The following is a 60,948-nucleotide window of genomic DNA, read 5'->3' on the forward strand; positions in this document are numbered from 1 at the left end:
GTCCGCCTGTGCTCCCACGGCTCTTTACACCAAAGGATCGCTGATTCGCTCATTTCGCTGTCAATCAAAAAGGGATTCAGCCTCAGACAGATCATCCAATCATCATGCAGAAGCTGAGTGTACGGGCCAGCCCACTGCCCCATAGACCCCCAGAGACACTGAGCGTCCGATGGGCGGGACAAAGCCCAGCATTTATCCAATGACTCGTCTCGTTTCCCTGCTTCGCTATTGAACTCTGTGGATGCTGTTTAAAGCACTGTGAAGCTGCGGGAATGATTGAGAGGAAAGCCGCGTCTTTACCAGTGATAAGAAGCTGATTCTGAACAAAAGTTAAGCGCGTTGTAGTGCATAATTATTCAATGACATGTACACACAACAGTATATATTTGATCACTTATTTTTTTATATTTTTGGGGAAGCTGAGCTTCCCTTGCAGTCTTAGAGCAACCGCCACTAGTCTGCATGTGCTTGCACTAATACTGCCCTTACCTCGTGTGTTCAGGTATGAACTGTTATACATTAAAGTGACTTTTTCGGGTTAGAAAATTGTACTTTGTGGAAATTTAGTCTTTTTGATTGACGCATTTTCAGTGTTTTTTTTCAGTGTATCCAGGAATTCAAAACTAAGTCATTCAAAACTATATTTCAGTACCTTAGTAGTCATCGATTCCACTGACCCAGTAAGTATGCTTGTTTTAGGTTGATCTAGGACTGATTAACATTGTTCAGTAGATTACAAAACATGATCAAGAATTGTCCTCTTTTAGATTAACTGTAAAAATAAGCTGTAACACTTTAAATGACTACCCACTAATTACTGGGTAAGTACAGAGTAAGTACCTGTTAAGTAAGCCAGAAGATAAAATTAGTACTGAGTAAGTCATGGGTATGATACTAGAAATATGTGGTTATTACTGGTATCTTACAAACATTTTACAAATGAGGCATGCCATAAGTACAGAGTAAGTACCTGTTAAGTAAGCCGTAAGATAAAATAAATAAAGAGTAAGTAAAGGGTTTGATAATAGATGTAATTGTTTCTTATAAACATTTTACATGGACACATTAGGGGTAATAAATAAGCAGAGTTAAGGGTATGAGAGTAGATGTATGCTTTTATTACCAGGTATATAGCAAATTACAAATAAGGCATGTAACTACAATTCAGAATCTATTGAAATTCTAAGCATACATATAGATAGTACCCTGTACTTTCCTCTATTTCTGTTCCCTGTAATATAGGCAGTGCAATACTTATGGGTAAGTTACAGGAAAGTACTGGGAACTAAGCTGTACTCATATAACACTTATGGGTAAGTCTAGAGAGTGCACATTTATTTTGTCTGGGTTCACAGCAAATTCACCAGTGTTAAATCAACACTATTAGTGTTAAATTAACACTGTTAGTGTATTAATTTAACACTCTCAGTGTTAGGTTAACACTAATAGTATTGATTTAACACTGGAGAATGTGCTGTGTTGTTCAGTGAATGTTAAATATATAAAAGGATTGATATATGCCGAGGACCTCTTGTGTGAAGATGATGACCCAAAGGATAGTCTTCTGAGCTGACAAAGCAGGAAAGTTTGGAAGAAAACAGATGCATATTCATTGCTGTACCCATGTAGAAGAGAGTAGAAGAGAAACACCCATTTCATCATTAGTCAGCGCTGTACATATACTGCCACAATTAATATCGGCTAAACCAGGGGTCGGCAACCCACGGCTCTTTGATCTCTCTGATGCGGCTCAGCTTTTGAAAATAATGAGTATTTAATTAAAATGTATTTTATTTTAGTTCGTTCATTTTCAAAATGTAATTCTATGAAGATTATGGCGATCTTGTAACATCTAAAATATTTTAATATTTAAAATATTTTGTGGCTCTTCATACACGTCACAACTTCCAATGTGCGACACCCGCCAGTGTGCGGTTTCTTGAACTTTTCGACAGCTGACTGCACGGCGCCAGTAAAAGGATGACGTCACGCAGAGAGAGGACAGCATGTTTGTTTACTGCCAGTGGATAATTTAAGTTTGGCGTTTTTTTTCCCTCATTACTACAAGGACTCAAATAGACATTGAGTATTTTACTTAACCGTCAACACAACGTCTTTTTTCGGAGTTAAAAATGTTTTGTTGCATGCAGAAATGTTATTTCATTTTCTGCAGTCATTCATTAATTTCATAAATGTAACACAGTATAGTTTGTTTATACATAGCACAAAGGCAAAACAAAAAACCCTGTTATATGCCGTGTTATTTCATGTAAAATTTCAAAAGGGTTTTGTGGCTTCCCGTGTTTTCTTTACTGTGTGAAACGGGTCCAAACGGCTCTTTGAGTGGTAAAGGTTGCCGACCCCTGGGCTAAACAGTGTAAAATATCTCTGAAGTATGTGATGATGATTATTGTGGTAAATCACGTCCTGAACCTAATGAGTACAAAGCACCATGAAACTCTCTCAATGCCTGTAATGAAAGTAACTGACCATGTCCTTCTCTGTATGTGCACTCTAAATCATTTTAAAGGATCAATAATTACATTCAGAACTGCAGTGAATTCAAAATAGTAGCTGCCTTCCTTATTCATAAAACATGACAGTAATAGACACTTGCATAAACTGTAATATTTTAATTCAGTTTTGTAATCTTTAATTATGCTGAGAAGAACAATGGATTTGGAACAAAATAATGTGCCTGATTTGTAAAATGATACACAGTAATAACCACCCTCTTTTATTATCATACCCTTTACTTTGTACTTACATTTTATTACATCTTACTTAACAGGTACTTACTCTGTACATAAGGTGTGCTTTATTTGTAAAATGTTTGTAAGATACCAGTAATAACAACATATTTCTAGTATACCGTTTTCTTACTCAGTACTTATCTTACGGCTTACTTAACAGGTACATAATTTGTACTTACCGAGTAATGTCCCAATTCTTGCCATAAGGCTTTGATGGCATCATAACTTTGATGATGTTCATGAAAGGATGAAGTATAGGGGCAGTTCAAGGTGTCAGAAGTTTGAAAACAGATCTGAGACACAGTTGACTCACACCCCGTCAAATACGGGAAGAATCACTGTGGTTAAGTGAAGTCTTTTCTTTCATCTTCAGCATTTTCAAATACATGACATTAACTTATATTCAGTCTTGCCAAACAAATAGATCAAAAGAATGCGGTTGCACTACAAGCATATCTTTTCTCTTCGTTGTCTGGGATGTTTTTGTAATTTATTCATGTGTCATTGGATTAGATATGGAGAATCTGGGCTGAAGCTGAATGCCATTAGGCATGTCTACAGGAAGAAAGTGAGTGTCCATTGCATAATTGAAAAAAAAACCATGGCATGTACCAGTTGTGGATATCCATGCTTTATCTGGTGAGTTCAGTTCAGATATATGTAGAGTAGACTAAGAGTAAAGAAGGGCTCTGGCAGAAGTAAAATAGCCTAGCAAAGAACAACTGGAGGAGGTGTGAAAAAAAACTAACTAAATAAATAAATGTGGAACAGGTGTTTCAGTGGAACACGTGTAACAAGCAAGGAGCACTAAGGTGTGAGACTTGAAAATGTTTCTATATGTCTTATTTCTTATACTTCCTTCAGAATAAATGTCCTTATAAAAGTGGTGTGACATTGGGTCACAGTAGGATTGAGATAATGCATGTTCTATTCAAATTACTGATTATAATAATTATTCTAATAACTGAGTAATAATAATCCAGGGAGCATTTAATAATAATGATAATTAATACCAAAAAATTATAAATACAAAAATTATATATATATATATATATATATATATATATATATATATATATATATATATATATATATATATATATTTATTTATTTATTTATTTTAAATAAAAGTAAATAAAGAGAATTGTATAATTCTCACACATATACAAAAATATATAATTGATAATAATCATGATAGTAATGTGGAAAATATCTATAAAAATAGAAATATTCTAGCTGTAAATTAATCTATCTGTATTTCATATTTTAAATTAATTTAAATATTATGGTGCCTCACTTTAATATAACCAGCATATGAAGATGTTCAGTCATGTTTTTTTTACCAAGGTATTGCATATTTAAGTTGGAATTTTGAGAGAATAAATTGTATTGTTTTTTTTTTTCTCAGATGCCATTGTCATTTCTTGTGTAATGGCTACTAACCCCTGATCTCTCCATTGTTCAAACCAAAATAAATCTTTTCAGGAATCCCAAAATTTTCCTGGTCTGTATGATATTATCATGTCACAAGTTTAGCATGGTTTAAGGCCATCTATGAATGTAATAATATTTGCCTTTTACTTACTGTGATATCCTTATTAATCCTCAGAAGTAAAGTGTGGTAAAAGGTCATTAACATACCATAGACATTGTTGAATATTTTTAATGATGGGAGATGATAAAAATCTAGCAAATATTTATATAATAGGGCATCAAGTGCTCTACCACATAAATAAACTCCATCGAAGCAGTAAAAGCCTGGAATTTGTAAATGTTTTATAGATGATAATAATAATAATAATATGTCACACAGTGTCACATAAGCAAGCCTATTTGAGATTACTGGAAGGGGACATATTATACTCCTTTTCCACAAGTTAACACAGTCCTCTGGGATTTTAATGAAATATCTGTGACATGCTATGGTTAAAATATCACAAGAATCAAACAACACAATACTTTCTTGGTCTGTCTGAACAGCCATGTTGGGAGTGACTGGTTTCAGCACCTGCTCCTGTAAATGAGAATGAGCCACAACTCAGTTCAACCTGAAGGTCTATATTTTTCTCTGTGCTCATTACTCCATTTAACCTCTTAGCCTTGTATTTGTGCGCTCACATAAATGTGTGTCCAGTGCTGTCATTGGAGAAATACAGACAAGGAAATGGGACAATTCTGAAATCTCGGTATGAAGTGGCACAAATCAGAATAACTCATAATTAAAACATATATAGATGATTTTATTAAAAAAAGAGAGAGAGAAACTGATCTGGTGTTCGTATTTCACAGGTTGTGGGTTGGTAGTAGCTCCGGATCCCCAAATTATGCACTGAAAAGTGATTTAGATTCTTTAATTCCCCCATAAACAACATGGTTATTGTTAGCCTCAAATCTCTAGTACAAAAGTAAAAATGCAAACTACACCAAACATCTGGCAGATCAACACGTTTTTGGACTAAAGGAGTCTGTTTTTACAAATGCAACATTGATTTTTTTGGCCAAGCCTTTCCTTTTCAAAAACATTCCAAAATTAAATATTCAGCTACTTCTCAACCTCAACCTCAGACATTATGTTAGTCTGAGTGAGTCAGAGCTAATGAGTTGTTTTTGATCACATTGTTCTGTTAATATATGTCAGGACAGTAAAATAAATAAAGAAAAAATACATACTGCCTAATGGCACGAGGACTTAACGGGCCTGTCTGGTTGTGTGGGAACATGTGAGCTCCCTGCCAGAAGGTAGCACCTTCACTGGGCTTGTGCTGGATCTGACCCTGAAACACTACAAATACACACACGGTTTGATCTCTCACTCTCAACACTTCATAGCTGTCAGACCCAAGGGTCAAGTAAGCAAGACAGAAAGCCACAACAACAACATATTCCCCTTCTCCCTAAGCCTTTTAATCCTTAATGTCAATGAGAAGGTTTGATTGACACACAAATTCATTATATTTTATAACTGTATATATAATTAACTCTGTACTTTTTTACTGACTTTACATTCTATACAATGTGTCTCCATTTCAGGAGCTGAAATACAGAAGTAAATAAAGAAGTACATAGTTAATTATATATGATGTGTCAATCAAACCTTCACATTGACATTAAAGATTATGGCCTAGGGAGAAATTGAAAATGGTGTGTGTGTGAGATGTATCTCTCATGTTGGATTGAGATGTTGGTTGAGGTTGTTGAGAATGAATTAGACAGAGTCACGCGCGTGTGAAGAGAGTTGGGATATTTTATTTTAAAGTAGAGATGGAAAAGTTTACAGAGATGTTTCTTGGTCACGACTTGGTTACTCCCCCGCCCAAGCATCTAGGTTATAAACCAATGATACACAGGCAGAGAAGAGACAAACAACTCTGAAAGTGTTCACAGTAACCTAAAACAAATTATAAGAGAATCGGAATATAATATAGAATTAATATGAAATTAATCACTTTCCAACACTCACATTTATACACAACACACAATCATTTGGCTGAAAAAACTTTCATTTTAATATAGAGGCATTGAAGAACATTTTTTTTTAACAGTGTAGACAAGCTACAAATTATGTAAAGAAGATTTACAGAAGGCAGTTAATGCTACTGTAGTTGATATCATTGAGGTGAACAGCAAATACTCTGTTTTTAAATGTATTATTAAGTCTGGTTACTTTTGTGCAGGTAGTGTATTGGTAAAGAACATGACTGAGTCTAGAAGGCAGTATAGCGACAGTATAACCAATATAACCTTACTCATTTTCTACCAGCCATCTTCTGACACAGTGCGTGACACATTTCAGCAGACCTACCCCAACTGACTCACTGCTCTTCCTGTCTACATCTTGCCTTTAATTTCATTCTGCTCATGCAGCAAACTGCTACCCGTCCCTTCCTCATGTTTTGGTTCAACGCCTTGAAGAAACCTTTTTTTCTTCAAATAACCTTTTGTGCCCTCTCTCCTCCAAGCCAGCAAGATCTTTCCCAGTTACCCCCTGGCTGATAGATGTCCCTGAACAAAAACTGGGGAGAACTAAGGAAGCCAAGATTCAGATATTTGCTCATCCCAAGCTCTCCTTTCTGAAGAGGAAAACTGAAAGTGCCAGCCTCTGATCTAGTTGAATGAACTCATTTCAATGGTTTTCTTCTCTGCTCAGCCCTCATTACCTGCTTCTCTTACATCCACCACTATTTTTCCTTTGCCTCCATCCCCCAAATAAGTCCTCATTCAAAAATTCCCTAAATTGCTTTCCAACTCTTCCCACATTGCACAGGTACTAATGCAAAGCAATCAAACTTCTGCTCACTGTCCCCTATCTCATATTGTTCCAGGCAATTTCTAACAACCTACATCTCTTCAGTACTGCTATCATAAACCATTATTCATCAATAGGTCATGTATCAGCTGAAATGAATAAGTTTGTACTTGGCTGTTCTTACATCAGTGGTTTAAGCCATAATCCTTGCCAGTCCCAAGATCTCAACCAGACTGGAATTGAACTGGCATACGTACAGAAACTGCCTTCATATCAGTGATAAAAACGGGAGCAAGATAAACTAAGCCGTCACTGGTCCTGATTCTGGTTAATCTCTTTCTATCCTGACATGGTCAGCTAAGATATTCCCCTCTGCCCAGTTTTATCCACGGTGCATTATTGAAGTTCCAGAGCTTCTCAGCACAGTGCAAGTACGAGTTACTACATTCACTTTAAAAAGAGTTCATCTGTGTTTATTTAGTCACAGCGCAGAGGGTTTTCAGAATTTTACACTGATTAACTGAATAAATCTCTTTAAAAGAAAACATTTTTTATCGCTAAATAATTAAATCATAAACAAAGCCATTCAGAGAGATTTGATTGAACAAGTTTGACAAATTATTTACCGGATCCAGCTATACCTTATGCATATAAACGCTCCAACAATAAGTCATTATATGAATTATGAATTAATCACATACTGCCTAAAACTGTGGTATTTTATTCTGTTGGGACATCATCTGTATGGAATGACAATATCCTGTATGTATAGGTAGAATAAACATAGAAATAACTGAAAGCTGTCAGTGTGTGAGTTGTGTGTTAGTGTGCGAACAGTTCTTATGACTGCAAGTTTATATTGACCTGAAATATATTTTCTAGTTCTACACTCATTGTCTATTTTATTAGTTTCACTAACCATGAAGGTTAAATTTGTAGTTCTGTATTTACAGAATGTGGTCCATCTGTTGCTCTGCCACCTTTGACTGTCTTCTATGGCCATCGAACAACCACAGGGCAAGGCACTGCAGTGACACTGATGTGGTGATGTCTCAGTGTGTTGTGCTGGTATGAGTGGATCAGGCACAGTGGTGCTGCTGGAGTTTTAAGCACCTCGGTGTCACAGCTGGACTGAGATTATTCCGCCAACAAAAATATCCACCCAAAAGTGTCCTGTGTCACTGATGAAGGAGTAGAGGATGACTAGAGTGTGCTACTGTCTTTGAATTTGCATCTACAAAGCGGACCAACAGGGTAAGTGTATCTAATAGAGTGGACAGTGAGTGGACACCATGTTTACAAACTGATCATTCATACCAGCACACACCCACAGACTACCATCATGTCTGGGTCACTGTAGCGCTGAGAATGATCCCACAACCAAATAATACCTGCTCTCTGAGGGGGTCCTGTGATGGTCCTGATTATTGTAGAACAGGATGAAATAAGTTAGCAAAGTACGCAAAACAACAGATGGACAGCCTGTAACTACTGCTGAAGATGGGGAAATGTACACTGTGTTTGTTGTAATGTTCCGCTTGATCAGTGTATAGTGTTGACAAGTAATTGGAAGATACTCCCCATAATTTGAATTCAGCTGTTTAAGATTACAATCCGTCATGCAAAGCTTATAAAATCTCTAGAGAAAAACAGGAAATGTAAGTCTTTGCGTATTATTTGCTTATTCTATATGAATGAGTGGAATGGTAATTGTGATCCAGAACTACATGAAACTCTCTCATTAAGAGAGTTTCATGGTGCTTTGTACTCATTAGGTTCAGGACGTGATTTAGCACGATAATCATCATCACATACTTCAGAGATATTTTACACTGTTTAGACGATATGTATTAAGACATTATATGAACACAGCTAATTCATGAGGAAATGATGAAATGAATTGTAAGATTCTAGTATCATTTCTAGTATCATACACTTTACTTACTCAGTACTTTTACTTATTATCTTACAGCTTATTTAACAGGTACTTACTCTGTACTTACCCAGTAATTAGCGGGCTGTAATGTAATGTGTTACCAAAATAGTTTTATGCCTTAAAAATGGCGTTAATTTAACTCTACACATTTGCTTTCATTTAGAACACACAAATCAGCCCTCTACAACTTGCCTATAGCTTAGAGGCCCTTCTCTCCCCCAACATTTGAGAGAGCAGTGTATGGTGTCAGAAACTCTGCTGTCTGAATCCACCCATTTGATACTGTCTGGAGCATGGCAACTTCAAATTTCAAAATGTTCAGCTATTTTGCAGTAACTGCTTATTTCACTCATGATAATGATCTAGCATGAACAACATCACACAGACATGTTAACATGGTAAAACACTTGAAAAAAACTTTTTTCAGTTTTAAACTTTAAAATGTGGTATTTATCCATCCATTATCTGTAACCGCTTATCCAATTTAGGGTCGCGGGGGGTCCAGAGCCTACCTGGAATCATCGGGCGCAAGGTGGGAATACACCCTGGAGGGGACGCCAGTCCTTCACAGGGCAACACAGACACACACACATTCACTCACACACTCACACCTACGGACACTTTTGAGGCACCAATCCACCTGCAACGTGTGTTTTTGGACTGTGGGAGGAAACCGGAGCACCCGGAGGAAACCCGCGCAGACACGGGGAGAACACACCAACTCCTCACAGACAGTCACCCGGAGCGGGAATCGAACCCACAACCTCCAGGCCCCTGGAGCTGTGTGACTGCGACACTACCTGCTGCACCACCGTGCCGCCCTGTGGTATTTATATCACATTTAATTAAATATATGGTTAACATGTTTGCACATCACTGCATACTGTATTATTTACCTTTTGCAACTTTCTGAGAAATGGAGTTTGTATATAATACACACACTCATGACTCTGTTGCCATCATGTGGACACACAGAATAATACACCATAGTATGCTGCAACTAATCCTTCTCTTAACAAAGGTCTTGGATGCAGGTCAGTCACTTTAGAAAACATTGCTCAGTTTTAAATAATGTACCTTACATGTTCATGAAAAGCACTGGCCAGTATGGGATGGTCTATAGCAGCTGAACACGAGACTGATGCTCAAGATTAATGTCCATGCAAGCCCATTACCAGATATCAGACATGAAGTAAAAGGATTTAAATACTCCCATCACTGGGCTAAGATCAATGGAACAGTGCTCTCTGGATTGAGGGAACTAATAGCAATAGTAAACATAGCACAAAAAGTAAGGAAATATGTGTTTGGTAGATTATTTCTTTGTTGTAACAATGCTTCTTAGCAACAACTCGTATACCGTTGGAAAGCCTGTTAATTTCCCCAACAGCTTATTTTGTGTGATGGCATGGGATGACATCTCCCTCACTGGAAAAACAAGGCTTGTTATCTTTGGAGTCAATCTCAATGCAGAGAGATATCGAGATGAAATCCTGCAACCAGTGGCAAACCCATATCTCCACAGTCTGGGACCGAAATCTATCCTCTAAGATGACAATGCTTCACAGAGTGCGGTTTATCAGAGACTACCTCCAGAATTTGGGAGGTGAGAGGATGGAATGGCCTGACAGCAGTCCTGACCTCAACCCCACCGAACACTTGTGGTATCAGCTTGGGCGTGCTCTTCGTGCCAGAGTGACCAACACAACCACGTTAGCTGACTTGTGACAAATGCTGGTTGAAGAATGGGATGCCATTCCACAGCAGTGGGTGACCAGGCCGGTGACCAGCATGAGGAGGAGGTGCCACGCTGTTGTGGCTGTGTGTTGTTCTTCCACACGGTACTGAGGCTCCTGTTTGTTAAATGAGTAAATTGTTAAATTAGCAACATGTCTTGTTTCTTCAAATTTCAACCATCTAGTCCAACAAACACCAAACGAGACAATGGCAGAATACGCTGTTTGGTATTGGCAGAGAGGATTTGGTAAATATTTCACACAAACACACACACACACACACATTGTTCTGAAGCCTCCATGAGACTGTGTCCCTGAACACCAACTGATTATTAGCTTATCAGTGCAGTGTCATTCAGCAAAGTACGAGGGCACACCGAACGTCAGCAGCAGCTTCTGATGTAGGTTACATTTCATAAAATCATAAACACATTATTAAAACAATCTGATTAACTGACAATCATCAGTGTGTTTAAGCATCACATCTGCGAGTTGCGAGATTTAAACAAATTAAATTTAAAGATTTAAAGGACACTGATCTTCAAGGGTTAAATTGATGTCAGTTTGCAGTATGGCTGTGTTCCACCTCACAGTCAAAACAATAACATCATTTGCTAAGACAGTGGCTCCCAAACTTCATGAATTCAAATGCTCAAGATTTATGAAGTGTTGAATTTCGCTTTCTCAAAATAATTTATCAAACATACGCCATATAACACCTAATGCTTTATCAACTTTATCACAGAAAGATCAACCGTTTAAGGGCACCTCAGCCATGGGTTGAGGGAGGAGAACACCGCTGTTCCCTCACTGCCACCGCAAACACTAGGTGGCGATATAGCCTTGCTGGCTTCCAACAAAAAAAAATATTTTAGAAAACCACAGCCATATTAACAATTTAAAGGGAAGTCCCAGTATTTTTAAAATATATTAATATTCAGTGGTTATTATGTAAACTCTCAATACAGAGTATGCTGTGTTTCTAATTAGCATTCTAATTATAGCATTAGATATGTTTTTCACAATAACTAAACAAAATGTATGCCATTTATGTTACATGGACGGCATTGTGCAAATAAACTACTATTAGCACTGTAACATAAGTAGCCAATAGCCAAATACAAGTTCACTGGTGGTTGTAGGTAGTATATAAATTAACTATGAGTGTTGTGACCCCTAGATGTATCAACACCACTGTTAAGAACTTGTAGTGGATAAGCTATTCTTATCATTTCTAGACACCCTATCATTCCTCTTTGTGGATGGTGGACCTATATAGACCTACTTTATATATGAACAAAAGTTTGTGGATCCATACCTTCTCATCTAACATTTCTTCTGAAATGAACTGCATGAACACGTAAATTGCTATTAACTGTACTATTTGGCCCCAAGAGCAATGGGTGACAAATGGCTCTCTAGCTAACGCACTGAGCCAACATGATCCATGACTACTCAGGAATAATGAACAAGAAACCAGGTTCACTAGAGCAAAACATATGTTGCAACAAGAGCAAAATTGGCTAATTAAGAAAACATGGCATTTTCATTAAAATATTAGCCTTAAATCCTCAACACACTCAGTGTCAAGAATATACTTGATGGGTATAAATCCCTGTAACATTCAAATGTGGAGCAGGGGTACAGTGTTCTCTGTGTTACTGGTTCCTACAAACTCACTTATTCTAGCTTTAACTGTAAGGAGATAATTCATTTTGATTTGTCCACTGAATCATTTATTTGGCTCCGCTCCCCGTTCTGCAGCAATCGAACACTCAAGTGATTCATTTAAAATCCCAGTGCTGTACCAAATATGATCACTCATGGAATGTCTTCTGTCCAAAACACATGAAACATGGAAAATGCAAGAGATCCGTGTATATATAACAAAGTAGAACAGACCAATCCTGTAAGAAATCAAGTACCAAAATGTGTTTTTCTTTAAATCATGATTTTTATTATTTTTTTTTTTTACTTTTGCCGAACATAAAACAGTATTGTGGGCTTTACCACATACACTATGTATTCACATAATACACCAAACAGCTACAAGGAGAGAGACTGAACAAAAGAAAACACTTTTTACATACTGCATACTTGACATGAAAAAATAGAACCAAGAGCAATCTTTAACTCATATAGGAATGTAGCTGCCAGTTATTCATATATTTTTTGTTTGTTTTTGTTTTTTGTTTACATTTTTGTCTTTTTAAAATATTATTTCAAAACTGGGCATGATCAATGATTGGACACTGAGTGCTGACAGAGTGAATGGGGGCAATAAAAGTGTGTAAGTAAGTGTGTAAGAGTGGGTGTTTGTGTTTGTGTATATGTGGATGTGTGTTTTTTGTGTGCTGAGTGAGAGTGAGTAGGGAATGCATGGGTGTAACTAAGAGGTCACGTCATTCCAAGAGAGGAAAAAATATTTTCAAATGGGTAAAAGCGCATTTCTGGCTTTGTGCACCAGAACATCTATTTAAGTTAACAGTCTATTTATCTTCATAGCATACATGTTTCATCTTTTTTCTACCTGTATAATATCATTGATTCTTAATATCTGCTTCAAGTACCATTTTCAGTTATTTGGGGTGAGGGTTAAAAAAAGAGAACTGTCATGATATTTGAGTGCTTTGCTTTAAATTATTATCACAAACATGACTAAGTGAAGAAAAGAAATCAGCACCATTTCCAATATGTTTAAATGGTTCATATATCATATTAATGATTTCAAAAACATCGCGACAACACTTCAGTTGGCGCAGCTTTTCTGCAGTGACCTCGATGGGTAGCACCATGGTTAAAATGTTTCACTGCGGTCAATATATAAGCGCGGCTTAGAGCAAACAGGAACCTGAACCATACAATGATAAAAGTGTTCTACACCTTCCAGACTGTTGCTTGAAAGATTCTGCAAAGTGTACAAAAGTCATAAAGATGTAAAAGCCAACCCCATAATCACATTCAACATCTGTGAGAGCGCCAAACACGTATAGAACAGACCATTGATTTTAGTTTAAAAAAATATAAATTAAAAAATCATCCAATTGTAAAATCACTTCAGTGGCTAGCTCAAACCTAGAGGTAGAAGTGGGCTATATGACAATAGCATATTGTGATCGGTGTCATATGCTTTTTAAGTATATTTTAAATGCACAGTATGTGACACAACAGTATTCTTAAATTGCATTTAGAGCCACACATTGCATTAAATGTGGAATAAATAGTCACTGTTTTCAAATGTGGCACTACTACTGCATTGTGTCTGTGTGTCAAAATACAATGATACATATACGTACGTATCCTGATGCAATATTATTGTCATATCACCCACCGCTATTTCAGGTTGTATTCACTTATAATGTAATCCCACTCAAAACCTTACATTTTCCTTCCCATCTCTGAGCACCGGTTCACATATGTTGTGTTTTGCTCTCAGTTCTGTTTCATTTGTTGGGAGAGGAAGCCTGTATCGGTGGTTGTTCAGAGGTATTTGTACAGTAAGTACAGTACTTATTCAAAAAAAGTAGAACAGCAGTATATTGAGTACAGAGGACATACACCAGGGCATTTGAGTTTCAATGAAAAAGTAGCTGATCCAGGTTCAGCGTTCTCTTGTTCATATCACTGGATTCATTTGGACATGAAAAAACAAAACACTGGCCCTAGATGCATGTACTCGCACTCATCGGACCCCTATGGACACCGTAGCTTTAATGTTGAGGGCTTGACATACTGACAACTAAAAAATGCAAAGGAATCATTCATGATTTATTCCTCACCAGTTAAATAATCTTACCTAAATATTTAACTATGTACACTTCTATCTCTCCCAATAGAATTCCATTAAAATAAGCAGAACCAAGGAAAAAAAAAAAAAAAGAAATCCCTACAAAAAAAGAGACTAGGTTTCAAGTTGTCAATATTCCGTTATCGTTTTTTTTCCTCCTCGTTAAAATCAAGATTAAAAGTGCTTTTATAAAAATCTTTTTTCTTCTATATTTACAATTAGTCTAAAATGAAACAGTAAAACAAAACAGAAAAATGACAGCAAGCACAATAACAATAATCTTCATCATTATCATCATCATCATCATCATCATGTAATAAATAATAATTAAAAAAGTAGATAAGTATGTGGATGTAGGCCCAGAAGGCCTACAGTCTGTAGCGCCCATGTATTAGTAGCATGTTGGGACTGGGATCAGCGTCTCAACATGAGGTAAAGAACTAGAGGACGGCTCCATAAGCACCAGACTCTCTCATCTATGAGCACCAAGCAAGTCTACTGCCCTGTATAAACCCACGGTGAGCCCTTTGCTCCCCCCAGGAACTGCACACACACACAGACACCCACACCCACACACACACACACTCATGTTTGCTCAAGCACACAGTAATATTACTGTAACACAATCACACGCAAAGACATGCACCATGCACAAAGTGCTGAACAGTGCCGAAATGCAGAGAAGCACCTGGGGAAGAGCAGTTCTTGGGGCAAGAGGAGACAAAGAAGAGCTCTGGAGTAGTTTCAGAGGCATGGAAAGACTTTTAGTAGCACCAACCTCCTATGATATTCTGTTTTTCCCGCACTCTCTCTCTCTCTCTAGTAACTGAAGCTTCACTGAACAGTTCTAGAGCCATGTTCGACTGGAGCTCAAGATTTCTCAGCTTGTCTGGCTCCCATTTCCTACGGACACATTCCATACTGATAGCCTTTCTGGAGGAACAGGTTCCTACAAATTAAGCAAAGTCCTAGACTAATTTGTAACTCACAGTGGTGACTGCTGAAATTCTTCTTAACCTTAAGCCTTAGCTTAATCTGGTTTAGGAATCTGGCAAACAGAGCAGTTTAGATCATACATATCATTGCTGTCCAAAAAAAATCACGTTTTTCGCACCTAATTAAAATACAGTAGCTGTTGTTTTCACTGTTTCAACATTTCACAGTGGATCAACAAATATTAAAATCATGCTTCTCTTCCCCCCGCCAAGTTAAAATTTTGTGTGTTTTATTTGAACAGCAACAATAAGAACTGAAAATAATTACTCTAAAAATGGTGCAGGAACAACAAAAAACTCAAATCAGAGCATGCTGACCACAGCCCTGTGATTATGAACGACCAGAACAATACAGAAAAGAGCAGAGCATTCAGAGAATTCTCAAACACCAGCTGAGTTCAGGCTCGAACTGCTCAGGCTTGCTGGAGGGCACAGGGCCCTGACCCACTGTGGGTCACCTTTAGGGCATTGAAAAGGTGGACCAAAATGCGATAGCACCTGGGAGAACTGTCTTAGCGCTGCCTCATGGTTAGAAATGGATACTGCACCGTATGAATATAAGTCAGCACCGACTGGTTGATGAAACTTGCGCATCCAAAGAGGTTGTCGCACCTGGGACAGCTTGTTGCTTATCCAGATGTATTTCTGCCATTTCAAGAGCACCTCGGTTCAGCATCTGCCACCATGATGGCAAGGGCAAAATTGTAGACAGCTAAGACAGAAAAAAGCACCATTGGAAGGACCAGGAAAGACCTCCATTGTATGGAAGTGTGGCACAAAACCAAAAGGCCAGAATTTCCCTCGCTTATTTTGGTCACATATTCTGTGATTATAGCATGAAGCTAGCCCTCGTATGAACACTGTCCTTCCTCCAGGGTTTCTTGCGTAGGTCATAGACACAAGCATGGCTCGCAGTTATGTGAAGGTGCCGTAGGCTATGGAGAAGTTAATGGGGGAGGAAGGCAAAGAGAAAGAAAATACAACACTCAACAAAAGCCAAAAAAAATCAAAATAAAAATTATGATTAGCTTGTTCTCACATTCATATCGAACAAGCAAGACTGACAGAGACAAGGAAGTCCCTCATCATCAAGAGAGGAAAAGAAAAGGTAAAAAGCCCTCAAAACAATCATTGTAATAAAACAACATTGATGAAAAACAATACGATTAAAATAAAAAATAGTCATCTTCATAATATAATAACAATACCTGTAATATCAACGTCAACAGTAACAATAGCAATCATAATATTGATAATAGCAATAATAATTAGAATCATTAAATTCACTTAGGGAGGGTAAACTATAGAATCCCTCCCACGTTGGAGAGAACAAGAGCACCATAGGCAGCGTGTCCATTTGGGGGACTCCCAAACTGCCACCAAAACTTGAGGTAAAAAAAGAAAAGAAAATTTGAGAAAAGTGCCCCTCTTTCTCTCCTCTCTCCTGGGGGTCTGAGAGGGGATAAAAAGCTGGGAGAGGTTTAGGATTTAAGGAAAGGGTGAGCTTCCTTTTTCATTTGCCTCTTCTCTCCTGGCCACAAGGAGACACCAGTCTGCAAGAGCTTACATAAAGCGACTGTAGGGCCCTGTGAGCTGCGTGAAAGCATAGGGTGACACAGTGGCCGTGGTGGTGGTGTGCTGTGTGGGGGCCATCCGTGTCACCACTCCTTCCCGTTTGTCCTTGGTTTGCCCAGAAGAAGTACTTGAGGCGCTGTCGGCCCACTTGCGCTTCTTGGTGTAGGCCTTGATTTCTTCCTGCGAGAGGCCCAGAAGTGCCGCCTCCTGCTGCCTCTGCCTCGCTCGCTCAGCCAGCAGCTTCATCTTGGCTTCCCACAGCGCCAGGCCATGGCTTGGCTGGTTCAAATTCTTGTGCTGGTAAAACACTAGGGAGATACGGGTCGGATGACTGCGGTCTGGCTTCTTCAAGGGTGTGGTGGCATGTAGCTCCCGGCGGGCACATTCGATAAGAATGGAGCAGTGACCTGGAGCCACCGCTACTCCTCCGATGTTTGGGTCTAGGAAGTTGTGCTCGCTGTCTGACCACACCTCCTCCTCATGTTCTGGTTCTCCCTGGCTTTCCACCTCACTCTCCCAGCAAGCTTGCCCGTCCACCTTCTGCAAGGCATCTGGAAACAGACGACCCTCAGGAGCAGGAGATGGAGTGCTTCCTGCTGCTGAAGCTCCACCAGACTTCCAGGCCTTCTCCTGGAGCCCCAAGGGTGTTGAGCCTCGACTCTCTACTGCTTGGGAAAGCATCTTGTCTGGGAATGCTCCCACTGGGGTACCTTGTCTAAGTGCCCCAGGACCATAGCCTGCAGACCCTATAGGACCCCAAGACTTGGGCTGAGGGCTGGGCGCAGGGCTATCCCAGTTATGTGGGGACGGAGCTGGAGATGGGCCTGCTTTCAAGGCTGGAGAGTGAGAAGGAGCAGGAGAGGCCACTGGGGTGCCAGGGTAGGACCACTGCTGCTGTGGATGGGCATACTGAGGATGCTGAGGCTGGGCACGGTGCTGCTGGTGGAGCATTTGCTTGTCTGGAGTGAAGGGTGAATGAGCCAGACCTGGTCTGAGATTTCCATCCCAGCCTTTGGAAGCCAAGCTGCCGTTGGGCTTGTGCCCAGGCCAGGCATTAGGTTGAGGTGTGACACTAGGTGTGGTGGGGCAACTGCGGACTTGCCCTTCCGTCCGGTTTTCATACAGTGACATCTCCATAGGCTCCTGCTTGATGACTGGTGTGACACGGTGTTGCTCTGGAGGCGCAGACGGGGCACGATTAGGGGGAGCTGGACTCTGGGAAAGCTCAGACTGGCTCAGATACCCAGAGTTGGCCAGTTCTGCCACTTGTCGCTGTTGATCGGGTCGGTTAAAGTATGCTTGTGCCAGCCTGGCCTGGAGACCCTGGACGTCAGGTTTCTGTTCTGCTTTGGGCCAAGTGCCATTACGACCCTCACAGCCCAAGACCTCAGGGGGCAAAAGTGCATTGGGGGGGTAGTTGTAATAATTGTATGGCATGCCTTGAAGTTTTGGATGGAAGCCATTAACAGGGCTGGGTGCAGACGGTTGGGCACCACAAGGCAGGCCACCTCTTGCATAGGGACCAGGGAAGGAGTAGGCACCGTTCATCCCGTAGGGATCAGGACACATCTTGCCATTCCCAAGGGCTGAGTAGCCATCCAAGTCTCCGTTCATAGCCTGAAAGCGGCCAACCAGCTCTTTTTTGATGGTGGGCTTCACCTCTTGTTTTGGAATTGCTGAAAGGAGATGGAGAATAGTAAAATGAGTATAAAAACATTAACAAACAGGTAGAAGAAGATTTGAAGGAATACTGAACAAAGAAGCACAAGTGAAAAAACAAAAGACACCTAACAATCAACAAATGATTTAAAACTTTCACGGCTTATATTTATCATGATGCGCTCACAGATTTATTTAAACTAATTTATGGAAAAATATGCATCTTAACAGAACAATGTCTTGTATCTCCCATTAACCATCTATTAATCTTCAGTAACTTCATCTTACCCAGAATCATTTTGCTCAAAACAGGAACACACACTGGACAGAGTGGCAGTTCATCACAATTCACTCACATCAGGGGACAATTGCACAAGGCTAATCCTCCTGCTAATAGGTGTTTTGGACTGTGGATCGAAGTGTAATAACTATCTTCATTACTTCACTGGTTTTTAAGATTTACTCAGATGGAACTTCCTAAGAAAGTCGTTACTATTCCCTATTATTCCACATGCTTGTTTGTGCAGTGCATTCCTACCTTTATTGCCTTGCTGTGGGTGTGGGGAAACTGCAAGCTGTATTTCCTTCTTGATCATCTTCTCTGGTGTCTCTGCTAGCTGCTGCTTCTTGTTCTTCTTCTCTGATGCAGCCTTCTTGGCCTCTAAACGCCGCTGCCGGCAGGACTTGGCAGGTTCCGGGAGTTTGCGGACCTCTCGACGGAAGCTGTTGAGTACCTGGATGGCGCCTGTCTTAATTTTGAGGCGCTGATTCTCCTCGCTGCCAAACTCGTCCACTGGGGAAACCTTATAAAGCGGAAGCACATGAAGCTGCTCGTCGTCTGGGATAACCCCGATCTGCCGATTGTCCTCTTTTGTAAGAGTGCAAACCTGAAAACAAGAGGACAGGATTTAATAGGTTTACGTGGTAGCTGTGTTAAACCCTTACAATCTGTGGGCAGCTTTATTCTGAACTAATACCTTGTATAATATATATGCAAGGTATATACGATATATATACAAGGTATATATTGTATACATGTAGGCATTTGCCCACTTTTTCACATGCACACATACACATCATACATACCACAGTGCAGCCGTTGTGGAGGTTATGCTGGTCTTTGTGAGCATGGGCACAGAAGTCCATACATGCAGTGATGCCTGAAAAGGGCCTTCCTTCTTTCAGACCCAGCCTGCAGTCCGTTGCCACATCTTCATGTGCACACTGTTGGGGGGGGTAAACAAACACAAACCTAGATCAGAACTACTTCACTTATCGTATTCTTCATAACAACCTTATATTTTCAACATGTTTATCAAATAAAATGTTACATCTCATATTAGAGGTTAGATTCAGTATGACTTGAAACGAATCCTCATGGCTCTTTCGATTACAGCATTCATCAATAAACTACACGTGTGGTATTTTCTGAATTTCAGCCACTTGTCTCTGTGCTCATTTTCTCTTTAAGCTACCAGGGTGGCCTGCCTAACCACCCGCAAAATAGCCTTCAGGATACAACACACTGTGCTGCTGTGGCGTATCTAGATTTCCTCTATGGTATCATTTTTAACAGCAGTGCATAATTTCTGGATCGCAGATTACGCGTACAATTTTCCTACCAAACTATTGTACACTAGATTATGGGAGGGTTGAATAAATCTTCCATTTTTCAGTTAAAGCAATGGCTAGGAAAACAGTCACAAATATACACAATTAAATGCCCCTAAATATATAACAACGGAAAAAAAGTAAAAATGAAGGCAAACTTGATGGCTGGTACAACATATTTTAGCTAAGCAAGGAAACTTTGTCCATTTTTACAAATAATGGTATGTTGTATAATGTCCAAAACCACATAAGCAAGTCAACTTGTGTTGAAAACCCAAACGCAAAGTAATTATTGGTGAAATACATTAGCCATTAATTGTTAAATACAGTAGTCTCATACTTCCAAAGCCAAACTAACGTAGCAAACGTATTGGCTGATTGGCTACATCTGAGATAAGTGTAAATTGTGGCTTACTTGGTTGCTGTATGCCTTGGGGGCCAGCTTTTTATACACAGGTGCCACCCTGGTGGCCAGGTCCTGGAAGTTATCCCTGAGAAGCTCCTCCTGCATCAGAAAAATTCCATTAACATATTTGGGATATAAAACCAAAAATAGTGGTGATCAGGTGAAAAACTCATCAAAAGGAAATGTATAAGATTGCTTTTTGGATACAGAATTTTGTTGTAGCATTGGCAACATTTAAAAGTTGACAAATATATTTAAGATTGGCATGTACAAGCAACGAGTGTGTTAATTATATAAATTATATGTCCAAAGGTTCGTAGGCACGCCTTATAATTAGTGAATTCTGCTACTTTATATTTCACCCACTGTGAACACAGATTTAACCGTGGCTCTGCATAATCTCTGCAGAAAAGCATAATATTAAATGAGACACTCTCAAGCACTTTTCATATATGAACACAGGGGAAACTCTTAACAGCTTATCAGGTCCGTACATGTCCTGGAATGGTCCTATCACACATGTAATGCATAGCAGGAGATTTTCTGTATCAGGCATGTTCTCACAGAAGGGAAATGTGTGAAAGGGGTTTAATGTCACCATGCCCTGTGCCAAGTGTTGGCTAGAGAGGTTTAGAAATCTCCATCACTGAGCTGCAGAACAGTGGAATTGTGTTATCTGGCGTTAAAGAGCACCATCCAATACCTCTGAGCTTGAGTGACTCAGAACTAATCATCCAAAATCAAGAAGCAATTTCACTAATACTCTTGTGGTTGACTGCTGCCAAATCCTCACAGCAATGTTGCAAAATATAACAAAAAGCATTCACAGAAAGGCAGAGTCTGTTATTGCAGCAAAGAGAACCAGGGTACCTAATAATACCTGCCAAATATTGGATTAAGGGTCTACAAACTTTGGCTTTATAGTGACCCCTGAATACTTCAGATCATGCAAGATACACTGCACAACAATGTTTGTAATTTTACTTAAAGATAAATGCAACTTTATAATTTGTAATTAAGGTGCGATTCTTGCTGAAGTCACTGACCTCTTTGGGGTGATCTCCCTGCAGTCTGAACTTGCGGGGGTTCTTGCTGCGGGCGTATTTACAGCCATTAAAGTACATGCTCCAGGAACACCCGAAAGAGAAGGAAGCACCATTTTTCTCTGGGTCTTTCCCCTGGCATGCACACGTACGACTGTGAAGAAAACAAACACGATATAATTATACAAACCCAGTCCATTTTAAAACCAGAGCTGCCAGTTCAGTGGTTTCCCTAAACTTACAATCTTCACTCAGTGTCCATGAACTGATTTAGATTTGTTAGGCTTATCACCACAACTCAGGGTGAGAGAGATGTGAGAGCATGACCCCAGGTTAAATATATGAGCACATTATGAGGTAGCTAAACTAACCCACCCCTGTTAGTGTAATCCCAACATTATTCTCGGCACTGCTGATATTGATATTGTCTGGTAAGCACCACTTAGAAACTAAGAAGTAAAGATACACAAAAATGCTCACAAATGTATCAGTTTATTACTCTAGCTTTAGCAAATAAAACTAAAGGCTCCTGAATGGCAAATCTGTGTAAAGGTCTGCAAGTTTAACCCTGACTATTGCCTCAACCATCTGCGACCAGGTGTCCAATACAGCATAACTGACCTTATTCTCTGGGTGGGTGGCATAATGCAAGCCAGTGATAAGCTATCTTTTTGGTAAGTTAACAGAATAGGCACTGAATATTAGCCAGTGTGAGTGTCTGTTAGATACAAGGACATGCTGCTAGCAACACGCTGAAAAGCAGTGGTGGTAGGCTTCAGAGAAACGATGCATTGCCCTTCACCCTCAGGGCTTGGTTGGATTGTGATTGTGATGGGGGAAAATAATTTTAGCTAAAGATATGTAGTTACATCACCTATATGCACATTGGACAGAGGGAGCTCCAAGTCAAGCTATAGCACAGTTTAATGATTACCACATCTTAGGTTATCAGCTTAGGTTTAAGTCAGGCTTTCAACAGCAGAAGCAGGTGTGTCAGAACTGGGAAAACTCTCAATTCTGCAGCTGTGGAGTTACTGAGTTTCTTTACAAAAGATTTCCTTTCTTGGTTTTCCTTGGAGTTAATTATTATTAGGATTTTGCAGCAAGTAGTTTGGTACTTACTCCTCGTTGAGGCCACAGCGGCGGCTGGTGGGGTTTCCATATTTGGTGATAGTATCGGAGACCTCTTGGTAGAGTTTGTCCCCCACGGATCGCGGGACACCATCCCAGGCCATGATGAGGATGATGATGACGGCATTAGCACAGTGGTGTCCTGCACGGTGCCGCACCAAACACAACAGCTTCTCTCTCTCGCTACTGCGCCTGATCACCTGCAGACAGAGTGAGTGAGAGAAGAAGAGAGTACAGATTAATCAATAATACTCACTACATCCCAAAACATTGTCTACCTGACCTGTCCGTGACTCAATATAAATGAGTGACACACTGAAATCCTACTATGCAAAGACTGAGAAAACAACACAGCGCTCTTCCCGTCTCCCGCAGTATCACTACAGTCTTTATCAGTCTAAAACAATTCATTTTCATTATTGTCTCAAAATCATTGTTATTACAGTAAGTCAGAATTGCAAGCAAAAGGTAAATATGCAATTTCCCTATGGACACAAACACAGAATGAACAAAGAAAAGAATGATCCAAAGATGCTCTATGTATGTGCAGGGAAATGTTTCTACTGGAGCAGTAAGGATTATCTACCATCAGCACATATGCTTTCAACCATAAACCCATTAACTGTGAGAGTGCGAGTGTGTGCTAAGAGGCAGTGTGGCCCCCTGCTGCTTTATAGCCTCTGGCTAATGATAACAGGTTGCCTCTCACTGAATGGGTCATTGCCATCTCCCTTCTCACAAACACACAACGGGTACATGAAAATACACATTGTACCGGTTCCTTCATGTTTAGCCCATATATCTATACAATCCTAATCCAATATGCCTACAGTTAACAACTTTGGCTATTTCCAGTTTTAAATAGTGCTGTGAGCGTAACACACACTTGAATAGATGATTTCCTTCTTTCAGAGTCAGTGTCTGACCTTGATCTCTTGCAAAATTTGGCTGTGAAACACTTTTAAAATTTTATAGGCAGAGAGATTGCAGCTTGTCCTCCATTAACGCATTTCTAGATATGAGTAACTAGCAGGTCAAAATACATAATGGCAATGTCTAGTGTTGACCCGTGGAGGGCGCTGTGGCAAATCTTACAGCTCAGACTTGCAGGCTACTGGATAATAAGGGTTTAATATTATAAATATCTGGGTCATCAGCAGCAAGTGGCAACATTGATTACAAGATTATAATTAACACTGTCTGGATCACATTGCTGGCAAAGGCACTCTACACAGCAGGGCCAAAGTTATTTGTCAACTGCTCATCCAAAAATCTACTACTAATAATAGCATGTGCCACCTGCTTTAGGTGCTTTAGTGACAGATTCTATTCTTCTAGGAAAGCTTTACACTAGATACATGAACATTGCTCTCAGGATCTGACTGCTGAAATTATGCACTGTTTTTGAATGATTCATACGGGACAACAATCACCACTCCAACTCATCCTAAAGGTTCTGGATGGATCTCCATCACTTCATAGAAGACCCAGTTTTATGGCAGGGTGCTTTAGACACTCCTAGCCCATGCATCGCGTTGTGCCCTTTGGTTCATGCAAAGGTGCCCTAGAGCATATTTGGTTTCATAATCTCTGTCAAGAATGTCAACCTGTGTGTGCATAGTTACCCATGATGGATATGGCATATAATACAGGTAATACAGACTTCCATTACTTGTTAGTGACATTAGCATAACAGCTCTATTACAGAACTAAATGTGCCCTCTAAGGATATTAGTTGGTTAGCTCACTACAGGAAGGAAAACTATATCCGACAGCTCAGTGAACCTATTAATTTAAGTGTAGTTGATATACACTGACAATGTGGGTAACAACGGGAATTTTGTTCATCTTGTGTCCTTTCATGGGATGCTTCATACTCACCCATTTCGCAATGGGACATCCTTGTGAACTCTTGCCTTCCCTCCCTGTGTACACAACCTTTTCTATACGGATGGCGTCCCCTTTCTCTCCAAATCTGCAATGAAAAACACACAAAACCGTTTACACCAAAAATGTTCAGCAGGGAGGGAATTAGCGGACTGGAACATGCCCAGAGCTTTCACATCAAGAGCTTTGTGATGGGGTCAGAGCAGCAGCTATTCAAACAATTAATCTCAACAAATTACCAGTGGCACAGTCATCAGCCAAAAAAAACTGTAGCTGAAACTTTTATTAGATTCAAATTGTGTGCTACTAATACACACACACACACACACACACACACACACACACACACCTGTTGTTTTATGTAGCTCTCTGGTCCTGAGCAATGTTCAAATCTCCTGTTAAAACTGGGTGCACCCAGGGTATTCACACATTGCACAGCTTGTATAATCTCCATAGAAGACCATTAACTGAATTAGGACTCCCCGGAGCAGCTGCACATGAGTCTTAAGTCACTGATGGCAGCTTTGCGCTGTGGAGCAGTGGCATTGCATTCTTTGCTTTTTGGATGAGCTTGAGGGGCGTGTTGATCTAGAACTTATCACTCAATTTATCATCAGCACCAGACCTCACTAAAGCTCTCATGACCGGATACAATCAGTCCTTAGTTAAATATTCCAACGGACTCCTGAGTGGCACAACTCTTAGTGTTGGGTCTGTCATCGGGAGATTTAATTCTGTCCAATGCAGCCTTGTTTTAGCTAATAAGGAATATCCCCCAAGTACGTTCAGTGTTTAATAACATTGTTTGATGGAAGTTTGAAAAGAAACTCAGTGGAAGCATGTGCTAGTCTTCATCCCACAAGCTTAGGAAAATCATGTGATAGAGGGACAGGTGGATTTGGCCATGAATAAACTGGGAGAGAAAAACTAATAGAGGCTGTTACTGCAACAAAGGAGAACAATCTATTTGTTAAGTTCAGGTATTTTCTAAAACAAGTTTTATTAAAGAATTCTATTTACATATTGTTCAGACATTAAACGCGTGTATCTAAATAGCTAACCCCTGACCTTTCTCATCAAATGACCTCCTTATTGGTCACTGCTGTCAGTGGTCAGAGCCCAGAGACTGTGAACCATGGAGGTTAAAAAACCCCATGCTAAACCCCCCATTCAGCTACAATCACACACTCCAGCGGAGACGCACCGCACTCCATGGGGTGGCCCTGCAAGGGCCAAAGGTCATATTAGGATGAGGCTTAGATTCAGAAAGTTTTAGTTCCTACGTCACTCTGGAAAACACAAACAAAGGGATGTGTCCCCCCTCCGCCGACCCCACTGGCCTGTTGAGCTGCGATGACTCAGCTGTGTATGGAAGCTTTAGAAACTCATCCACATTGTGGTTAATCACTCTCCCCCAATCAAGCCGAAAAGAGCGGGAGAGTGGAGGGGTTCTGCCGGAATGGAGGTGCTCAGAAAGTGTGTGCAAGCTCCCTGAGAAAGGGCTGATGATACTAGAATTTCATGACACCTTGCACTTTACACTGTATTCTGTATTCTGCGGTAAGCATCTGATATCATTTAGCAACCAGATGCATTAATGTAGTCAGTTATTGATGTTGGATGACTAGATCTGAATCATAAATGTCACGCCAAATCATCCTAAAACTACTGACTAAAGAAGTTCAATCTAGAAAACAGTTCAACTGCTCCACAACTCAGTTTTGAGACCAGGCATGATGACCTTAAGCTTCTGTGCTCTTATAGAATAACATTAAATATTTTGCTCTTCGAAGGATTATTATAAAAATCAACCTGTGTCCAAAATGGATGCTTCTTAAAGTTAAATCTGGTTTGATCATGAAGGGTGTCTACAAATTTTACAAAACAAAAAATTAAACAAAAAGTAAGCTATAATTCTTATATTAATCAAACGACCAACAAGAAAAATTACACAGCTAACGATATCACATCACACAATCTGAGTGTGTGCTATTTCAGCACAGATTTGTTTGATCAGATTCTTTTTTTTTTTTTTTTTTACAACTTAATCTGCAATCCAGAGTTTTATGCTCAAATATTCACCTGATAGAGCAACCTCTAATCAAAACACCCACAGGAACACTCATCTGAAGCTGTGGCTGCACACAGTAAAAAGATTGCAGTCTTTCTCACTCTCTCTTACTCTCCATTACTCAGCTACTTTTTTCCCTTTGTTTCCTCCATTCTCCCTCTCTCCAGTGTGAATCAGATGGAGATAATTTCCTCTTTGCTCCTCTTGCAGTGTGAGTCAGGGATTGGATCACAGAGACGAAAGAGGAGGCCAAAAAGTGAGAGGAAGAGTAGGAAGGAGGAGAAAAGAAGTAGAGTAAACAGTAGAGGAGAAGAGAGATGCTTATCCACAGCTGTGCAAGTGTCTGGTGCCAGGATCCTCCAGATACGACTTCACTATATCCCTCACCAGAACACACACAGGGGTGAAGTCTGCACAGCCGTGAATGTTGCTGTATCCTTCCTCTGCCCTTTCAAGTCACAGCATTAGAATTTTTTATCAATTATTTCTCATGACTCACTGAAGTTAAGTGGAGTACTTCAGTGGAACAAAAATGAAGATTCTGTAAGTGCCATACCACATTTGTGTTTGTGAAATAGTAAGTTGAACGCGACAGAACATTTCAGTCCCAGGAAAACCATACTTTACATTTTTTGCAAGATGATTATCTTTTTTAAAAACAAACACATGGAAAAGGCTCGGCCTTTTAGCCAACACAACAGAAACGGACAGTAAGTTTTCATATTTTAGGGTGTTCCTGTGGCTTTGGCATTAGCGGGAGATCAAAAAGAAGTGTTGGGTTACTTCTCGTGTTGGGGGAAGTTTGTGCTAGCCTAATTACATTTAAATAATTCATCAATGTAAGTGCAGTGTATAGCAAAACGATGCTTACTAAACTTCATGGGATTAAAAATCAAAACAACAGATTGTCTTTCAGATGTTCATACTGCTTCTTGATTTTGTTTTTAATTGTATTAATGAGGTTGGCAATATGGTCTAGACTGGTGAGGTGTTAGCTTACATGCAAAATAACCTTTATAAAAGTGCATGGAAATCTAATGAGCTATCACTAGTGTTGATGCCTGGCTCAAAAATTCAGAATCAGCTCTAGATGCAAATCAAGGTGAAGAGAAAATTTGGTTTTGACTGAAATGGGATTTTCACTGCATCATTCTTTTACACTTACCTCATTAGTCATTTATTATATTTAAACAGATAACTTTTCTGAACAACGGAATATTGTGAGTACATTAATCTGTCTTATATGTCACCTCTGTCCAAAGAAAAACACGCATCTCCGAAATAGTAACTTTACAGGAGAAGTCATTTTGGAGCATTTTTTTTGGTACATTCATCATTAAATTTTCACACAATGTGAAGGACAGCTGTGTTCAAAATATGTAGTGAATAAACATCCACAAAAAATGAGATTATTTTCTCAGTATCCAGTAGTTAAATTTTCTATATTATTCCTTCATTCATTGTCTGGAACTGCTTATCCAGGGTCACAGTGGAATATTCAATACCTGACACATCATCTGTACTTACTGTGGTTGGTTAACCTTCTGTATAATAGTCACACACAACTACAGTTTATTCCCCATAAAGAAAATGGTCAAAACAAATAGGGACAATAGAAAGTGCATGAATGTTAAAGGAACTAGATTTGAGTTTCTCACCTGCTTTCCATTAGTTCTCTAATTGAAGCCACAGTGGGGCCTGATCCCAAATGATTGTAGTAGGGTCCTTCATCTTTCTCTATGATTTGCTCTGATGAGAAAATGAGGGGGGAAAGGAACAGGAGAAGGTTGAAATGTTACCACAGCTGTTCATCTAACATTTCTTTTGAAATCAAGGGTATTGATAGTGTTTAAGCTATTAGACCGCATGCATCCTTGAGAGTGATCTCATGTACTGATGATTGATGATTAGTTATGGATTATAAATGCCACTCCAACTTGCCCAACTTGTGCAATTGGACATAATATAAGGAGTGTGTGCTGTATTACTTGTACGTACTTCATTTTGGACACCATTTGTAGAAGATATTCTGAGCCTAATAAGAAACTAGACACACCCTGGTGCCAATATTACTCTAAGATGACATAAAGAAAATCCCAGATGGTTGTGTTGTTAGCTAGGCTTAGCTCATGAGAGCGTGAGTGAGTCAGAATGTCTGTGTGCAGGAGAGAGAGGGAGAGCGAGTGAACATTTGTATAGTAGAGGGAATTTAAGGTCATACTCCACTTTGGGCGTTAGTGGGGATATAGGCGGTGTTAGTGAAAGGAAATGACAAAATGAAGGATAAGGCTGCTAACGCAACCTCCAATTGAAAGTATTTCTAGAGGGTGAAGAAAGGAAAAGCAGGAAAACAAACAGATAGAAAGAGGCAGACAAACTAGAATAAGAGAGTGTGTTTAACAGCTGAGGATATAACATCTGTTAGCATGTGTTCATGCTGTCTATAAGTATCAGATTACACCGTGTGTATATCCCGAACTGTTGACGGTGGAATGTGTGGCCGGGTTTTACTATGGCGACTGGTTGCTGGGTGAACTTCACACTTGGTGATGGTTAAATGCCAACAAGTGTTCAGCTACAGCTGCCCATCCTCAGCAAACACACATATTTAGTGTATTTTGGTGACAATAAAGATGTTGGACTTGCAGTCAGAGCTTCTCTCCAAACTGGTGACATATAGGAGAAGTGGAAATTAATGTGTATAGGTTAAAATTCTGTACCATTCTCACTGGGCAACTGGAGTCTCCAAATAGTTTTCAAAAAACCTTAAAACGGCCAATTTGTGTTCTGATGTCAATAATATTCTGACAGTTTGCAGCAGATACTCTGTGTCAAAATAAGTACATTAGTACTTGGAATCTTGCATGCTCTTCTGCCTAAAGAAAAAAAGGAGGGCAAATGAAAGATATGTGGAGTAGGGGGAGGTTACAGTCTATCTCCTCTTGCCCTGTCCTCCCTACCACCTCCCAGTTTTAATGTCTAACCACTGTACACACAGCATCACATGATATATGAGCACAGTCACTTTATCATGTCCACAGCCCCTGTGGAGGCCCAGCCAGGTTCTGTGTTTGCTGCTTTGACTGTAAAACAGAGACAGTATGGCTTGGGGAGCACAGGACCGTCTGGCTGCCCCTGGTCTGACGCGACACAATGGACCCCTTCTGTAAGGGCCATTGTTCCTGCTGCCTCCCCCAGAGAGAAGCACTAGAGAGACGAGAGAGGGACCCTGAGCATGCATTCTCAGACGTGGGCCGGCACTGCCTGGACAAACGTGCCGAGGCAGAAATGATACAGACCAGTGAAAGGGAAAGGCCTGTTTTGATATAGGTCCATGCTGGTTTGGATGGTAATAATGGATTTGTGATAAGGGTTGTGACAATGTAGCAGCAAGTGAAGGAGCACTTCCCACAGCAAAGCTAACATGGAAACACAGGAAAGCTATTGTGAACCATATGTTGTCTTCTGTGTAATATCTTCAATATTTCAGTTATTGTTAGACACTTTAAAATCATGTTTCTAATATCAGTTAAGCTTCAAAATGGTGTGTAGGGCTTTGTTTTAAAATATCATACTTGTAAATGGCTTAATTACATATGAATGTAAGGTTTTCTGTGATGCAATGACTATAAAAATGATTGTTGTTATTGATGTAACTGTGATGGTATAAGGCTTAATTTACTTGGCACTTATCATATCTCGCTTTAAACAACCAACATCACATAAAAATGTCTTTAATGGTTCAGAGATGTTTCTGATGAGAAATAATGAAAACATTTCAATAGGCTGAGAAGAGGATAAGAAAACTCCAGGAGCCAGTGATCTACTATACTCACCGACACAGTCACAGAGGGGGAACTCTGCTTGGCTGTCCTTCCCTGGTGTGTCCAGAAGGCTCTTGGTTGGGGTATCCAAGTAGCGCAGCGGAGACTCCAGGAAACCTTTCAGCGAAGGGCCTGAGGGAAACCCCTCTTTCGTAGGAGTAGCTAAATCATCTCCTGGGGTGGAGAAACAGCCAGTGGTGGATAGCACCGTTACGTGGCCTGATGACTCAATTTTCATGCGTTTCGTTGGAGTTGTGCAGGACATGGTGAAAGGATCCTCTAGGACTCTGTGATGCTGTTGCTGCAGATATGCCTCCTGCATTTGGGACAAAAGCTGGCTCGAGGGCTTGACTTCCATGCACTCCTCAACTTCCTTCTTAATCGCAGGAACCTGGCTGTTGGACACGTCTCCTTTCATATTTTCAGCCTGGTCTACATCTGGCTGCCTTTCGTTTCCACCCTCTTGCATTGACTCTGGCTGGCTTGACATGTCAACGAGGGGTGTGTTGAGCTGCTCTGTGGATGGTGACTGGGGTCTGGCTTGTCCTGAGTTAGAGTTTTGTTGTGACTCAGTCACCACAGATGGAGCAGGGCCCTCTTCTGAGCCATCTGCAAGAGGAGCATTGGGCAGAGCATCCCCAAATTCCTCCTCAAACTGGCGAATCAGCTCCTCAAATTTTGGGTCAAGAGAACTGAGGCCAGCTAACGAGGGAGTGGGTTGGGATGTAGGGGTCTGAGGTGTGGAAGTGGTAGGCCCACCTGTCATAGCTAGGCCTGAGCTAGTCAATCCCTCCTGGGCAGGGGATGCAGGGACGGACACAGGGTTGAAGACGGCGGGAGTGTTTCCAGAGATAGGGTTACTACTGCTGTTTAAAATGGATTCCTGAGTATGGGCTGGAGCTGCCTGGCTCATAGCCACCTGAGAGGGGTTATATGGGGGTATGCAGTTGGGGGACCCAGCCTCAATGCCTGGTATACATGGTGTAAGGTGTGATATGGATGAGACACTCATTGGAGGGGATTTCTGTACTGTGATCTGGTTTTGTGGGAGGAAGATTGGTTGAGAGGCCTTCTGCTTATGCTTCTTGATGACGATCTGCTTAGGTTTAGGAAGAGGCGGGGCTAATGCACCTAGCAGTCCACCCATTGGCTGCTTGAGTATAGGCGAACTCTGTGCATTCTTTTTTTTCTTGGGTTCCTGTTTGATGGCTAGAGCACTATCTTGCACGGTTTGTGGCCACCACTTGCGTAAGGTTTGGCATGTCATGGGTGTCCGCGGACTGAAGGGTGGGGAACTGGAGAAGAGGTTACGTTTGTGATGAAGGAGTTGATGCAGTGCTGCCTGAGTTGACTGCTTAATGGACTGAGGAAGCTGCTGACCCTGGAATTGCTGTTGCTGGCCATTGACCATCCCAAACTGGCCCATTGTTACACAAGCCTGGTACTCCCCATTATCTATCTCTTGCTTGACATAGGGCATCACTGAGTGGCCACCCTTGTGGCTATCCTTCAGATTCTGAGGCAGCGCAGGAAACTTGAAGGCAGCATTGGCGTACTTTCCGCTGGTGTCTCCCAGGAGCTGTTTCAGCTCCGACATTGGATCACTGCCACTATGGGAAGGTTGTGGAAAATGAGGCCCAGGGTTCATCATCATCCAGGGGTTCCTAGGAGAGCTTTTCTCACAGCTTGCTCCAGTGCCCTGCTGCCATTGCTGGGGAAAGGGGCTAGCAGTGGATGATTGTGAGCTTGAGAATGAGGAGGAGCTGTACTGGGAGGAGTGGGGGGCAGAACCTTGTGACTGAGGTCTATGCTGTTCCCATGAAGAAGGGTCTTGTTGAGGGAAATGCCCAGGAGGGACAGACTGAGGCATTGGGGAGGCAGAGGATGTGTCAGGTGATGAAGACAACAATCGCATCCCATTTTGGGTCTGGGAAGGAGTCTGAGGGGAAGCATGGTGGTGGGAGTTCCCCCTGGCTGATTCACTAACAGACTCACCTAGTTGGGTCAGTGCCTCAATGGCGATAGCTGTCTGTAGGCTGACTTTCCTCTCTTTTGCAATAGATAACACACTTGGGGAACAGGGAATTGGTGCTGCAGGTCCATAGGGCCTTGCGACCATGGGCTGGTTAACAGGATCCTGCGACTGAGACTCTGATCCACAAGAGGGCTTAGCATCAGTGGATTGTGGTTGGGGATGAGACTGGTAGTGCTGTTGCTGTGTTGGTGGAGCACCTGACATCTTGCAAGGACCCTTGTCCTGGTCAGTGGCTGCCATTTTGATCTTTTTCTCTAACCACTCCAGGTAGTCAGGACACTCTGGTCCATCACAGTCACAGTTTGGTGGCTTCTGGCCATTGCGGGCTTGAGTCAGCGCCATCTGAAGGGTGTTCAGATCGTCCAGAACGCAGTGTTCACCGTCACCACTCCATCCTTTCTGCTTAGCATCATCCATCAAACCACCCATCTCCTGGATGAATTTCTCATACAGCTGTGCAGTAGGGTTCTGAGAGGGCTGAGACATGTTGCAAGTGGCCAAGGCATCTGCATTAGCTGAGAAATCCACCAGCTTCCTTGCAGCCTCCATGTCCACATTGTTCACTGAACTACTGGTGGTTTGGTCATTCCATCCAGCCTGTTGCTGCTGGGGTTTAGGGGCCCCATTGTAATGGCCAGAGCCCCAGCCCTGTGTCTGGGGAAGACATGCAAATGTCTCAGAATGATGGTGGCTCTGCTGATGCTGCTCACTGGCCAAAGCTCCACCTTCATTGACATCCGTTTCATTTCCATTTCCTGTGTGCTGGTTCACCCCATTGGTCTGTTCCTGGTTCAACACGCCTTTCTCCAGGCGGTCATGGTCAATTTCCATCTGGCCACTTCCTCTGGGGCCATCCACTGAACCCACCCCTGAAACAGTCTGCAGAAGATAAAAAGGGATCAAAATATTAGATTATAGGTTCATACCATAATTAAGAATATACACAAGCTCATGCAGGTATAGTTACAGGTGCAACTTCACTGGCACTTTTATGCTGCCATTCTCTCTCTCTCTGAGAGTAGCCTAACCTTATAGAGAAACTGAAATGGACAACATTCACGAATTTTGAGCATCTCGCCTTCACTTCCTCTAACATCATGGTTCTCAAATATCTCCTGATGTCTTTTGAAAATGTTCCCAAGAACACTGGATCACTGAAAGCCCCCTTTTTCCCCCTTCCTTTAAATGTTCACACAACTTGCCCAGTGCTAATTTGGATGGAACACTGATAAATAAAATCAGATAGATATGAACGTATGTTGTTTTTAATTCAATAGTTTTGAACTGGAACCCTGAACGTTTCAGACTAGTTATTAAGAAAATGCTTTGAAGCTTTTAAGCTTAGGAGCAACTTACAATGCTGTTTTTCAGTCAGTGTGTCCAGGCTTATAGCTTATACACAAGGTCAGTAGTACACTTGACCTAAATCAGTGCTGAAGTTTGCTAACGCACCTTATTTACACTGAATGGTGTTGGTAAAAGAGGCTCAGTCTGTGTTTCTATAAATGAACTTTTTGTCCTTGAGAAATTAACTGGTCAGTGGGAGTAAGATGGCATGGGGCTTTGCAGCTGCTGTTTTTTCTTCTTCTTTTTTTTTTTAACCATGGTTTTAATGCTTTAAAAACATCATATTCACGAGTTACACCACACTATTCTGTGATAATATTTATACACATATCCACAAATTTAGGCTTGGCACAGAACGTTTGAAAAGCAGTTGTGGTTTCCTAGCAATGTTGTTAGGAACACTATTCGCAAATGAGCAAGAGTGCAGCCATGCAATGCAATGACACTTCATTATGACTCAAAAAAGCACTGGAGTTTGTCTTTAACATTTTCACATTATGAACATACAGGATCCAAGGCACGTCCAATCGAGCTGCAGACGTGGGGTGGGGGATTCTGAGAAAGCCTTTTGTCTGTAATGTGGAGAAGTGCTTCACGAGGGAGGATCCTGTGGCTGGGCTCTGAGGGTTTCAGAATGTTTACTGAGCAGTTTCTCTCAGTTCTCACAACACACAAGTGAGTCGTGCACTTCAGCTGACATTTAATGGCAGTGGTACAAGTAAAGACTTACTAGTGCTGCTGGAGCATGTGAAGTCTGTGAACAATTTTGACATTCAGTTAAACTTTCAAGCCTTTGTCCAACAGATCAGTCAGAGCAGACTAACTGATATACAGAAATATACATATACAAAATAATGTAATGTTTTAAATATGCTCAAAAAAAGACAACCACAGTGATATAGATGAACATTAAACTAATATAAAAGTGATATATTCATGTATGTCAGAGTGCCCAATTACTCATTTACTAACCTCCCTTCATTTACTACAGATCACCAAATGCTGGGTTTGGCTAATCAGAACTTCTTTACCTTAAAACAAGTGTACTGGTGATGGATTTGATCAAATAAATACATTGTCCATTGCAGTGTCCATTTATTAAAATACTGAGGCTAACCTTGTATGTCAATTGGCTTTCTATGCAACAAAGAGGCTAAACATACGTGAAAACCCACGCGAGTTCTGTTCACGCTGATAGACGCTATAGTGATGTGCTCCATTAATGAGATGGGCCTCTTTGAATTCACCTTCTGTGCATGGTGTCTGCCATGGGGCCCATGTGATGGCTGCTAAACTGCGTCTGTAAGCGCTGGAACCCCCCACCAGTCACGAGTCCCTGGTGCTTTTGAAACAACTAAACCACACAACTCTTATGACAGGCTTCACACTTTCCTCTTTTTGGCGGCAGAAAGCTACGCAATACACATACACACACACATTTGCCCAGTGAGAAGTAATGCCTCAAGACAAGCAGCCACACATTGTAAATGTAAACTAGCTACTGCAAAGGTACCAGACTCTTTTCATTCTCTTGCTCTGTGTCATTTACGCACCTTTCCTGTCATTGATGACATCAACAGTGGAATACGTTTAAGGACACGTTTCTTGCTCGTTATTGCGTCTGCAAGATACAATTGTTCCAAATTTAAAAAAAGATCTGAATGGCTCGTACAGCTAGTGAATCATTCATTTCTGTGAGGGCATTTTGAAGAGTGGCATACCTAAAACTGAATAATATGGGAATGCAAAACTGAGGGACACAATATTTCAAGATTTCCTATTTTTAAACCTATGCACACCATAAAAGTGATGTAACGAAACTCAGTTCTGTATGAGTCTAAGCAAGCAATCGGCGCATGACTTTTTACCTTGTCTATTTGAAGTTGTCTCATGGAAATAGTCTAACTGCCTTTTAAAAGACATGCATTCAAAAAGTAACTTATATTACTGCATAGTGTTTTGTATTTTTCGCATATCACAGAGCAGTAACCCCTTTGGTTAGTTGGCGAATTCTATTTTTTCAACAGCTAATCAGTACTCTGTACAGGAATAGACATTTAAAGCTACCCTCCCAAGCCCTAGAGCACGTGCTCTTCCAACTATTTGCGGCTTCTACTCTTCCACTCCGGCACAACCAAAACATCAACACGCCCAACCAGAAAGGGCTGCCTGACTCGTTTTACCTGGCTTTCATAGCAATTGCCTCTACACAAGCGTGAGGGGGAGCCTTTTAAACAAAAACGTGCAGGACACGAGTTCTGTCATGGAGCCAGGTCTCATAAACACATACACACAGGCACACACTACAATACACACTCATATACACACACAACAGATGCCTAGAAAAGATGACAGCACAAAGCAGAGGGAGAGAGAGAGCGAGAGAGACCGGCAGGGGGGTTGAGGTGGGGGTGCCTGGGAGCAGACAGCTGAACACAAATCCACACGAATAGACACACGACACCACACACACACACACACATACATACACCAACACCCCCTCCGTTGCCTGCAGTCCAGTGTACTGGATCACAATACAAGGCCCAGTCCAAAGAAGACAGCTGAAAACTGGGTAAAAAAAAAAGAAAGAAAGAAAGAAATCTGGTTACTTACGCAGAGTCTGTCCGGTCCGTATACAGTATAGACAGTGGAGGGTGGAGTGGACAGGAAAAGTGCATGGAACGACAAACAGTGATACAGTGCAAAGCCGGTAGACAATCTGTTCTGGGCTTCTTTTCCTTTTCTATTTCTTTCTCTCTTTCTCTCCCTCTTTCTTTCTAGCCTTCTGTTCTTCCCTCCGTCTTAGTCAGTGCGGCAAACACACACACACATACACACACACACACAAGCATACACGCACACACACACAAGCATAGACATGCACGCACACACCCGCACGCACGCACTCACTCACTCACTCACTCACACACACCTCCCCCCACACTCGTTCATTCGCTTGTGTTTTCTTGCTCTCTTCCTCCTTTTGCCACCACCAATGCCGCTCGCTCTTACACTCTCTCTCTCTCTCTCTGCCTTTTCTCACATTATGTCTCAGTGCTCCTCCCTTCCTTCTCTCTATATTCCCTTTTTCTCTCCTTTTTGTCGTTCTGCGCTTCGCCTTCACAAACCCCTCCTCTCTCTCTTTATCTCTCTCTCTCTCGATCGCTCACTCCCTCCCCCCTTCTCTTTCTCTCTTTTGCTCTCTCTCTCTCTCTCTCCCTCCCTTTTCCTCCTCCCCTCTCTGCTTTTCAGCTAGCGCAGTGCGAGAGAGGCCATTATCTGACTCACACTGGGCACGTACTATGGAATGGAGGAAAGCGCACACACGAACGAGGGAAGCGGGTGGACGAGCGCTAGCGGCAGACGCAGCTGAGGAGCGGAGAGAGAGAGAGAGAGAGAGAGAGAGAGAGAGAGAGAGACAGAGAAAGAGAGATATAGAGGGAGAGGGACATAAATCTCAACATCAATTTATGCTTTTTTTGTGCCCCCCTGCACATCATAGAGAAGATGAAACTAAAACAGCATTTTGCAGCTCTGTGACATTACGAAGTATGATTCTGTTACTGGTTTTCTGGGGTTGAATGTTTTTTTTTTTTTTCATATGCTGCCTTTGGCTCAACAACATGGAGGCTGCAGCTGTTTTGCTGACTTCACTGCAGCCTACTCCCTCTCTCTACAAGCTTTCCACCACATTCCAGCTGCGATCCGCTAAAAATAATAACACAGAATCAAAGCTTTAATGCAATCGAGGCAGCGGCTCAAGCCTAAAAGCCCCTTAATTCATAACGTAGATATATATTCCTGTCTTTATTTTATTTTAAAAAACCTTGTCCTTTGTACGGATGCATGTTTCAGTCCTAACGGTAATACGCTTTACTTACAAGTACCACCGCTTATTTTTCCAATCGCATACTGAGAATTATTTGTCCGTTCCCGTTTCCGACTGTGCACGCCTTCATCTCGCTTAGTGTCAGCACTGTAAAGAAGGGCATTTTGTTGGAAATTAATAAAAAATATCGAGGCAGAATGGGAGCAAACAGAAGCAGAGATGCTGACACATGGCTTGAGTGTTTCTATCTTATATTACACAGCACATTCGGTTTGAGAGATCACACACACACTCTGGGTCCTACAGAAACAAGATGCGTCAGTGTATATGTGAGCGGTTTGGAGATGCAGAAGACAGGACACTGGCACAGAGAAAGTAGAGCATGGAACAGAAAGAAATGGGAAGAAAGAAAGCGAGATATATAGAGAGAAATAAAGCAAGAAGAGAAGGGTCTGAGTAACTGTAGAAGCGCAATCGGCACACGCACTCTTAAAAACAGAACAGTCCTCGCTTAGTAAGCCTGTCTTGTCCTCGCCACATGAGAGTGAACGAAGGTGGAGAAGAGACTAGTGGAGGAAGGAATGAGGGACTCCAGAGGAGAGAAGAGCAGGAGACACAGAGAAAGACATGGCGTATGAACCTTTCCTCCAAATAAAAACAACCTCCAGCCTACTTTGCTCTTTAAATGTTCTTTCCTTCCCAGTGCTAGGCTCCAAGAGCTCCAGCTCCAGCTAGCTGCCTGTCCAAGCTCAGTTTCTTTTCACTTTTGCTTTCTATCCCTCTTTCCTTCTCTCACCCTTTCCCTCCATCGCTAGCTGCTGGCTGGGTTTGTTCTTTCGGACTCCATAGCAGCGCGGCTCTCTTATTTACCGCCCGGCGCATTGCGGACCCAAATGATCTCTCACTATCTCTTGCTTTTCGCTCGCTCTTTCGCTGCTTCTTTCTCTTGATACTCTTTCGCTCCTTCTTTCCTGATGCTCTCTTGCTTTCTCTCCCTTCTTTTTTCCTGGAACTGTCTCGCTCTTTCGCTCTCTGCTGTGCCTGGTTTGGACAAGCAGAAAGACTGAGTGCGTCCTGTCACTCGGGTTGGCACAGTCAACGCTGGCATGTGTACAGCGGAGGCAAGGCATCTCTAAACACACACACACACAGAGGCAAAACTGCTCAGTCACTGTTGGTGGGTAAGTGGGTAAAGACAGAGGGAGCATGAGGAAGCGAAAAGAAGAGAACCAGAAAGAGAGAGAGAGAGAGAGAGAGAGAGAGAGAGAGAGAGAGAGAGAGAGCAGTTATGACATCACAGTTACATCACCAGAATTCCGCCAACACCCCTTCCCTCCATCTAAAGCGAGTGCAAGCGGGGTGGGCAGATGTGTCATGCCACACAACACGAAAGTGCCCACCCCGCACACTCACACACAATCATTTGCTTGCTCTCCCACCTTCCTCTATATCTTTCTTTCTCTCAATCTTTCCATGAGTGACACAGCACTTCTGGTAATGTAGCTTAGCATATGCTTCTGGCTGCTAACAGCTAGCACATGCACTAATCACAAAGAACGTGTCTCACTTCAAAGATCATTTGTGATTTAGAGATATCAGTAGATAGATATTATCTGTGGCTCAGCATGATTTCTTTTAATGGTATTTCCGCACTGGCAACAATACTAATAACTGGTAGGAGATAAGTAGGCCACCTTACTTCTATGGTAGGGCTCAAAACACGCACACGCTTGATGTGTGGGAACTGCCACCTCCCAGACATCTCCTTACCCCAGCGTGAGAAAATGACGCAATTGAGATGTGAACCTGTTAGCACCTACATACTAAAAACAGCACCCAGTGCCTCAATGCACTAATACTAATACTCCAGCCCAAAGCTTTTACACTCCTATTCCTCCAACACTCAAGTCCAATACTCCAGTACTCCAAACTAAAGCTTGCAACCCATTAGCCCATTACCCCTACTTAATGCTTAATCTTATACTAAAATACCCTGCTCTATTACAACCCAATGTTGCAGTCTAAATGCAGCAAAGCTCTAAATTTGTGGTTTCCAACTATGCTTCTGTGGTATCCACTGGCCTGCATTACAAGGCTTTAAAGCTGGTGAAGCTTACAGAAAGAACACATGAAACTATGTAGGACAGGTAGTTCTCTGAGATCAGGTGTTGAAGAACCTCTACTTAAGCCAATGCTCCAACACAACACACCTCCCTATACACCAGGGCAATCCTCTAGGCCAGTGCCTCCCAGCCCTGGTCCTTGAGATGCATAATCTGCTATAACACACCCACTTCAAAGTCCAGTGATAGATCAGTACTCTTGCTGAACGCTCTAGTTTCAGATTTCAGTTTAATTCTTTATCCATTGCGCTAGCTCAGTACTCCAGTTCAATGCTCTAGGTCAGTGTTTCTCAACCCTGGTCGTGCAGGCACCCTGCCCTGCACATTTATTGCTTTCCCTTTTCCCAGCACAACTGAATCAACTAATCTGTTTATGAACAAGTCCTTTCAGAGTTGCAGTGGGTGTGTTAAAGCAGGGAAACCTCTAAAATGTGCAGGGCAGGGTGCCTAAGGTCTAGACCAATACTAGAAAGTCCAAGACTTCAGACTGGAATACAAATCTAAGGTCCAAAGCTCTAAATCAAAGTTCTAACCCAGTGTTCCAGTCTAGTATTTCAGTCTAATGTTTTAGTACAATAATCAATCAGCTCAAAGAGAACGTGTTTTTGTGGCTTCGCCAACCTTGTTATTTCCAGCGGCCACACAGGCAAACTCTGAAATATACAAAGAAAGACAAACAAATAAATCTGAAGCTACTAAATGTAAGAACCTGTTGGAAAATCTACCCTTATCTAAACACCTTATTGGAGACTAAGACTGACTGTTAAAACCGCAAAAGAATCATTTCAACTGAGGCCATTGTTGAGCTAATAAAAGATTCCTATGTATATTTTAATATCTCTCTCTATGTCTCATATATGCCCTGTGAAGGACAGGTGCCCCCTCCAGGGTGTGTTCCCGCCTTGTGCCCAATGATTCGGGGCAGGCTCCCGACCCACCGCGACCCTGAACTGGATAAGCGGTTACAGACAATGAATGAATGAATGTTTCATATATTTGTTTATGTCTCAGAATTCTCTCTCTCCTCCTATCGATCTGTTTTTCTCTATACTATGGCAGCTAGTTTTCATTTGTCTAATAAGAATATGAATGGGTTAATAAAAGTATTGGGGGTCACACACGTCACTGACATGTTTTAAAAATTATATATGACAGCAACTTTTCCAATAATTGCTTAGTTGTTTTGGAGATGATGTGTAGTGTTTTGGAAAATGGAGTTTGAACACAAATGACCAGAAAGTGTAAAACCCAAAAACAATCCAGCGAAATCAGGTGGACAAGACATTTTATGTGTCAACATAACACTCATATATACGACCAAAAACAGCCACACCAGAAAGTCCAGTTTCTACCTCACACATTAAAAACAAAACAACAGACCTAGCAGTGACATTTGCATTTCCTTTGAACAGGAGGCAATGCCAGTTCATTTGCAGAACTACCAGCTCAACCAAGTATGGAGATTAGGCAATAATACACAGTATAAGGCTGCGGAAATGATATTAAAAACAAGCAGGAGAGTTTGGATTTTCAGTGTTACTTTTCATATTGCTGACTGAATTTGCTTAACCAGTGTTATTACACGAGGAACTAAGAGCATGAAGTTCCTGAGCTTTTGTTCGATGTAAGCGCTATCACTGCTATACATAACCTGGCATCAGTTCAAAGCCAAAAGGGAACGAGATACATTGCTGTAAACGTTTTTAAGGTTCAGAACAAGTCTGAAAAGAAGACATGAAGGCAAATTCTAACACACGCACAGAGCCACAAACCTCAGGTCACAAGACTCTGTCACATTACATCATCAGGAGAGATGAACCTAGATGTGAAACCAGGTCTTTACATACTGACCTACACACACGGACACAGAATTCAACACATACAGACCTTCACACATAGGTTTCTGCTCTCTTTCTCTCTCTCTCTCTATAGCTGGGTTTCATTTATCTGTAAAAAAAAATTCCATTGCTCTTTTATGCTTTTGCACTTTAGCAATAACCTTTTAACCTTGTTTGAGTGTAAAACTCTCTTTTTTATATATATTTGAGAGTTTTTGTGAATTTTGGGCCTTTTCCATTCAGTTTTTAGGTCTCTCTCTTTTTTAGTAATTTTTATAATTATATTTACACCTTTGAACATCCATATTTAACATATATACATTCATACACACAACCAAAAATAAAAAGTGAAAAGCTACCAATGATGACTGGCATGGTAGCTCTATACTTTACTTTTAACTTCACCTTTCACATAAACACACACAGTACTAGAAACCTAAACAAATTTTTTACATGGTTGTTTTTCCTATTTAATTAATAATAAAGATACAAACAGATACAAACTAATATTAGTGCATTCATTAAAGTAACATACATTTCTTGTTTTAAAAAGAGCAGACATTTTCTAAGCTCGTCAGTTCCAGACATCCTGAATGTCCCTGGTCCCTACAAATATGTGGATGTGTTCAGTACCAGTGCAACTACAAATAATACCTCTGCCACAAGGAGACAATTGAAAACAGATGAAAAACACAGTCTTTATAAATAAATAAAGTCTTTACTATAACATTCCTTATGCACATACCACTGTACTTATCCTAATCTTAGTGCATTTAGTCTTTGTAATTAACACTAAAAATTAACACTTAAATCTTGCCAAATGTGTTAAAAAGCAGATATGTCTATAAAGTCAACCGTCATGTAAGACGAATATAAAACGTATGTACAATGTATATTAGATGTATATAAGATAGCTGACCTCGTGCAGTACCATAGTGACCTGTGGGAAGCTCTCCATCAGTGAATTCTCTGAAGTGTGTTGATGAGCGATGGCTTAAAGCTCAGTGTGTGACTATCTGTTTTTCTCCTTCAGTTTAACACTCAGTCCTGAGTCATCATCCTCCACTCATCTCCTCATCTCTCCCACACACACATACTGACACACACAAACACACACACACACTCTGACACAGCAAACACTGTCAACCACCTCCAGCCAAACCCACACACATATACATTAACACAAACACACACATACAAACACAAAGAACATTCAGACCACTACAAACATTTTTGTCAATGTAAATTTAGTCAAAGTACAGTGTGAGACAGTGCCAATAACAACATAGCTAAATTTAAGAAATAACATCCTCCATTTCCATCTGTTAGCCATGTCTCCCCCAGTCACACAAATGGTGCTTTTCCGCTGCATGGTACACGCTGTACTCAGATCTACATGTTTGGTTTCTGGTTGGTTTCCACTATACAGCCCCCTTCCCCAAAATGTAGCCAGTGACATCACAAAACACTGTGCCTAACGGCAACCGCAAGCTTTGGAAACAAGTGGTTATTTTGTGCTGGAGGTCTGCATTTCACAATTTAAAAAAGTCTCTCTCTCCAATCCGCAATGGTCACACATCAAGTTTAGTACCTACTTTGCTCGCTTGGCACCGTGATTAAGCAGGGACTAAAACAGCACCCATTTTCAGAGAATAGATTTGTCTAATGGAAACTCAAAAGTGCCAAAAGATATCCAGCTGGGAGAGTGAAGGCTAAGACAAGCTTTCTCTGAGACATGTGCTCAATTTTGTAATGTTAGCTAACAGAGGTCGGCATTGGCTAGCGCCACGGTGACTGATGGGGGAGAGGGAGGGCCAGTTGTGCTGTCTTGAACCCCTGGCTGACTCTTGCAGTGAGGTCATATTTTTGCTTACCTGGATTTGGATGTAGAGAATATCAATCTTAACATATGACTTCAGACGTGTTTAGCTACAATATACCAACACGGTGATGAATAATGTTCCTTTACTCTTTCATTCTTTATAATTTTAGGAAAATGTGCTGTATATTTTCTTCAAAATAAGGAATGGTCTGACCATAAACATTATGTAAATAACTACACCATTTAAAAACCCACAAAGTAAAAACAATATCAAGGTGTTAAGCTCAAAACTTGTTAAAGAATCTATTACACGAGACCCTAATCTTAACTGGATCACAAAACCTAAACCTACCTTACTAATATGTCATAAGTAATCAACTACATAACAACAAAGTATGTTAATAATTAACATCATTTGTAAATCATCTGCAAGGAACCATTAAAAAAATGTGATCAACACGTTGGACCAAAGAGCTGCAGACACAGAAATTAGGGTCAGGGAAGTAATTGGAATAAAGCTTTAGCTTTCCTTTCTTCCTTCTCTCTCTCTCTCTCTCTCTTGATTTTGTTCACTTACATACTATCCCTCTCACTCTTCCCCATCTAATCTATTGTTTTGCTATTTTAACACCTCCATCACTCTCTCTCTCTCTCTCAGCCTTTGTTTTCTATATGTTTTCACTTACTCTTACATTTCTTTCTATCTGTCTTTCACTCCTCTTTTTTTTCCTCAGGTTTTTCTTTTCAGCCTCCCTCTGGTACCGTGTATTCCTGACCTGGCGTGTTCCTTCTGTGTGTGTGTGTGTGTGAATGAGTGTGTTGCCTTGGCTGACACACGGCACGTGCGAGTCGGCACGCAGCACTGAACCACCTCCCAGCCCCCACTACACTACCCACAAAGAGAGAAAGAGAGAGAGAGAGAGCGTGAGAGAGAGGCAAACACTGAGATGCATACAGTAAGTGAGGTACAGAGGAAAGAAAGAGAGGGAGAAAAAGAAAGACACAGAGAATATAAGTCAAGCAGTGAGATATAGACAGATAGAGACAAATGAAAACAATAAAAGAACAAAAAGAAAGAAAAAAGAGAAAGGCAACAAGGAATGAAACACAGAAGAAAATAAAGATAGTAAGATATAGACAGAAAGAAGAGAGTAAGTTCGAGATAAAAGTAGTTAAACAGAAAACAGTAAGACACAAAGAGAAAGAGAAAAAAGAGCAATACAAAAAAATCAAAAGGGAAATGAGAAAGAACCAAAGCACATTAACAGACAGAGAAATAGAAAAAGATGGAGAGGAAATATAACATGAGAGAGAGACCCAAAAAGAAGTAGAAGAGAGGTATAGAACGTGTAAGACAAGCAGGAGAAGAAGAGGAAGAGAAAAGTAGAAACCGGTAGAACTGGAGACTGGAGAAAAAGGGAAAGAAACAAGGCGAGCCAGAGAGATACAGATATAGGGAGACACAGGAAGAGATAACGAGAGGAGCATGAGAGATAAAGAGCAATAGAGTGGCAGGAAAAGAGAGAAGGGAGATGGAGAATGAGAGAGGAAAAGGGGAGAGTAGAGAAGAAAAAAGAGACAAGAGGTGGAAAAGAGAAGGGGGAGATATACAAAGAAAGACTGAGAAAGAGAAGAAAGAAAAGGATGAAAACAAGGAGGGGAAAAAGATAGAGGGGCCAAGAGAGAGGAAAAAGAGAAAGAAAACAACAAAGGAGGCATAGGAGACAGAGAAAAGGAATGAGAGAAAAAACAGAAAGAGAGACAGAAGGAGAGAGAAAAAGGGGAACAGAAGAGAGGAAGAGAGAAAGAGGGATGGGGGAAGGGTGGAGTCGTTCTCATCACTCAGTAAGTCAGTAAATCGGTGGGACTGGGGGAGGAACCTGCAGAAGAGAAACAGAGTACAGTGCAAGACGAAAAAAAAACAGAGGAAATTTGAGGAGAGGGACAGGAGAGGGGGGAATGGAGAGAATAACCGGGCCAGAAGAGAGACCAGGAACAATGATGCTGGGGGCTGAAAAGAGGGGGAACAGAAAAGGAAGGATGACAGAAAAAGAGAGGATGGAAATGCAGCAGGTTTCCAGAAGGAGCACTGGGTTTAATTAACCGGTGTTTTTCAATGCAGCTCCATAAACGGAGGGATTACAAGTCTGGCTGAGAGAAAACAGAATACACGAATGGGTTAATCTTGATGACAAAAACACTCGAGAGAAAACAATGTTCAAAAAAAAAAAAACATTAACACCCAACTACGTCAAACCCACGAGCCTATTCTCCTGTTTCTGAATAAAGGAAGAGGCTGGAGAGTGAGACGGAGAGCTGTGCACGGTGGCTTGTTGCCAGGTTTCTCTCTCTCTCTCTCACCCTCTCAGGAGTCAGGCTAAGATTAGCTCCCCATATGTTCAAGTCAGACATAACCACATTTAAAGGGCCAGCGCCTCCACTCTCTCATCATTGCACTGTGGACTGCAGTATTGCGTGAGTTGCAGACCCTCAGTGACAACCAATACGTTCCTATTAGGTCGCTTGATGCCACAATCAACACTAGAGGAGCAGGTGTCCTCAAAGGTTTGTAGTGAATGAGTCTTACAATGAGTCAACTGATCTACTTTAAGCTTCACCCACTGAGGATCAATTGTCATGCTCGGCTTGTATAATCTCCACAGAAAAGAACGAACAAAAAATGGGACGCTCCCAGGTCACCGTGCTCAATGCCAGCTGTCGGTTAGAGGAGTATGGAGCACAGGGCTGTGGAGGAGTGAAAGAGTACACTCTGCAGGAAGATACCTTTTGGCAGAGGTTATAGTGCTGTTTGTGACCCAGAACTAATCGTCTAACATCAGTATCTGAGCTCACCAATGCCCTTTTAGTTAAGTGCTATCAAACACGGCAACGATATGTGATCACGTGGCCTTCTCACTACATATACACTCGTTTGAGAGACAATTCTAATGCGAGTTGGCATCTCATTTGCAGCAATAACGGTCTCCACGGTTTAGGGGAAAATATTTTGCAACATTGTGATGTGTCTGTGGGAATTTGTGCCCATTCAACTGAATGAAGTGAACCTAATTTGATGAATGGACCAAGTGCTAAAGAATGGGGAACTTAAGCTCTGCATCTTCATGTATTAAGCAATGGCATATTTTTCATTTAGTCATTCATTGACTGAAGCATTTTGATCGCTTTTAATGCAATATTAAACTTTGATTCCTAGCTCTATTTATAAGTGACAATACTAATCTATGTACTTAATAGAAATGCTTCCCTAAATGCAGACACTCCATCGCTATCTGGCCAAATGATATTTAAGGCCTCACCCTGCGTGTGGGATTAATGTGACATAATGAGCAGTGGCAAGTAAAGTGGCACTGCTTTGCCACCCCTGGGCCAGCGGAGCCACGGAGACTCAACTCCATTCATTTTTCATTAACTGCGGCAATGCAGCCACACACTCCTGCAGGAACAGCAGAGCAGGGTGCCATCACGTGGACATGTGTGTGTACAAGAGGGAATGAGAGAGAGAGAGAGAGAGAGAGAGAGAGAGAGAGAGAGAGAGAGAGAGAGAATACTTAATACAGAGAGAATATGATTCTTAGGGGCACAGATAAAGAGAGAAAGACTGAACAATTTGGCACAGAGAAGGAGTGAAAGACAGAGAAAGACAGTGATACAGATGACACAAATACCTGCACAAAATTTGCTGACATTACTTAAATGGTCATTAAAAGTGGGACAGTGAACAAATTAGCACATACAGGTAATGCATGTGTGCGTGCACATGCACACACACACGCGCACGCACACACACACACACGCACACACCTGACATTTTTACACATTCAAAACAGGAAGCAGCGGCCCCTGTAATCATAAAAAGAAAATGCCAACAAAGAAGATTTCCAAGAAATGTGATGAGTAGTGCATCTTTGTGTGTGTGTGTGAGAGTGTGTGTGTTTGCCTAATCTGAGCTAAGATGAAGGCCAAATACAGTGTTTGCCATACGTAAAACGAAATATGTAAATTAAAAAATGAATATGGAGCAAACCAAATTTGCCATAAAGCTAACAATACAGCAAAGCTAGTGCAAACAACAATGAAATGAGTAGGGAACAACAATAAATCTACTACATAAACTGACCAAACTAAATAATAATGGATAGATAATAGCCAATAAAAAACTAAAATAAAATAAACTAAAATAAAAATAGCTCTAAACAAAACTACTGCTAACAGTGCAGTGAACAATAAAACAAATAGGCTAACAACAAATAAACCTAGATACCAAATTAGCATAGCAATCTAACAAAGATTAGCTTGCTTTAAAGCTAACAGAAAAGCTAATAACAAAACTATTAATGACATGAACAGCAAATCTAACTAATAAGCTGCCCGTGAATGTAACAATAAAGGTAAAAATTAACCTAATATCAAAAGGAAATAAAAAGATAACAATAAGTCTGCAATACATTTTAACATCAAAGCTAAGCCCTCAGGAAAGCTACAAATAAGATTAAAATAAAAAACAACAATACAGGAAGCAATAGCAAAATGTTTGATTAATGTCAGTCAGGAGGATTTGAGTGTTTGCATATGTGTAACATCCTAATTCAATATCCTGTTTCTTTCAGGATCTAAAATCCTGCTCCTCCATATGTGATGTAATCAATAAAACATAACGCCAGATTAACTTCAAACTCTGGCTGTGACACGCTTTCTCAACAAGCAGCCAATGTTTAAAATATATCATGCCGGCGGACGGCAGCCCAACAATGAAACAACTTGAAAGAGCGGCTGGCACTTTAACAGCCTTCAGCAAAACCAAAACGGACGACTTCCTGCCGTTCCATTACCTTTAAACAATCTCATGCTCAAACAAGTTCCCCTATTCTCTCCCTCACACACATATGGCCGCTTGCCGTATCACATGACCACAGTCTTGAGGGCGGTCCTGAGCTATAATTACAGCCATGATGTCATGCACTACTCACTGTTGCCACAGAAAGTAGGTCACTATTAACCCTTTCCCATAATTCTGTGGGGATTCCTCACCAGTGCCACGCAAAAAATATTATGAAACACTTTCCACCGGACCTTTTTTATGTGGCTGTCGTTTTGTATTCACATTTCTCAAGTTCAAAAGCACTCCACTGTACTTTATTTGCTATCACACTGCCGGCTTTCGTCGCCAGACAACCTCACTGTTCTGGTAAATGGCAGAGAGGGGGATTTTAACGCTGAATCATGCCTTTTTTCATCAACCGTCAACCATACGGAAGGAAAAACGCGATACTGAAACACTTCGGTTTCAATGCTTTACAAAGCAGAAACATAATGACCTTCAGTCACATGTTCCTTTCTTCAAAGCAGTCAATCTGAAATCTAAAATCCATGGGAAAGTTTATCTCCACCGTAAACAAAGATAATGAAGGACTATCAAAGAGTAATTCCAAGAAAACTCTCAGAACAAATAGAAATACACTGTTTCTGGGGCGTGACCATAAATGGTATGTCTCCAGTTAACTTATAAGAAAAGAACTAATATGCAGATATTTACAGATGAATATTCATTTTATTGTACACATTGTTAGCGGACATTAAACCATTGTGGTACCTTTAAAGACACAAGGCCGCATTTTGCACTTTTAGAAACAAAAATGTTCTTGTGCAGTCTTTTGCACTGGTCTTTTTAAAGCACATGGGAAAGCTGTCCTCAGCTATTCCAGCAATGCTGACATTTAAGTAAACAAACACAAGCATTCAGTGTGAGTTAAAACCACAGAAATCGGGCCGTGCTAAAATAGACCATGAGAATGCGTGGGCTTGCAGGTCAGCCACAAACACCAGCTGACATTTCACAAAAGGAAATCAAAAAATATAGATAGCCTTCTGCATAGTATTTTACACGTGTAAATAGCCATGCTTAAATTAAAAACTTTAACTCGTTCGGCTGTATAATTAGCTCTCATAACAACAGCTAGATCACTGATTTTTATTTTGTTATTTTAAACTGCAAGAACAGTATTTGGTTATTAATGTTAAAAAAAGTTACATAATAATTACTGTGCAACTAATCTGTAAGCTACATTGATGGTGAGGAGCAAGAGTGTGTGGGTTTAATGGGTTAAAAGGTCAGCTACAAATGTTGGGGACAGTCCCTATTCAAACATCAATAAAGTTACATAAGTCATGGTCAAAGAGCAACGATAAATCAAAGCCAAACTACACAAGAGTTATTCTTAAAACAGGTCAGAGACACTTTTATATACACAGTTTAAAAGCAGATCACTCCAGGGATCAAAACTTGGGCTTACATTGTATTTGTCATAATAAATGACACGACATACCAAGCGAACAACACATTAGTTTCTACATAAATTTTAGTAGTTTCAACCAATCACAACATTCTGGTTTGAAGGTGTTAATAAAGGGTTAATAAAACTTTGGCCATAGTTATAAACACTGACCCTGTAGCATTCGCTTCTGAGATGGCCTCAAAGCCACAGCCCAGCTGGCCGGAACGTTCTGGGACGCGTGGCAGGGATCTCATGAGCTGTCCGATGCTTATAAAAGCCTGGATGGAAGGAAGCGGAGGTGTGTGTGCGAGCAGTGGTCAGTTCTAGAGTCTGAAAGCTGGATAAAGCGGACGAGCGAAACGCGGCAATTACGGCTCAGGGCCTGTCACTACTCTGCCCACACTACAGGTTACTCCAGTCCATAAACAGTGTTCCACGTGCTCCTACGCGCATGCGCATGAGAATGACCCACTCACTTTACTCCCGTTACCTCAAATGACCGGCAAAGTTCGGCAGCTCCGCCTCATGAGCAATCCAAGAGAGGCAGAGAGATAGAGAGAGAAAGAGAGAGAGAGAGAGATAGATAAAGAGTGTAAGAGAGAAAGAGTGAGGCCTCCTTCCCTTCTCTCTCTGCCAGGCATGGCTCACGCCTCCCTCTATTTCGCTCTCTCTTTCCCTCGCTTTCTCCCTTCCAATAAGCGGCGAGCGCGCGGCTCTTTAAACCCGGGCCGGTCCTACGCCTGCTCAGTCAAAACACACACACACTCTCCTCTCGGCACAGCCGCTCACACTCATCCACAACACACCCACTACTACACCTGCACAGTATTTACAAATATCGCATCGTGTCATTTTTCATTTTTCTCTGGTACGTTCTGGATTCTGGTTCCAGAACTGATCCAGATTTTGGACATGATTCTGAATGGATTCTGATTCTGAATCTGGAAAAGATTCATATCCAGGCTACAATACAAGAACTGATTCAGATTCATTCTATAGTTGTCTCTGATTCTGGTTCTGATGTCGGCACTAACCTTGATTCTGGAACCGATTCTGATTCCAATCCTTATTACGGAACTAATTCTTATTGGCTGTAACTGACCCTCCTGTCCTTGTATTGTGTTTCTGAAGCAAGTGAAAAGAGGGAGAGATAGAAACCCAGCCAGAGAACCACAAAAGCCAAAAAAGAGTTCCACCTGCAAGTCACAGGTGGCTGTCTGCGTACAGCTGTCTGTCAGTCTCTCTCTCTCTCCTTCTCTTTTTTCTCTCTCACTCATTTCAAAGAAGCTTTAATGGCACTGCTGAATTAATTTGCACTGTTGTCAAAACACACAATGTCATTTACATTACACTTTATTAGAAATCCTCAGTCAACTTGTGTACACATAGAACATATCCACACAAACAAGTGTTCACGCCTCAAACAAATAAACATCCACTGAAACGACTGTGTGTTCTTTATTCAAGGGTCGAGAGAAACACTGGACATAGATGATGGTCATTTAATGAGACTGAGCTGACACAGACATGTAAAGACAGACGGACTGTTGTTCTCACCTCTGTTACCAGGCTTGGAGAAAAGGCGCAAGCTTTTATGGTGTCTTCACAATATTCCACCTTTCAGACAGAAAACAAAGGTAGAGATAGAGAGAGAGAGAGGGAGAGATAGAGAGAGAGAGAGGGAGAGAGAGAGAGAGAGAGAGAGAGAGAGAGAGAGAGAGGGAGGGAGAGAGAGAGAGTGAGAGAGAGAGAGAGAGAGAGAAAGAAATAAAACACAGAACAGATATAGAGCCATCTCTCACAGTTCACATCTGATGTATATACAGTATTTGCAAAGCAACAGTATAATTAAAAGCATTATGGCAATAAGTAGTAACAACATTGGCTGTAAATATGTACATTTACATACAGTTAAACAGTTACATCTATATTTCTCTGAACAAAAATGGAAACATGAATCATTTTCCTTTGCCCAACACACACATACAGCAGCCACAATGAAATCAGAAGCCTCAGAAATAGCCTCTTTTTTTCCTACAATTATATAACACTCTGCTCAATGACCTCCCCTCATTTACTCCATACTGAATGATATTAAAAATATACATCTGTCCCATTCAGGACAAGTCAATGAAAAAAAAAAAGATAATAATGCATTACACACAAACAGAAATATATATTATATTAGGGTCAATGGAGAAAGCTGTTAATGTTAAAACAATGAACAAACAGTAGCCCCCTCCCCCTCATATGCACCGTCTGGCTATTCTACTGTTTTGTCTTTGCTCTATGACCCCCCCCTCCACTTCTCTCTCTCTCTCACACACACACATACAAACACACACAAACACACACAGTAAGAAACCGGTTCACACACACACACATACACACACACACACACACTGTAAGAAACCGGTTTCTCTGCTATAACAGTTCACTTCCCGGAGTTAATGAATATTTACCCTCTAGGTCCTGCTGCCGTTTTCTTCTAGCCACCGTCTAGTCGTATCCCCCATCAGAAGCCTGTCTCTCTCTCTCTCTCTCTCTCTCTCTCTCTCTCTCTCTCTGTCTCCCTCTCTTTCTCGTTGTCACTCACTCAATCACTCTTTCCCCCTCCTTTTCTCCCTCTCTCTCTCTCTCTCTCTCTCTCCCCCTCTCTGCAGTCTCTGTCCATTCAGGAAGCCATCTTGCGTGTTTTAATCCTGTTTAACATTAGTGAGCCTGTATGTTCACTCATTCGCTGGCCTCCTTTCCCTCCCCTCGTTCTCTTTCTCGCTCTCTCTCTCTCTCACTCGCTCACTCGCTCTCACTTCCTCCCCTTCGTGGATCGACCACATATACACACAGAAACACACACACAGAGGAGGGTTTTATTTAAAGCCCGTGTGATCACTATCACTGCTGCACTCTACACATAACCCCCCCTCCCTCTTTCTCTCTTCCCTTCTTCCTCCTCCTTCTTTCTCTCTCTCTCTCTCTCTCTCTCTCTTTCTCTCTCTCTCTAGCGAGCAAAAAAGCAAACTGCACACATGATGTAAATGTCCCCCAACACAAATACACACTGCCCCCTTCCACCCACCCACACACACACACACACACACAAAATGCTCCCCCACTCGTGCACGCACAGCTACGTCACGCTACACTGAGCACACAAAGAAGAGTAAAGCGTCCAATAGCAGGCCAGAGCTGAGGCTGCTGCTAGGGCAAAGCACAGAGGAGGAGGAGGAAGAGGGGGGGGGGGGGAGAAAGAGAGAAAGAGAGAGAGAATAAGGGAGAAAAGAGACGCACAAGAAAGGGGGGATGGGTGAAGAGAAAGGAGAAGGGGGGCACGTGCTGTGCAGTGTGTGTGTACACACCGAGTGTGCGGCTTGAGACGGAAGGTAGGCTGGGGGAAGGGATTCTCTCTCTCTAGCTCCCTCCCTTTCTTGCTCTCTCCCTCTCTCTCTCTTTTGCTCTCTCTCTAGGTCTCTCGCTCTCTCTCTGCTTGTCAATTATCTCCTCCAGCTTGCCTGTCCTAAACAATGCCTCTGGTATGTACTGCTATCACTGAAGACCATCTGTGTCTCGGCAGTTTGCAACAACCGGACTGGACTACGCTGCACTGCACACACACACACACACACACACACACACACACACACACACACACACACACACACACACACACACACACACAAACACAGAGATAGAGCTTGTTTTTATAAAGATCCAGGACATGGCTTGTAAAATATATACACAAACAACACACACATACACATATACTGAAATTCAATAACAGCTCAATATAAGTAACATATATGTAATTGCCTATTTGCAATAACAAAGCCACCATGAGAGCCTCCCTCTCTCTAGTATATATAATGCCTTAAAAAGAAGGAAAAAACAACCAAGATTTTCTGAGAAAGCTCCAGAGAGCAGCACCTTCATGGTTATTTATATTTATATATGACATATTTCTATATTTATGATTTTTAAGAACAAGAAAATCCCTTGTAAATATATGACTGAACAGACAGACTGTGATTCTAACAGATAGAACGCAACTGCTTTTAGCACAATAACATTTGAGTAATTTCTGAATTTCTGTTACTGATGTGCCATTCCTGATCATGTCTGGACAGACCCTGCAGGTTTATAATCCAGCTGTTGGTAATGATTTACTGAAAGAGTGGTCAACGGCATGTCAATATGCACATGAAGCAGCACAGGTTTGAGGGACTCTGGGAGAAACTCCACTGAAATTTGAGAATGCCTTGTTTTTATTAATGTTCAACTGAATTTTCAAATTGAAATACACTTAAATGCCTTGCTCTTTAAAGCAAATGTATTTTGTGCATTATTTATTTCACATTTAATGCCCATTATAGTAAATATTCAGCATTTTTCGCTGCTATATCCGGTGTCCTGATATGACCCAGACAAAGGGTCACTGGGTACAAGTGCCAGTTCGTGGCAGGCAACGCTCGCATACACACGTACACACACATACACACACACTCATATACACACAGATTCTCTACTGACCTTAATTACAAACACAAGGCACACTCACGCCTCCATACTTCAAAACATTGAACGCATACAGGCGAGAAAAACAGAAAAACACAGTTTGTCTTGGTATAAGAATGCATGAAGTGACAAAACAAGACGGAAAACAAAACAGCATGACAGACAAAAACCCTGCCTCATCTACCGCTTGTTTGCTAGCCATGCTAACATTTAATAAGTGTACGACTGGGCAACATCGACAGAAAAGGAGATGAGAAGGCGAGAGAGTCATGAAGAGATAGAGAGAGAGAGAGAGAGAGAGAGAGAGAGAGACAAAGAAAGAAATGAAGAGAGAGCGACAGAGAGAGAGATCGAGACAGTGCACTACGAGAAGACTGGCTTGGAGAGGGGGAAAAAAAGAAGGCGGTTTGGTGACGCAGCAGTTGTTATGAGCCGAGCTTACGCAGCGTGGGAACTCCGCAAACGTCATAGCAGCGTGTGTGTCTCTGCGTGTGTGTGTGTGTGTGAATGAGTGTTTGTGTGCGCGCGGTTACAGGAACCACGAGGTGTTGGAGTTTGCGCGGCAGAGCGCAGAGCCTTTTACTTATTTTCTTGCTGAAACACAACAGCAAAATATAAACAAAGAAATAAGCTCCGCATACACGTCTCTAAACTCAGAGCTGAAGCTCGGTCTCCAGGAAAGAACGGAATTCAGGGGCTTCTGCTGAGAAACCAACGAGTAGATGAGAGCTGAACAGCCTAGAGGTGAATGCGAAGTAGAAGAGATGAGTTCAGAGATGACTACATCGACAGAGAGTCAAAAAAAAAACGTGCAATACTTACTGGAGGTCATTGATCATAAGATTAAAATTAAGCATTTTATCACAACTCAAATAAACCTACATAAGCATCTCTTTAAAGCAGCCTTTGTTAATATTACCATCTGCTGGAAATGTTATTGCAGAATCATATCAAGACTAATCATAAAATGCCTTAGGTGCAATGTAGCCTGACTGAAGTTTTACATACAGTGAAGTGTTACCAGAAATGGCATGTCCTCCATCCTTGTGCTATAGGCATTAGAATTAAAGCATAGATGTATCTTCTCAATGAGCAAATGCTAAATACCTCTAAAAATACCTCTAAAAATACCTCTAAAAAGAATTCCTTGCACAAGGCCTTAGAAGAACCACACTGGGTTCCCTAAATAACTTTTAAACAGAGGCTTCTTTAGAGAATCATTTTTGCGTGAAAGATGTGAGAGTGTGAAGTGCCTTGTTAAAGTTGATAGAATCTCTGCATAGTGTTATTCTTCCAACATCCCGTGTGAAGACTTCCCACAAGATTCGCTGTCGCTGCAGTTAAATAAACTCTAATTATAACCTTGAAATCAGAAATGTTGGATGAGAAAGTGTCCACAACTTTTTGGTCATATGGTGCATGTGACGAAACGATGAAGAATAAATCTATTAATTAGATTTCACACCAAAATACACAATCCATGGCTCTGGAGCTGGGCACTGCTGTGTGTGAGTGTGTGGTTGTTTATCCCTTGTGTTAACAACTGATGTATTCCCAAAGGTTTCAGCAATTCCCCTTATGTTAGCCTGAATAGTACCATAATCACACACACACACAAATTTGCTTATATGGATGTCAGATCATAGTTGTGTGCCATATGTATTCATGATCACACATGATCCTGCAAGAGCCAAATGAAAAGAAAAACAAACATTTATCATTATCAAATAATGTGTAATGTCTATATGACTGAAGGAATATATCATTACATCATGTTATGAAATAAAAAATGAACACTATCGCAAACCTAGCCCTAATTATTATCTCAGAAAAAGAAAGTTTAACTCTTTCAGTTTAAAAACAAACAAAAAAAGCATTCATAAACACACCAACACACACATTCTCACACGCCACTGTCCTACGCATAGTACTGCAGAGGCTTCATTAAGGCTGCAGCACTAAACAATTGTGAGAACTTGCACCTGTATGTGTGTGTGTGTGTGTGTGTGTGAGAGAGAGAGAGGGCGAGTGTGTATTGTAAGTACTGAAGCGCTGCAGAAATAACAGAAGAATTAATGATCCTAATTAACTCTCTCCGCCTCCTACTTTCACAAACAATGACCAGCTAAAGCAGCTAATCCGCATACCTTCTTCTCTCTCACACACACAAACACACACACAAACACAACTTATTTACTATTCATTGTGGGGACATTACATTGACACACACTCTGTAACCTTAACAATAATTTCTTGCCTAACCATAAGCCTCACCCCAAATCTAACAATAACTTTAAACATGCCTTCACCTTCAAATGCAGTGATTTATACGGTAAGGACAACCTTACAGTCTCCACAAAGAAAACAATCGCCACATTATGAGTATGTTGACAGTTTTTGGTCCCCATAACGTAAGGGAAACCTGGTACACACACACGCACACACACACACACAAAATCACTCTTACAGAATTAGCCATGTTCTTAGTTGTTAAAACAAAGAAGTACATAATAAGCTTCACACAGCTTATTATTACAAGGCCCTCTTCTTCCACCCATCATTCAACAATGTTATTAATCAAAGACATCTGTAAGCTAATGGAACAGGATTGGCAGTTAGTGTTCTCCCGCAAGCGTGATGAGCTCTCCAAATTTCACTGCGTAGGATGCACATAGTCCCTAGCGGTTAGTTTGGGAGTATCTTTACTAGTGGATGGGACTGGTCGCATTGTTTAAACCAGTTTAGTTATCTAATGGTGACCTTTTGTGTAGTTTGGTTTCTTGTGTCATCGATCATCTAATTCTAGAAGACTCACAAATGGCTTAAAACTGGGCTTAAATTAATGTAGAATGTTGTTTTGTAGTATACTCAATATTTTTTGGAGGTTAGGATTTGAATTCCAGTCATAATCAGTGTAACAGTTTTATTTATGCTGTGATATTGTCCATACCGACAAATGTACATATTATATTTAAAAAAATCACAAAGATGCAATAAATAAATAGGTTAGGACAGAAACTGCATAAAGTTATTTTGTGTGTTTGCTGCAAAGAATATCACCCTCAATAAACAGGATATGTACTTCTTTCCATTGCTGGGCTGTACAAGTATCAGGTAGTGAGATACATAATCAACTAACATCTGGTTTATTAAATTCTGCGAATTATCATTCAGTTATTCTAGAGTTATACAAGTAAGGAGCAGAAAGAAATCTATACTTATTAAAGTTATAGAAGTTAAAGCACCCGCATGGATCATGTCTATTATCTTCACTTAGGTTTCATAAGAATATAGGTTTCTCATTAACTAGTAAATCAGATGTAGTAGTTACATAATAATAAGTACCAGTTATAACTGTCCTTATTACCTCTACAGTAATTCACAGACTTTTAAACAGAAAATTAAATTGCATCATTTACATCAAACCTCTTTCATAACACAACAACAGAACAACAAGCCTTTGGCCTCTGCACACATCACTACTTCTTTTAGCTTCATTAGCATTATTGAGCACACAGCACGAGCGCGCTTAAAGAGACCGTGGGCTTGTACTGGCTGTGTGCTGATTGGTGAACGACACTATAATGGGATGTGGTTGCCAGGCGACAGGGAGTCAGCTGGCGGGGGCAGTGCAGGGGTCAGCTGAAGGGGAGAATGAAATACGGCCTTTTTCTCATCACTACAGTGGCCACTAATGAGCACAGCTATTGTTCTGATCTGTTTGAGAAGCAAACGTTCACTAATACTGACCTCAGACCAGCTTTTGTTTGTCAGTCTTGTAATAATTAATTTTAAGTGTAAGATGCACAAAAACAGGTTTTAGATCAGTGTTAACTAAAATATGTAATTAAGAATGAAATGAAATAAAATAATATAGCAGCATAATTATTATCTATAGAAAACTGATTTTGCTACATTTCTAATTAGAAGGAAAAACATACACTGATCTTGCATTCTTTAAATTCTCTGGTATATTATGACCCACATATGAGGGATGACCACTCTCATCCAATTTAAATACTGAACCCACCTACCGTCAGCAGGAGAGAATGACACCATCCCCACAATCCACATCCTTTATATATATATTCATTCATTCATTATCTGTTAGGGTAATTTATCCAACATTATCCAATTCAGGGTCGCGGTGGGTCCAGAGCCTACCTGGAATCATTGGGGTGGGACACAAGGCGGGAATACACCCTGGAGGGGGCCCCAAGCATTCACAGGGTATCATAGACACACACACACACACATTCACTCACACCTACGGACACTTTTGAGTCGCCAATCCACCTGCAACGTGTGTTTTTGGACTGTGGGAGGAAACCCACGCGGAAACGGGGAGAACACACCAACTCCTCACAGACAGTCACCCGGAGCGGGAATCGAACCCACAACCTCCAGGCCCCTGGAGCTACCCGCTCTACCTGCTGCGCCACCGTGCCGCCCTATATAATATTAACCACAGTCTGTAGTCAGGATGAGCATTCATTGCTCAGGTTTGTTTTTTCTTTTTTTTTATCATTGCCAAACAAAAAAAAGTCACCCAGATTTTGCTCTTCTTCATACATATGGAAAACACCTGAATAATTTCTGATTAAATTTATAATTCAAATGTTTTTGGACCATAAGCTCCCAAAAGTTGTAAGTGAATCTTAGAGGAAAAAATTAAATACAAGACCAATATACAATTTTTTTTAAGTTTTCATATATTTTGAAGTAAACACTGTTGCATAATTTCACTGTTACAAACTGAGCTAAAACTGAACTGAAACTCCAGAGCCCAGGTTGATGATTACTTAATAAGCTAGAAATACAAAATGGTGGAGTAATTGCTGACAGTATAAAATGGACCAGGTCTCTCTCTCACTCTCTCTCTGTGTGTGTGTGTGTGTGTGTGTGTGTGTGTGTGTTACTCTATGCCCTAGGTTCAGTGAAGAGACAGGGTGAGGGTGAAGGCATGGGGGAAGGGACTGCCTAATACGTCACACAAACCCAAACTCACATGCATCTACCCTGGACAATACACAGTTAAGACAGTCATGATAACTTATTACCGAACTAGATTTACTAAATAAAAATCAAAACCTTTTTAGCACCTAATTTATACTAGCACCACTGAACAGAACAACATGCTTGGAGGAGAATCATAAGACACCCTAATTCTATTATTTCAGCCTATAGGTGTTTGCAATGGATAGAACCATGCTGAAGGGCAAGAGGATTGGGATGGAGATCCTAGCCACCAAGAGACTGTGTGGCCTTGGGACTCTGGGGCTCAGATTTTAGTGGCATCACTGGGAAACCAACCCGCTGTTTATTAATGAAAGGAGAAACATTCGGACAGTTGTGTCACTCGGTAAAACATACATAATTGATATACATCAAAAAAGCCCTTCTTGCCCCTTGCACTGCACTGCTCATTTCAGCCAATTTTTACTGTTTCTTACTCTACATCAGTGGATCACTCACTGTTAGCATTTCAGAGGATATATGGATGTCCACGTTTCCTGTGATTGGCAGCTCTACTTTACGCTGTTTTCTCTCTTTCTTGCACAAAACACAAAAACAGGAGACACATGTAGAATCATAGGTTCCTTCCCCCTTGACCCAAAAGCAACACAGCCTTCCTGATGCCTCTAACCCAGCCTCTTGTTTACATCCCACATTTTACCCTTTCTCTCTTCTCCCGATTCTATGTGCCTCTAGATCCAACAAAATTCAGTTTAGCCACTTTACTGTCACAACTACATGCCAGGTCTGCCCAAAGTGTGACTCATGGGCCAGAGCTATGGAGTCAAAAAAGGGTCAAAAAGATTTTGAGCTTGTAAAACAATACTCACAGATTTAACAGAATTTTTAACTGTGTTTGAGCAACTACATACACGTAAAATTCAAATCAACAAATGTATTGGAATGCTCAAATTTAAAACCCCCTTTTATGACTCCAACAGTTTATCTTTGGCACTGATGCTGTATTCAGCCGCAGCGACGCACCCAACTGATGACGTATTCCTGGCTCCCCTCTAAGCTTGTAGAAACGCGGGCCAGCTCACTGGAAAGAACCAAGTTTCCAAGAATCAGAAACGTAACCGGTTCAAGAACCAGGGTTATTTTGGTGGAAAAGCACTATGACTGCCAGCAACAAATTAGTGTTCTGATTGGTTAAACAAACCTCGTGATCTGAATGGTCCAGCTAAAGCTTTCCTATTGGTCCATTAATTGAGCGTCAAAACAGGTTCAAAAATCTGCAACTGCAAAAAGAGATTCACACAAGCATCAGAGAAGATGAATTTGTGAATTTTTTGGCACCTCATTCAAAAACTCCCACTGCTCTGGCACCTTTTAAGCCAATTGAGACTTACTGATTCACACATTCACAACATTTGATTTACAAATGCAAATCTTTTCAACACATTTAAAAATGATTTCTATACATTACAAATATTTTTACCATATTTATAAATTCTAATTATTATTATTGTT

The 60,948-nt window shown here is 41.0% G+C and overlaps 1 protein-coding gene across 2 annotated transcripts; it reads right to left on the reverse strand.

Annotated features, from left to right (window-relative positions):
• Positions 1–16,606: 16,606 nt before the first annotated feature.
• LOC136678156 (methylcytosine dioxygenase TET3-like) lies at positions 16,607–52,475 on the reverse strand. 2 transcript variants are annotated; one of them, XM_066656069.1, is made up of 11 exons: positions 52,410–52,475; positions 51,505–51,564; positions 30,673–33,574; positions 28,495–28,585; positions 24,760–24,853; positions 22,870–23,078; positions 21,751–21,901; positions 20,714–20,803; positions 19,774–19,911; positions 19,226–19,574; positions 16,607–18,704 (listed from the first exon to the last, which is right to left on the reverse strand). In XM_066656069.1, the coding sequence occupies exons 3-11, from the start codon at positions 33,524–33,526 to the stop codon at positions 17,017–17,019; spliced, it is 5,664 nt and encodes a 1,887-aa protein (XP_066512166.1). In that variant the 5' UTR covers positions 33,527–33,574; positions 51,505–51,564; positions 52,410–52,475; the 3' UTR covers positions 16,607–17,016. The 2 variants fall into 2 exon arrangements, with proteins under 2 accessions (XP_066512166.1, XP_066512167.1); XM_066656070.1 differs by lacking the exons at positions 51,505–51,564; positions 52,410–52,475 and adding an exon at positions 36,656–36,870.
• Between the last annotated feature and the right edge of the window lie 8,473 nt (positions 52,476–60,948).

The sequence above is a fragment of the Hoplias malabaricus genome, chromosome Y (genome assembly GCF_029633855.1).
Source record: "Hoplias malabaricus isolate fHopMal1 chromosome Y, fHopMal1.hap1, whole genome shotgun sequence".
Classification (NCBI taxonomy): domain Eukaryota; kingdom Metazoa; phylum Chordata; class Actinopteri; order Characiformes; family Erythrinidae; genus Hoplias; species Hoplias malabaricus.

What these genes read in the sequence shown, in the direction of transcription:
- LOC136678156 (XM_066656069.1), bottom strand. Translation starts at nt 33,526, where the DNA reads ATGGAAATTGACCATGACCGCCTGGAGAAAGGCGTGTTGAACCAGGAA. An exon ending in AGAGAACTAATGGAAAGCAG is followed by an intron (nt 24,854 to 28,494) that starts GTGAGAAACTCA and finishes TTTTCATTGCAG; the next exon opens with ATTTGGAGAGAAAGGGGACG. An exon ending in AGGGAGATCACCCCAAAGAG is followed by an intron (nt 20,804 to 21,750) that starts GTCAGTGACTTC and finishes TTTCTGATGCAG; the next exon opens with GAGGAGCTTCTCAGGGATAA.